The following is a 72,089-nucleotide window of genomic DNA, read 5'->3' as shown; positions in this document are numbered from 1 at the left end:
CAGGCAACTGACAGAGAGCAGGGCCCTACCTGTTTTGCAAAACCACGTTTTAAAACGTAGTTTTGCGCAGCCGTGCCGCCCTGCAAACATTTTCCTGCAGTGGCTAGGTCTGAAGCAGTTAACTGGTAATTGCTCGTTCATGCAACACTGTGCCCATATGCAATTTATATAGTTTTTTTCACACAAATATGGCTTTCTTTTGGTGTATTTGATCCTCACATTTTTTTTTTATTTGTTAGTATATAAATGAAAAAAAGACCGAACATTTTGAAAAGAAAACAATTTTTCTATACTTTCTGTTATAAAACATATCCAATAGAAAAAAATTTAAAAATCAAATTTTTTCATTAATTTAGGCAACAATTTAGGCAAACAAAACCCAATCAGTGTATATTAATTGGTTTGTGTGAAAGTTATAGCATCTACAAACTATGGTATATACAGTATACTGGAATTTATGCAGCTATGACACTATACTGGTAACGGTGGTGATCAGCGACTTATCAAGAGACTGTGATAGTGTGATGGTCAGTCTGGTGCTAAAAGACCCTGGCTGGGAGGTACACTAACTGACACTGACATCAATAGAAACATTATTACAAAGATCAGATATAATTCTGTACACTGTCACTGTACTAATGACACTGTCTCGGAAGGGGTTAATGTCTAGGAGCAATCAAGGGGTTAAATGTGTGCCTAACAATGTGTGTAATATGTGCTGCTTTTACTAAGAGATCTGGCTGTTTTTTTCTCCCTGCTTCTCCCTGGAGAAGTAACAGCCAGATCGCTGCTCGTGTACAGAGTCCCGTGTGTTTGGACACAGGCGATCAGCAGCACAGGTCAGCAGGGTTGCACACATGTGCACCCCAAACCCGGAAGCAAGCTTGCAATTTTTTTTACATGCTGAGCCTGCAGCTACTGCCCGGTCACAGTAAATCTACTGTGACCTGTGTGACAAGTGGTTAAATCCAACTCCAGAAATCCTAAAAATTCTGCAAGGGTTAATTGCTTGTTTAGCGTAGGAGATAGTAAGGCTAGGTTCACACTAGTATGGGCCATGTGGGCACAGCAGCCCAATAATTTAGATGGGCTGCTGTGCCCGCATCTCATGCAAAAAAAAGGGAATACACCTTTTTAAAAAATTCATCTTTTTGACCATGTGGTTTCTCTGTGTTTCCTGTACCCACGATTACACTGCGGGCTGAGATGTGTGGGGATGCCATTCAGAATGGCAACCCCATGCGTCTCGCAAGAGCAGCTCCATTTGGTTGCAGGTAGTTGCAAGTGTGGGAACAGATGCAATTCCTGCCCCCGCAAAGAGCCTGCAGCCTGCGAATTAGTGTGTACCAGGGCTAAAGGCTCTTTTACTTACCTGATCCTCCACTTCCCTGGCAAACAACACTCCCCAATGCTCAGGAGGTGAATGTCCCTTGGTGTCCTCACATCTAATGTAGGTCTTTGCATCCTACATCGGTGTTGATGGCATAAGAGAACCTTTGACCACTAGAGCATGGGGGAGAAGAGACTGTGGGGACCGTTCTAGCAGTGCAGAGGATCAGGCAAGTAAAGCTTTTTACAAATCCCCTAGACAGAAATGAGCAGTGGACCTTTACAGTGCAGGCACACTGTAAGGGATCATTTTTAAGTTCCATTTAATTCAGCTTTAATAATTGACAGATCTGGCAGCATCCTAAGTAGAAGCAAAGCTGTTCATCAGGATGAAGGAGCATTGACTTCAGCGTTGATGATGTCAAGTCCTTCCCAGCATCCAAACAGTGAGTATCCCCTAAAACCATATGTGGGCTCTCCTTCTTTTCCAATATCCTTCAGTGTGCAATCCTCACAATCTTCATCTTCAACTTTGTAACCTCAAAAAAATGCACATAAGCACACATAGTGCATTATCCTTATTACACTCACAACTTTCCTAAATAAATCACACTCACAAAATGTGTCAAAATCTGTGCATATCCACTATGCCACGTGTTCACTTCTAATCGTCTGCAATTCTTACTCTTACCCTCTGTCTATATTTAAATGGCCTTATAGCTAGGGCCACAGAAGATTTTCTTTAGTTCACAACTTCCTCTTTCCATCCTCCCCTCCAAAAGAAGTGTACCAGACAAACAGTGCACATCAGCGTTTGTTCCTTCTAGACCTCATCCAAGATGAACATCAGAGTTTACTCGTTCTAGACCTCATCAAAGATGGCCACCACACAGCTTTCGGTCTACGTCTGACGTCACTTTCTAACACGTTTCGTCATTTCTGACTTTGTCCAAGGATGTGTCCGTCAGACTTGTGGCCAGTTAAATACTTTCTTTCCGCCCTACCATGAGTGAGGATCGCCATCTTGCATAAGGGCTAGTACAAAGGTCAAAACGTCTGTGCTGTACACCTTCCATACATTACCAAACACTCAATATATAAATTAAAACATTACTTTTTGCTCATCCTGCAGATTTTAAATGGCTAGTTTGTCTAAAACTTAGTGATCAATACTCACAAATTCCAATAAGGAGACACTGAGAACAGATGACAGTACTACAACATTACTGCCATCTAATGGTACAAATATATAACTATATATGGAATATCAAATATTTCTATCAAATTATGGAGATCTCTACATCTAAATAAATACAAATACTTTTATGCTTCCCCTCCTAATAATATCTCTTACATTCAATGTAACTCTAGCTAAGAACTGGGGATACATTCAGGAGGGAAAACATTTTTTTTTTTTCATATGACCTCAAATCTTAAGGGGAGAGAAGATAAACCAAGATAAGAACCCATCCAAACCAAATGTTATTACCATTAGTTGGCCCTAATATAATATTTATAAAACACAGAATATTTACAAAATATAAACCTCCCAAAGTATGCCACTCTAATGATTCCACAAGTCAGGGAGGGAGATGTTTAACCAATAGGTTTCATTTTTGGAAATTTCTCTAGTCCTATTAATACCCCTCCAATGATCATCCACTCTATCTATCCCATAGAATTTCAACTGAGAGGGATCACAACTATGAGCATGCCTGGATAGACTATGATCTTTTTTCCCTTTCTTTATATTCGACACATGCTTTCTTAATCCCATAGACAATTGCCTGGTAGTTCGACCCACATATTGGAATCGGTTCATTTTTTAGACTTGAATATTTTCCAGGAGGATGGCAAACTATATACTAAAACATATTTCAAGGCCACTGATCAGAATGGTTACATTCCTACTTTTAGTTGTCACCACCCACAGTGGATTAGGGGAGTCCCATAAGGACAATTCCTCTATGTTAGTGCTCTAGGTTAGTGGATTATATAGATCAATCTGAATTGATCAAATGTTTCATTGAAAAGGGCTATGATTCTGATAGGTTGGAGCAAGTGAGGTTTGAAATAAGTAAAGGATATATAGGATATGTAAGGGAAAAGATTAAAATTAAGAATAAACAAAAAGGAAAAGGGAGATTAGAGTACGCATTTGTCTCTAATTATATTTGCCAATATAAAGACATGGAGATGATTATTAAGACACTGGCCTACTATTAAAAGCGATAACATTTTGGATCCTTTACTTCCCATTAAACCACCTTTTATATATAGAAAGGCATCCAATTTATGGAATAAGCTGGTAAAAAATATTGTTTCCCCCCAAAAAAAAAAACAGTAACAGGATGTTTGAACTTAAAGGTTTCTTTCCGTGTAAGAAATGTAATATTTGTAGAACAACAGGAATTAAAACAAGAAAAATAGAAAGTTTTACATCACAAGTGACAAATTAGGAATAAAGGATTAATAAATGTATTACATGTACCACCCCCTATGTTACCTACTTGTTGGAATGTCTGTGCAAATTCCAATATGTGGGTCGAACTACCAGGCAATTGTATATGAGATTAAGAGAGCATGTGTCTAATATAAAGAAGAGGAAAAAAAATCATAGTCTATCCAGGCATTTTAAGGATGCTCATAGTTGCGATCTTTCTCAGTTGAAATTCTATGGGATAGATAGAGTGGATGATCATGGGAGGGGTATTAATAGGACTAGAGAAATTTACAAAAATGAAACCTATTGGATATATGAGGTAGACACTCTGAAACCTAAGGGGTTGAATGTGGAGTTAGATTGAAACTGCTTTATTTCTGATTTGTGAGAGGATTTTATATCATTCTATCTTTGTTCTAGACATAGTCCACTTATCCTTCGGACATTATTTCTTTGATTTGCATTATCAGAGTATCTCCAAGCTATTTCCCTCACCTTCTCTTTTAGTCCCTACGCAGTATCTTCATCTACCCATTAGATATCTGTTTTGATCTAGCACCAATGAGGTAATATATACCTATAGATACAACATAATGAGCTTATTTGGTAACTTTCCCCCCTGCTATAATTCAATGGTTTGATTTGTGAGAGAGATTATAATAATCTCGTCTGGCTATTCTTCTCAAGGTTTGGGATCAGGGTAGCCTGTTATAGTATAGTTAACCATCTCCTTCCCTGGTGTTCGGATACAGGTTTGTGGAATCATTAGAGTGGCATACTTTGGAAGGTTTATATATTGTAAATATTCTATAAGTGTTTTATAAATATTATATTAGTGCCAACTAATGGTAATAACATTTGGTTTGGATGGGTTCTTATCCTGGTTTATCTTCTCTCCCCATACGAATTGAGGTCATATGAAAAAAAAAATATTTTCCCTCTTGAATGTATCCCTAGTTATTAGCTAGAGTTACATTGAATGTAAGGATATATTATTAGGAGGGGAAGCATAAAAGTATTTGCATTTATTTAGATGTAGAGATCCCCATATTTTAATAGGAGAAATATTTGATATTCCATATATAGTTATATATTTGTACCACTAGATGGCAGTAATGTTGTAGTACTGTCATCCGTTCTCAGTGTCTCCTTATTGGAATTTGTGAGTATTGATCACTTACATACAAAATCACTATTTCAAATCTGCAGGATGAACAAAAAGTATTGTTTTAATTTATATATTGAGTGTTTGGTAATGTATGGAAGGTGTACAGCACAGACGTTTTCACCTGTGTACTAGCCCTTATGCAAGATGCCATCCTCACTCATGGTAGGGCGGAAGGAGAGTATTTAACTGGGCGCAAGTCTGACGGACGCATCTTATGACAAAGTTGGAAATTACAAAATGCGTCAGAAAGTGATGTCAGACGTAGACACATTTTGACACATTTTGTGAGTGTAACTTGTTTAGGAAAGTTGTGAGTGTAATAAGGATAATGCACTATGTGTGTTTATGTGCATTTTTTGGAGGGTACAAAGTTGAAGATGAAGACTTTGTTGTGAAGTTGTGAGGATTGCACACTGAAGGATATTGGAAAAGAGGAAGGAGAGCCCACATATAGTTATAGGGGATACTCACTGTTTGGACGCTAGGAAGGACTATTCATTTTGAACTTCCTGGGGGGAAAGTGATATATTGGCGCCCAAGGATTGGACACTTATTGGATTGTTTATTTGTAGTGGATAACCAGTTCTAAATGTATTTATTAATTATGTCATCCAGTGTTGGGGAAAAAAAAATTAAGATTTCACTGAACTCTCGCCATTTTGGGAAAATGAATTGAAACCAATGGGAAGGATGATTCTAAGGTGATTTTTGGTTGTTTTTTTAAGGGTGCAGTAGGCTTTAAATAACTCCCAAGGGTTACAGAAGCTCCGTGCTGGACCTGCTCTTGTGTCAACATCCCCCCATTAGCTACATATTTTTTATAATTATTAAATATTCTAAATTATCCTAAATATACCACCTGGCAAAAAGCACCCTCTTAAATAAAGCCTTGTTCACACCATGTCAGTTGAGCTGTTTTTTTTTTCTGTCCACTACCACACATGGTATGTGGTGAATAGGGCACTGAAAAAGCTATTCTAGCGCCCTCCTAGGAAGCTAGGGGGAGCTAGACTCTAATGGTTAGGTAGGGGCTAAGCAGCAGCACTGTGGTCAAATTATGGTCAGTACTGAGAGGTTCTGCAGGCCAGCCCCTCTGTAAACTCCCCCTGCTCTGGAGCTTTGGAGTGAGGCTCTAGAGGCAGTGGGTGGATCTGAGGAGTGTCTGACTTCCCTCTTGAGGGACCCCAACCAATCCCAAACAGAAGGATTGGCAAGGGGCTGGAGCATCCTTAAAGGTGTTGGCACCTGCTCAGTAGCAGGAGTGTGAGGATGCAAGATGGAGAAGTGAGGCTGAGAAGCAGGAGCCTGGGAGGGAGTCCAGGCTGAAAGAGACTCACCCCCAGGCAGAGGGACCTTGAAGGGAAGAAAACGGTAGACTTCACTGGCCCTCTGAGAGATGGACCACATAGTGGCAGGGAAGGAGGGGTACAGCTGATAGGCCTGGTAGCAGCCACCTACTCAACAGCAGCAGCAAAGGAGAAGTTCTCAGTGAGTACTCCTACACCCCTTGGGCCAGAAAAGGGTGAGAGCATTTGGGTGGGGAACCTAACTAACTCTACACCTGGGACTAATACATTTAGGTGGCAGCTTGGACTCCCTTGCTCAGAGATTCCTCCAGACAGCTGGATAAAGAAGAGGACTTATCTTTGGCCTGGGGTGGTACACAAGGAGAGGCTGGAAAGTTCTCCTAGAAGAGGTTTTGTGTGTGAAGGCTTGTAATATAGTTCAGGAAATTTTGTCCTCTATTGCTATTACTCTTGGGGATCCCATACACCCCTTACTCTATCCATGTTCTACATTACAAATAAAACTTCAAAACAAAGCTCAAGGACTGGTTTTCTATTTCCTGAAGCAAGTATGAATGGATAATGTGTGATGCCTGGCAGTGCAGGACTATAGGGGGACCCAAAACTCAGCAACTCCTAAGGGGGTAGTGCTACACTATTGTTTTCTATGGTTTTGTACAGAAAAATGGCATGCAGAAAAATGCAGCTCAACAGACATGGTGTGAACAAGTCCTTAAGAAAATAAAGGTAGTTTGTATAATTTATTCCATGCAAATGTCACCAAAGCAACTCAGTGAATGAATCTTAGGGATTCTGCTTTAGTAAAATTGGAAATTTAAATATCACTCCACTCAACCCTACTGAGGACAGGTCGGTGACAATCCAGGTCCTTGTCTTAATTTGCTCTGTATGTGCAGTGCAGTCACCTCCAACAATGACAGTAAAGGGGTGGGTTGGCCCCCTGGACAACTGTTGGGCCATAGGTACCCACCAAGGTCAGCCTGTGGGTAGTCCAGCCCTGGTCCCAGCATATTATTTTACAATTTCTTCTGCTTTTGTAGAACTGTAAGTCCTGGAACACAATATTTGCCTTTCTCCTGTCCCTGTAGAGACACAAGCACACGAGCATCCTTTCAAAGCACATACTTTCATGTAATATAAAGTGCATTTTTTTATTACTGCAAAATGCATTCTATTTGTACCAGCTGCTGTTTTCCCTTCTTCATTCCTGTGCCCAAAACAAGCACAATTTGATACTTCTATTACAGTAAAAAAAACAACAACCGTCCTTTAAATATCCAACTCTCATTAGTTTGATGGAAAAGGGTTCTTATCATCATCTTAAAACGGAGTTCCACTCACTCTGTAAAAAAATAAAAGTCAGCAGCTACAAAAACTGTAGCTGCTGACTTTTAAAAAACAGCCACTCACCTGTTCCACGATCCTGCGTTGCCCCTGCCGTAGCCCGTTTCATCGGCCGTCCTGTATTCCAGGAGCCCGGCATCTTCAGTGTGGGCACCTGGCTGTGACAGCTTGAGGCTTCAGAGCCGGGTACCCTCTGCGCATGCTCGAGTAGCACTGCACTTCCTGAATGGCCCTGTCGTCTTCTGGGACCTGTCACGTGTCCCACAAGACTGCGGGGAGGGAGGGTAGGAGGACGACATCCTTTTCTGATTGCCTAGTAGATTGCAGCGGAAGTGGGAGCGGGTACCTGTCAAATTCAGGTAACCTTTCCCCCCCCACCGCTCCCCAAAGGTGCCAATCTTTAATGGGAAGCGGTTGACCAAACTTTAAAGCGGAACTTCCCCTTTTGGGTCGAACTCTGCTTTAATGATCACCTCCTGGGAAGAGTTTCCTCTCTTTAAAAATATCAGATTGTTGGCAGTGTTAATGATTTTCTGAATATTATTGTAATCAGTGCAGGTGACCTGATATAAGGTTACTAAATATACATTAGGGAATTTTGTACAAAGAAAGCACTTCATTGGTAATTCTTTTTAGAGGTGTATTCATAATTTGCTGGACATAACCTTAGTTTTTAATTTATGTCTGAAATCATTCTGTACTAGACATAGAATTATGATCAACTGCTTCAAACTATTTAAGTGCTACCAGCACTCTTTTTTTTTTTTGTTTAATACATCTAAAAGTAAATCTTTAACAACCCTGAGCTTATGTTCTAAAGGTTCATTCTATGCATCAAGGTGAAAAAAACCTTCTGTTTTCAGCAGCCCCCCCCCCAACCCCCCTAAATCCTTACCTGAGCCCCCTCCAATCCGACCCATGTTCACAATAGCCTCGGCTGTATGGGGACTCTGAGACAGCAGTGGGAGCCCATTGACTTTCGCTGCTATCAATCAAAGCCAGTGAGCCAATCAGGAGAGAGCAAGAAGGCGGGGCTGAACTGTGGCTCTATGTGTCTTATGGATGCATAGAGCAGTGGCTCGGGAGCTAGCATGCAGCAGTGCCCCCAGGGCAAGTAGCTTTTTCTGGGGGCACTGTTCAAGGGGGAGGAGCCAGGAGCACAGGTGGGAACCCGAAAAGAAGAGGATCAGGGCAGCTGTGTGCAAAACTACTGCACAGAGCAGGTAAGTATGACATGTTTGTTATTTTATTAAGAAAAAACAAAAAACGAACCTTTAGTATATGCAGCCTGTCTGCAGGTGGGCTTTACCACCGAGCATCCGTATATATGCGCCTATATGTAAACAGTTTACTGTGCTGTAAGCATGTTCCTTGCCCGCTTCAAGCACAGTAAGAGATGACACCAAGCTGTGCAGTGGAATAACGTCCTTACAAGATGTCTCCAACTTACAAGCCGACCTCAATGCACTGTTTAATTGGGCAACTATGTGGCAAATGAGGTTTAATGTTGATAAATGTAAGGTTATGTACTTGGGGGCTAAGAATATGCATGCATCATACATACTAGGGGGAGTACAACTGGGTGAATCAATGGTGGAGAAGGATCTGGGGGTTCTGGTAGATCACAAGCTTAATAATGGCATGCAATGCCAAGCTGCAGATTCTAAAGTGAGCAAAATCCTCTCTTGTATTAAAAGAGGTATAGACTCCAGAGAGAGAGATATCATATTACCCCTGTACAGATCATTAGTAACACCTCATCTGGAATATGCAGTTCAGTTTTGGGCACCAAATCACAAAAAGAACATTAGGGAACTGGAGAAAGTACAGAGAAGGGCAACCAAACTGATACGAGGCATGGAGGAGCTCAGCTATGAGGAAAGATTAGAGGAACTGAATTTATTCTCTCTTGAGAAGAGGAGAATAAGGGGGGATATGATCAACATGTATAAATACATCAGTGGTTCATATAGTGAACTCGGTGTAGAGTTATTCACCCTGAGGTCATCATAGAGGACAAGGGGGCACTGTTTACGTCTGGAGGAAAAGAAATTTAATCTCCAAACACGGAAAGGTTTCTTCACAGTGAGAGCTGTAAAAATGCGGAATAGACTCCCTCAGGAGTTGGTTCTGGCCAGCTCAGTAAGGTAAAGTGTACAGGCTTGGAAAATCTGTATGTAAATGGATAGAAAACTGGCTAAAAGATTGTATTCAGAGAGTAGTGGTTAATGATTCATACTCTGAATGGTCTGGGGTCGTCAGTGGTGTACCCCAAGGTTCAGGGTTGGGACCCTTACTTTTTAATAGATTTATAAACGATATAGGGTCTGGGATCATAAATATCATTTCAGTCTTTGCAGATGACACCAAGCTGTGCAGTGGAATAATGTCCTTACAGGATGTCTCCAACTGACAAGCCGACCTCAATGTACTGTTTAATTGGGTAACTGTGGCAAATGAGGTTTAATGTTGATAAATGTAAGGTTATGCACTTGGGGGCTAAGAATATTCATGCATCATACATACTAGGGGGGTACAACTGGGGGAATCAATGGTGGAGAAGGATCTGGGGGTTCTGGCAAATCACAAGCTTAATAATGGAATGCAATGTCAAGCTGCGGTTTCTAAAGCTAGCAAAATCCTTGCTTTAGAGGCATTTGTTTCTGGAAAGTTCTGGCAGAAAAAAATTCAACATACATGAGGCCTTAAATGGAGTTAACATTTCCTTCCTCCTTGCATAATCAAATATTTTTTATTAACTTTTGTTGGACTACTCCTTTTTTAACTTTTTTTTTTAGCTGGAGCTCTGCTTTAGGCATTTATACATTTTTTTTTTTTATAATTGAACGACATTTAAATTGTTAAGCACTGCACAACATAAATGTCAAATTTTCTTTTAATAGTAATGGCTACAGTGGGGCAAAAAAGTATTTAGTCAGCCACCAATTGTGCAAGTTCTCCCACTTAAAAAGATGAGAGAGGCCTGTAATTGGCATCATAGGTAGACCTCAACTATGAGAGACAAAATTAGAAAAAAAATCCAGACAATCACATTGGCTGATTTGGAAAGAATTGATTTGCAAATTATGGTGGAAAATAAATATTTGGTCAATATCAAAAGTTCATCTCAATACTTTGTTATATATCCTTTGTTGGCAATGACAGAGGTCAAACGTTTCCTGTAAGTCTTCACAAGATTGGCACACACTGTTGCTGGTATGTTGGCCCATTCCTCCATGCAGATCTCCTCTAGAGCAGTGATGTTTTGGGGCTGTCGCTGGGCAACACGGACTTTCAACTCCCTCCAAAGGTTTTCTATGGGGTTGAGATCTGGAGACTGGCTAGGCCACTCCAGGACCTTGAAATGCTTCTTACGAAGCCACTCCTTCGTTGCCGGGGCGGTATGTTTGGGATCATTGTCATGTTGGAAGACCCAGCCACGTTTCATCTTCAATGCCCTTGCTGATGGCAGGAAGGTTTGCACTCAAAATCTCATGATACATGGCCCCATTCATTCTGTCCTGTACATGGATCAGTCATCCTGGTCCCTTTGCCTGGAAACAGCCCCAAAGCATGATGTTGCCACCCCCATGCTTCACAGTAGGTATGGTGTTCTTTGGATGCAACTCAGCATTCTCTCTCCTCCAAACACGCCGAGTTGTGTTTCTACCAAACAGTTCTATTTTGGTTTCATCTGACCATATGACATTCTCCCAATTCTCCTCTGGATCATCCAAATGCTCTCTAGCAAACTTCAGACGGGCCCGGACATGTACTGGCTTAAGCAGGGGAACACGTCTGGCACTGCAGCCAAATGAACTTTATGGCCTTTTTTTTCCCACAAATGGAGCTTTCTTTTGGTGGTATTTGATCACCTGTGCATTTTTTATTTTTTGCGCTATAAACAAAAGGCCGACAATTTTGAGAGAAAAAAACAGTATTTTTTACTTTTTGCTATTAAACATGTCCAGTAAAAAATTTAAAATATAAAATTTCATGTTGTAATTAATTGATCCCAATACATGTAAATTCATTGGTTTACTTGAAAGTTATAGCATCTTCAAATGGCTGTATATATACTGGAATTTTTTTTTTTATACTAGTAATGGCGGCGATCAGCAACTTATAGTGGGACTGCGGTGGGAAATCTGATACTGGGGGGGGAAGTGACTGTCACTGACATCCCCAGTGACACTAATACAGAGATCAGTGCTAATAAAAAGCACTGACACTGTACTAATGACACTGGGCAGGAAGGGGTTAGCATCTGGGGTGACTAAAGGGTTAACTGTGTGCTGTGTGTGTTTTACTATGTGTGCTGTGTATGTTTTACTATGTAAGCACACTTCTTTGTATTACTCTGCTATGCAGAGCCATACAAAGCAGCGTGCTGGAGCTGACAGGGGAGAGATCTGTATTGTTTAATTACAGACCTCTACCCCGTCAGTGATACTCAGCAATCGCCGTGTGCCGGCGGGGAATCTCTGTCTGGGACACGGTGATCGCCAGCTGAGGCGGTCCCCCTACCCAGAAATGCAACTCACGTGTGTGTGTATGTGTGTGTATATATATATATATATATATAAAATGTGTGATTTTGTGCAGCCCTGCTGCCCTTTAGCAATATTTCTGCTATAGAGCGGCGGGCAAGCAGTTAAGTAGTAAGTTATCCTGTTACTAACAATTGCGTTCGTTTTTTTTTAACAGCTCATGCAAGTTAGATAATTAACTCTTCTAAGTGCTGCTGCCATTACAACTAGAAAATATTTTCCAGCTGTTTGCAACAATGTCAAATGAGCTTAGTAAGGCAGTATGGGTCTCCAAGTGCTAAAAAAACTACCCCAAGAATGAACTGCAGCTGAATAGCAGGTTTGTAAGGGAGCTGTAAAATCCACACTGGAGATGGTTTTCAGAAACTAAGTCATTTTCATGCAAAGCAAGGCCAGAAAGAGAGAAAGCGACCTCCGCACCTAAAGACCAGTATATCAAGAGAGCTTCATTACTGAGCAGCATATGCATCCAAGATTCAAAGCCAGCTGAACAAAGAACATCTTTTCTTACCAAAAGTACCATCAAATGTTGATTGGGAAATTCGGGCTGTCGTAGGAGAGTAGCAGTTTTCCGAAACAATTCTTTGACAACAAAATGAATGTAGATGTGTGTTGATGAGTCTTGTGAAGTTAAGGAACAGTACACTAAATCAGTAAACTTTAAAGCTGAATTCTGGGAACCCTGAAACTTCTTCATTGCAGTAGGCATGCTGCAACGGCCACTTGCTTGTTTAGTTTAGGACGGGGGTCAGCAATCGGTAAATTACGATCTAAAAATATAGTGAAATAACCAATTAATATAGTGCCATAAAAATCTTCATGTCCACAAAAAAATATATAATATATATTATAAAAGTCCTTTCATTCCAAAAAGCAAAAGGTCTAATTGACTTCTCCCAAAAAACAGTGCTTCCAACATCCACCAGTGTGAAATCAAAATCAACCGCACTCACCAGATGTTGGTCAGTAATGCGCCTTTTAGAATTTAAGGGATCCTAAACCCCCTCTATATCCTCTAGGACTCCTTATTCACTTTGCAAGGCTTGATGATTCCACTCACTCCTCATGTGAACTCCATAGTGGTCCAAAAAAGAAAAAAACATATACCATAGTGTAATACTGCTATACCTTGTGTAGTATTATAAATGATACCAGGCCACTCACATGTTAAAGATAGATAAAAAGCATTGGTTTATTGCCTCCATAAGGCTACCACAATATCCATGGGATCACACTCCAATCCAGAGACCTCACAGCCTGTTGGTTTGCAGAGGATAGAAAACCCAGATCCAACAATCAAAATGGCAGCTTGGAATGCACCCCTCAGTGTGATGTGTTTCACTCACCGGAAGTGAGTGGAACGCCCCTCCCAGAGAACGCCCTGTTTGAGGGACGAAACGCGTTGACGCATTTCTGGTCTGCTGTCCATACGTCTTACGTCACTTCCGGTGAGTGGAACGCACGCTGAGGGGTCTATATATAAATAAATGGTGCCCAAAGAAAGTTCAGTCCATCAGTTAAAAATATGATCCTTTTAATGAAACTCAGTAAAACCTGTAACATCTCATTTGTCAGATAGATACCATAATAAACACAGACTCATTGGTAACTAAAATGAACCAGTTAGATCTCACCACAGCCACGGTAACAACTCCTGATGGAATGTGGAGGTAGATAGTGTAACTATATGTAAACCAAGCCAGTGAATATGGGTGTAGGTCCCAGGTATGGAGACCACCGGGCCGTCCAGACAACAAGCTATGGTGTCAGGTGGCGCAGCTCCACACAAGTGCAGGTCTAAGAGCTTATGTACACTGCAGCTGCTAAACTGACGTTCAGGAGCTTTTCTGCATTTTTTTCAGCAGCTCCTGAACTCTCTCTAATGTTTTCCTATGTGTCCATGTACACTATGTCGTTTACAGGCAGTTGAGTTTACAGTTGTTTTTTTTAACTCACCAAGCTTGCGTACAGGAGTAGATTTTATCGGCGTTTTCAACGCCAAATGCTTGTGAACGCGGTTAACCGCGTTTATAAGCATTTGCGTTTAGAAGCGTTTTTTAACTGTTCCATATCCAGATGCTGTCCAGAGCCTTTTTTCATCATCAGAAATGCATGCAAAGTGTTTTCCATGTATTCCAATGGATCTAGTACACCAGCGCAGTCAGTTCCAGGTTTCGCATGAAGGAAAAAATGGTAGAACATGCTGCAATATGCTCATGATGGGATCCATAGTGAATACAACCAGAAAAGACAGGTCATCTCAACAAATACTGCTTTCTCTGCTTCTGCGCTCTCTATTTCTTTCAAAATGTCTGAAATAGTTAATTTATTACTGTTTTTCAGTGCATTCTGGTCATTTGGGAAGGTCTCCTGAGTTTATCTATTAAAAATGCTTCTAAACGCAAACACGCATAAACGCAGTATGCAAACGCAGCTAAAGTGATGTTTTTTAACCTATGTTTTCCAGCACTCAGTTTCCATCATTCAGAAGAGTTTTCCAAATGCCCCGTATACATGAGCCCTAAGAACAACCAGGATGTACAGTGTACACAGAACATAAAACATTGCTAAAGGTAAAAGGAAGTTTATTTGAAAGACGAGTTTTTGCATGTCTCTTCTGCCAAATATCCTTACCTCCTAGCAATTGTTTTTAGCTTAATTCCACTTCAAGCACACTTGCACTTCAAGCACTCCACCAAACAATTTTTGGGAACATTTGAAAATGCATTTGGAACTAATGCAAAATATAGTAAAAGTGCTAGTTAAAGAAGAAGATGATTTGCTTTACTACTCTAACACAGAATTATTTTTTAAAATAATAAACGTCATAGTTATCTGATCTGTGCGATGGTTGTGCACAGAGGGGCACATAATCACCTCTTCTCGGGTCCCCTGCTGGCATTCTGCGCTCCTTCTCTTCCCTGTATGTTCCAAAAGCAAACAGCTTGCTATGGGGGAAGACATGCAGGCTTGATCCTGAGCTGGGCTGTGCTTCCATAGACACACACAGCGAGACCCCGCTCGGCCCCTCGCTCCCTTCTCACAGGCTTTGACTGACAGCAGCAGTAGGCAATGCTGCTGACTCTACAGTGACATAAGAGAGAATGGAGAAGAGAATGCTGCAGATGGACACAGCGCTGGATTGAGATTGGGCTGGGATTAAGATAGGTAAAGGTTTAAAGGGTTACTAAACCCAGGACCCTTCATTTACTTTATCTGGTCTCCCGCAGCACACAGAACATGGAAGTGCAATTATTTTAGTAAATATATACTACTAAATACCTTTTCTTATCAGCAGTTAGAGCAATCTTGTGACTTCTAGCAGTGTTTAGCAGAGCACTTGTTAAAGCTTGTAGGAGGAATTTTTATTTCTCTCTAGGATGATGCAGAACCCCTGACCTCTGTCTGAATAGTGCTGATTGGCACTTTGCTGATCACATGCACTCTCCCAAGAAAAAAAAACACACTCTAGCAATATACACCAAACTGAGCATGTGCAGAGTGACTCCACACATATGTCTTATCAGGAGATAAGAGGGGTACACTGGAAGAAGGGGAGGATCAGAGAAAACAGAATCAAACAGCGTTTTTGCACAATGCAGAGAATGAACCCCTTAGGTTCCACAATGAGTATAACAATCATGCTTTACTGCATATACAGACTGATTTTACTGTTGTAGGTTTAGTAACACTTTAAGGAGGGGCCGGGGGGGAGAAGCATCCCCCAAAAAAGATGTAAGGGTGAACCTTTGGACTACTTAACATACATATTGGGGGAGCTTCACTCAAGTAGAGTATTGTGATTTTAACAAAGTGTACAGATAGAGTATGTCATGTCCAAAACAGGGGGCAGAAGTACCGTAATGTATATGTTTTTAGTAAGATTTTAGTTTTTTGGACTAACTATGTACTGTATGCAGCAGTTTGAAAGCCCTGTAGAGCTGTTGTTAGCTTTTTTGGTGGTATTCTCCCCCCCCCCCCTTAGACAAAACAGCCACCCAACCCTTCCAGTGGGAGGAAGCCCCCACTGCAAGGATGCATTTTAAATTTTCCCAGAGTTTATCTTTAAAAACAAACCTTAATGATCATTTTTGTAACAAAGGTATGAAAAATCCAAAACGGTCTTATATTTCATTTACCTGTTACTGGGTGTCCCTTTCTTTAAAAACACCACCAACACTTGAAGTTATGGTAACAAATTTCTCTGTATCCTTGGTCTATACCTAAGCCGAGATAGAAATTGTAGTAAGCTGAGTTAAGAATGTTTATGGTTTAAATTCTTACCGGTTTTCAGATTAAATGAAAAAAAAAAAACATAATATACGTCATTCCTCCTTATGTACCCAAATAAGCACTATCTTAATTAGGCACTTACTCAGACAGTGGTATTACTACCCCACAAAAAAATGAGACCATTAGGTACAAAGTGCAGACTTAAGGTCAAAAATTTTAATTTCGAAAAGGAGGCACCCCACTTCTGTAACTTTGCCCTGGTCCCTCATATCTTAACCACTTGATGCCTGGGCTATAGCCGAATGATGGCTACAGCGCAGTCGTCTAGTTCTGGGAGGGAGTCATATAGCGTCCTCCCAGAACGTGCTCCCCGCACGCCCCCCAGCGCTCTCTGTGATTGCTGTGTCCTTTGGACACAGCTGATCACATGACATGGTAAAGGGCCAATCACAGCGCCCTTTTACCACGTAATCAGCTGTGTCCAATGACACAGCTGATCACAGTGTAAATACAGTTGCCATTTATCGGCTGCACTTTCCACATGCTGTCACAGTCAGTGTCTATCAGTGTTACCAGTCAGTGTCCATCCATGCAGTACCAACAGTGTCTGTCAGTGCCCATCAGTGCCGCCTGTCAGTACCATCTATCAATGACTTTCAGTGGCGCATATCAGTGCAGCCTCATCAGTACCCATTGGTGCAGCCGATCAGTGCTGCATATCAGTTCCCATCAGTGCAGCCTCAACAGCGCACATCAGTGAAGGAGAAAAATTACCTCTTTGCTAAATTTTATAATAGAAACTAAGAAAAAAAAATGTTTTCAAACTTTTTGAAATTTTTGTTTGTTTAGCACAAAATAAAAAACCCAGTGGTGATTAAATACCATCAAAAGAAAGCTCTATATATCTAGAAAAAAATTATAAAAATTTAATTTGGGTATAGTGTTGTATGACCGCGCAATAATCATTCAAAGTGCGAAAGCACTGAAAGCTGAAAATTGGCCTGGGCAGGAAGGGGGTAAAAGTGCCCAGTAGGCTAGTTGTTAAAGAAACCATGTGCTTCATTTACATGTAGTAAAAGCTGAAATTCAGGCAATTAACAGTTAAAATAAGCAGGTGTGAACTGTACTCCCAGTACTCAAAATTAGGATTTGTCTTTCTTCTGTGCCCGTTATATGTGCCAGCCTAACAGGTCTATGACTTCCACTTTAGTGGTCCAGGATCAACCCCAGTTTCCTGATTGGACAGTGAAAGAGGAGCAACACATTAATGAAGTCATCATGCACTAAAATAAAATAATGGGTGGCAGGGACTTTTAAGGGCACCATAAAAAAAGGCACATCAAAAGTTTAACAAAGCTTTATTACTCCAAAGTTAAAACATAAGTGTATTTACACAGGCCATAGATTATTAATTATTATTATTATTCATAGTGAATATCATCTCATGTATCCAGAAAGATGGTACAAAGGAAAACATATAAATTCAAAATGTTACAAATATTGTACCAAAGCTACTGTAAAGACTGTATCATGCCCAAAATTTCTGACACATTTCCAGATTTGCTCTTCCTCAGGGACCAAGCAAAGGATAAAGTGAGGTAATAAGTAAATGATGCAAAGAATGTAAGGTGAATGGCCTGCAAACAAAAATTTTAGAACATCACATTCCATACATGCCAAAACCAGGCGCAAGCTGAGGGGAAGTGGAGGCCAGCATATAACCACAGTGATTCCAAGGGTGCATAACAGAAATCTACAAAGGAAGCTATCCAGTGGCATGACCAACCAACACTATACAAATTCAGCATTGGGCATGATAGTCTTTACAGCAGCTTTGGTATTATATTTGTAACGTTTTGAATTTATATGTTATCCTATATACCATCGTTCTGGATACTTAACATGATATACACTACCTGAATATGAGGCGTAACAGTCTATGACCTGTGTAAATACACTTATGTTTTAAATTTGGATTAATAAAGCTTTGTTAAGCTTTCTATGTGCTGTGCTTTTATGGTGCCTTTAAAAGTCCCTGCAACCCATTATTTTCTTGTAGTGTATAACAAATTGTTTGGGATGGGCACCAGTAATAGTCTCAAATCACACCATTACAATTTTTTTAATGAGGTCATCATTCTACTCAGTCTGCTCTCTACTCCTGTAAGCAAGCCACCAGTGTTATATAAATATCTGGTGTTACGCTAATAGACAAATCAACCACAGTGACATAAGTACCACAAATAAATATCAAGTGTAAAACTAACAAATAAATGAATTAAAATTACATAAATTAACTTATAAAAATTATTCAATAAGTCATAAATATACAATCAAGCACAATAAATGAATAATAAATAAAGTGCTCCAACATGAACCCCGATAATAAAAATATTGTGCAAAAGTCCCTTGAAGAATATGAGAACAGTCTCCTTTATAAAAAGTGATCACAATTCTTCATTCCAGCTTGCATGAACACCAACATGACTGAACACCACCGTGGCTGCAAATTGGAAGCTTACCAGATCACTTGACCCCTTGATTATAGGAGGTCAACATGCGCTTTGTTAATAGCCTAGCCCCAGAAGACATCTGATTATGATGAAACGCGTCGGGCAGAGCCTCCCCTGTGACATCATCGCGTAAGGTTAGCCAGTGAGACTGAATCTTGCAGTTTTTATTGAATGCTGATTACTTTTTATTCAATTGTATGTGCATTTCCTCATTTTGAATAAATGGTTTGTGAATAATCTGCACTATGAGAGGCACTCTTTTTATCTTCACATGAATTATATACACACTGTTTGATCGGGATGGTCTGTGGAGTGACTGAGGATCCATGTGGTCTGGCTTGTAGTATAAGAGTGTGGACATGAAGTCTATTAACAAAGCATATGTTGACCTCCTATAATCAAGGGGTGAAATGATCTGGTAAGCTTCCAATTTGCAGTCACGGTGGTGTTCAGTCACAATGGTGTCCACACAAGCTGGAATGAAGAATTGTGATCACTTATTATAAAGGGGACTGTTCTCATATCCTTCAAGGGACTTGGGCACAATATTTTTATTTGTTAGTTTTACACTTGATATTTATTTATGGTACTTATGTCACTGTGATTGATTTCACTATTAGCACAACACCAGATAGTTATATATATGTTGAAGACATCAGTGTTAGACTGGCAGTACAGTGCATTATAACAGGGCTAGATTGGCTCTTAGTGCTCGCTGACCCTCTGGATATTAGATAGAATTGCTGTCCCTGTTTCTGTTTCTATTTTAGGAAATATACCTTTAGTTTTGGTCCCAAAAAGCCAACAGGAAGTGAGAGAAAATCTCAAAATGAGAGGAATCCCCCTCTTAAGCAGTTGTCACTGTAACAACTGTCCCTATTGGAAGATTTAACTCCATCTCTTGTTTGAAGGATGTCTGTAAAGTTTTGGATTTCTCATCACTTTCTTTCCCAGTGGTATTGGTTACCAGGTCAACTGGAGAGGGCAAATCTCTCCAGCAGGGATACAGACAGCAATAATAGCTCAATAGAGGTTTTACGATTTACCAACTTTATCCAAAATTAGAAAAAAAATTGCCTTCAAATACACATTAATACATTGCTATATTAAACAGTGTTTATATCTGCCTGGAGTTCAGCTTCAAAAAATATTAGGTAACTTATGTTCCACATTAAAATTATAATTCCATCTACAAGAGCATGGAATTCTGTTTATGTTGTTAATATGAATTATCTTTGCCAAGTCTGCATATACACACAGCATTTCCACAGACTGTCCAGGTCTCATTTTTTCCCATATCTCTATTTCTTTCAGTTTTCTTTTTTTTAATTTTAATTGCATCTTACAAACACAGGAAAACATTTTTATACATAGTCATCTAAATGTATTGCAAATTTTCCACAAACAACCCTTACCCTACCCCAAACCAGACCCCCCCAAGACCTCCCTTTATTCCTCTAGTTTTCCATCCTCACACCTTCATTTGTCCTCTAACCTCTTTTCACCATCTCTCTCCCTCTACTTATTCCGTTTATGTTTTTTTGTTTTTTTCCCCCTCTTTATTCTTTTACACAATCAACTCAGCAAACTTCTGTATATATTTAAATTCACTCCTTCCTTTCCAGATTTTTCTGATTTTACCCATTTTGTCCTCTCCACTATAATATAATTCTTCCTTTCTTTGTATAAATTCTACCCTCTTTATCCAGTCTTTTAACTTTGGGTCTCCTGGGCCCTCAAAAACGTAGGGATTAGCCCTTTTGCCGCATTTATTAAATGAGGTATCATTGTATTCTTATATTAAGACCCATGGGTCTTTAATTATTTATTCTCCTGTAATTTCTCTTATTTGTTGAACTACGTCTTGACAAAATTCCTGTATTTTGGGACACTCTCAACATATATGTACCATTGTGCCCTCCTTCCCACATCCCCTCCAGCAAAATGGTGAATTCTCTGTATGTACGTAACTTATGCGCTCTGCTAGGTGTACCATACCACCATGCTATAAATTTATAATTCATCTCCACTGTGTTCATGTCAACTACCCCATATGCAATCCTAATCGACCCTCTGGATCCACCCTCCTCTCTTCTATTGTAAATCTTGCATTTTCTGCCATCCCTATAGCTACTCCTTTAGCCCGTTTTATTGGGGAATCAGCATAATACCAAACTGGGTAATTTCTTGATTGTAACATAATTCTTGATTCCTAAGATAAATGTGTCTCTTGTAAAAAGACTACGTTAGCTGAATATTGATAAATGTCCTTAAGAATCTTGTGTCTTTTTACTGGAGTATTCAAACCTTTAACATTATATGTCATAAAGTTAACAACATTCTTATCAACCATCCCATAATTCTTCTCTCTATCCATTATCCTTCTTTCCTCCCTTTCCCTTTCCCTTCCTCTCTCCTTCCATCAGTTCCTCGTATCTGGAGATCATGATATAATACATTTGAAACACTAAAGGCCTCTCAGGTAGTCCATTCTTCTCTTCCCTTTTTCATCGATCTGCTCTTCATCTCTCTTTGGTTTTTTTTTGGCAATTTAATTTTTACCCTTATCTCTCTGTTTCAAGTGTGGATACAGTGTGGATAAAGATTATACTTAAACCTATGCAGATATCAGGGGTTTCCCTCCTCCTCTCCTTGATGCTAACCCCACAAAAATCCCACTTAACTGCTGCTTTCTAATTTCTTCCTTGTTGCTTTTACTCCATCTCTTTTCCTCCTTGGTGTTCCTTTTTAACGCCCACTGGGTGACCCCCTGCTTTTCTCTCCTAGCATACAGATCCTTACAGACCGTCTCCCCCATCACTTTTCTTACAAACAAACAGCTTGAAAAAGCTTGAAAAATATCTCTGGGCACTCACCAACCAGTAGTCCAACTACCCTCTTCAGTCCAGGCAACAGCAGACATGATGGTATTCTGTACATTATGCTCCATACTCTTCAATGGTGAAATTCTCAGGGGTATTCAGGGGAGTTACCCCTTTGGGCTCTTCTCTCTCTTCACTCAGCTGAGCGTTTCCTCCCAGGAGTCTATGCGGCTTGTCCCTTAAGACTCTCTGCTGCACTCCCCAGCGTCCTCCTTTCAGCCACCTCCGCTCTGCCTTGCCACCACTCTGATCGGCTCTCGAGACACCAAAGCCGCCACTGCCATCTCGTCCCCAGCAATCCAAGAGGGGTCTGCGGCATCATGGAACAAGGACCTGCACAACAAAGACCAAGAAAAACGGAGGTATGTCCTGCTTACTGCCACATCTCCCGGTGGGTTTTCATGGAGCTCTAACCAATTTTTCATGAAATGAATGATTTTATGTAGATGCCATTGGAAAACATCACAGAGATTCTTCATATTAAATGCCTGAAGTGGGACACAACAGTGAGAGATTGTGTTTATCATTTTCTGTTGAAGTTCAGCATTTCCATCTTAAAAAAAAAGAGTTTATAGCATGTCCTCTTTTTCCCTGCAAATTAAAAAAGGGTTTATTTTTTTTAAATCTACAAACAGTGGGCTATGTGCGAATATTTCATTTATGCCCTGACGGCCACGTGACCATTTCAATGCATTAATTTATAGTACAGCTACAGCCTATGATATACAGTTTACATGACGTTCATGCCCCTAAGGTGTAACTGTGACCAAGTATGGACAGAAAAATGATTTATTGACATTTTTTGACAACCAGTAAATAAGTGATATATCAAACACCCACTGACATCTATAGCTGCAGGTGCTGTGGGGCATCTCATGCCTACAGAAGAAGCACTGAAGTTAAGTTCAGCTCCCCTCTCCCGCTAGTGACTCAGCAGCTCAGCTCATCTTGCTTTCCTCTCCCAGCAGTAACTCAGCAGCTTTCCAGCCTTCTATTTCTTATTGTAAACACAGAGACGAATCTCCAGGATGGTGAACAGGGTAAGTTGACCTGCTTTCAGAACAACTTCGAGAATTCAGGGTTCTTGGTGTGAACTCTGAGAATGAATTGTTCTGCAATGCCTGCAACTACAGAGGTTAGCCAGAGTTTTCTTTAAAGCTCATTTGTTGTCTGTTTAGAATATGTTGGTACTTAAATGCGCATAGCCTAGCTACAGGTTTCATTTTATTTATCCTCATCAGTGCAAATATGGATGTTATAGCTATACCGGAACTGTATACTATAACTATAGCTTCTTAGAGTGTGGGTTAGGGTTCAACAAGATAAAATACACACAGTGCAGTACTGTTAAAGGCTGTGCCTGCACTGCAGGGATTATTTGCTTGTTTATGCCTCGGGAAACAATAAAAAGAGATTTCTTTACCCAATCCTCCTATCCTCCCCCCAGTTAGTTTGTTTCTTGCAGTGTCTGCACCCCCATGATCCACTGGTCTAGGGTCCTGATGCCATCAAGTCCAGAGTAGGGTCCATAGCCCTGCAGTAGATGTGGAGATGCTGAGGAACAGTCCACCACTGGATTGTGGGGGGAGTGCCATGTGCAAAGGGAAAGGAGGATCTCCCTTAATCAAAAGGAGCAATTAACCCTTGCAGTTCAGGCACAGTCCCACTACAAGGGATCATTTTTTATTTACCCAGAGTTGGCCTTTACGCATATCATGGTCTTCTTGTCACAAACACATATCGTATTATAATTTTACGAATATTTTATGCAATGATGGTATACAGTTTATGCAGATGCCATCATTTATATTTTAATACAGATTTACATGCACATCATGCTGAAAGCTTAAAGCAAACATGACAGTGGAAAGCATTATGACATATTCTTAAATTGCATTCACATGGTTTAAAAACTGTTGCTACCACTACACAAGCTCTTTGGTGGTTCTAGTCTGTCCCAAAACCTGTCATTACTGTTGGACAGCTTGGTCTGTATGTATATGAAGGGAAACTTATAAATAAGGGAATTAGAGAAAAAAAGAAATATACATACACTGCTTAATGTATTAAGCACAGGCCATTATCAATATATAATATTTTTGGCAATAGCGGCCCTTTCAAACCGACAGTTTTGTGTGAAAAACAAAACGTTCTCTTCATTTACTCCCTGTGTTTGGGTATGGCTATCTTTAACCAATTGTTGACACTGGGCATTCTTCACACTCCAAAAAATTCTCCATGGATTTACACAGAGCATGTGTAGTCCTTCTGTGTCTTTGCCCCTTCAACCTGGCTCTTGACAGCAATTCCTGACTGTGAAAGTGACTGTCAATGTTAATATATGTAGTTGTAATTGCTCCTGCTGTCAACAAACAAACAATTTGATACAATCAAGGGATTTAAACAAAGCATTCATACCACTTTTCTCAGCAGCCCTTTAAAATGTCCTGCTGCAGATTTAAATTGTGCTGCTGCCAGTTTCGGTAGCTTTACCGAAAAGTTTAAGTGCCCGTTCACATATATGCAGATTGGATGTGGTTTGAAACGCATCCAATCCGCATGACATGTGGAAAAGCATTGCTTCCTATGGTGCCTGTTCACATATGTGTGGTGCACTGGTGGTGCGGATCCAGTGTGGTTTTAAAAAGAATCATGTCTGATTTCTGAACAGTGTGGTCCAGTTCAGGTACAGATTACAGGCTATTGATTTCTATGGAAACCGTTTCTAAACTGCATATGTGTGAACAGGATAAGATCCTGAGCTAATCCTGTCCTGAACCTGAGGTGAACCTGTGAACAACTACTGTATCAATTAGCTGTGAAACCTGAGCTTCAATCCGCACCGCATGTGTGTGAATCAGCTCTGAAAATTGGCAGTAATGTTGCACCAAATTTAGTTTGACTGAGTTAATTACCTCCATAGATATCTTCATGCACAATGACACTGGAAGCAATTAAGACTAGCGATGAGCCGAAACTGCTCTGGGTTTGGTTTGAGAAGAGATTGGTGAACTTCAAAGAAGTGTGCATGCTGAACCCAAACCCTATTGAAATCAATGGGAGCCAAAGAAATGGACATTTTCTGGGCTAATAGAGTACATTCCTAATTAAGATCAACTGTGCGTTGGCGTAGAGACTGGTAGCTATCGCCGGCACTAAAAAAATGGAGTATTTCCCTTTTGCTATTTTTTGTCACTACCTAACACAAATGAAAGGAATTGCTGTTAGAATGGATGTCTTAAGATGGGAATACATGATTAGAAAATTGACCAATCAGTCATCTGACGACTGAGAGGCGTTCGTTCATTGGTCGAAATCGTGGCCCACATTAACCAATCTAAAAAAATATTTTGTCGGGCAATACGTAGTGTTGACATCTTCCGTACAAGTGGAAGTGATGCAGTGCGCGTGTGACTTTGTAGCCACACCCTTCTGGCCAGAATGAGCAATATACACAACAATTACCAGCAATGAGTATAATATAGTTTATTACATTACCTATATACATAAATAGTGATACATAAAATATAATCTGCAGAATTCTGGTTTCATGATCTCATTAGGCCAATCTATTTTTAACATTTGGATATTTCGTTTGTGTTTACGAAGATTCCTTGGACATAAACATCTGAGTCATCTTCTGTTTCCGCTCATGCGTGATGGCGCTTGATAGATTTATTTCGTACGACCGTCATACCACTGCATAGAAAATCTTATGCGAAAAAACAAAATTTTTCACTATTGTTCAACCGGATTTTTTCGTTCACAATATCGTTATCAGTTCAAACATCCTGCTCATCAACGAAGAGAAAATTGTTCAATCAGTGGTTCCGCAAAATTTTTCGTACGATGTTCTTATCGTGTGTACGGGGCATTAGAGCGGAACTGAACTCATCAATTTACCAGTTTCAAAAAAAATTTCTATCCAGCTTTCCAGGAATGCTGTCACATTTGTGTTCTCAACCAAACTGTCAAACCATCAAATGGCTGATGTCATAACTGACTTGTAACACTATGGCACTTGCAGATCAAACAGTGCTTGATCTGCTTGCAATCTCAGTGCTTGATCTGCTGTGCATTCAGCTTTTCAGATGGTAAAGTGTGGAGGGGGAGCTGGGAGGATGAAATATCACTGTTAGGCCTTGTTCACACCATACATGCAGAATAACTGATGGAAACTGATGTGCAGATTTCACTTGCAGAGACATCAGTTTTCATGCACAGTTCCATGAGTTTTATACATCTTGCAGATTCCTGTGCAGAAATAAATCTGCACGTGATACCAGTCTTGTAGTGTGAACAGGGCATATAAAGAACAATTGATTTTGTTGTGACCTGGCAGAACGCATGCAAAAAAACTGACATCTCTCTAACATTGTGTGAATGAGCCTTTACAGTAAATCAGGAGCCAGCTGCACAAAACCAAGTCTTCTGCCAGCCTAATTGGCCTTGCCAATCATAGCATGTATGTTCTGCAGTAAAATTCCTTCCTGCTCACAATAGCTCAGGTGAAGTCCCACTTTAGGCTATAATGGGGCCAGCCTGCAGTAGCTGGGTGGTACTTTAAGCTTGACCAATAGCTATCTAGGTGAATATACAGGCATAAGGTGCATCAGCGCAGTCCTCAGCAACTTGCAGTTGGGTACATAAAAAAAAACATACGGTTGAGCCACATTTTTATGCCCCTCTATAAGCTGCAAAGGCAGTGGATGGGGGAGTTCACGTGAAGTGGTTGCGATACTTCGCTTGATGACCGCGGCAAAATGTATCCCCTCATCACATTCAGCGGGCAGTACTGCCACCAAATGCAACACATTCAAGCAAATGGGGGTTTGGTTACTATGTAGTAATATTGCATTTACAGGGTTAAAACTGGCAGCGAGGAGGCATCATATTGCCTCCCCACTATCTGTCATGCACCTCTAAAAAGTGATCAGATTGTGGATTGTTTTTCAGGGTCATGCCAATTGAGCTGCACTAGTAAAATATCCTCTCATTCCTGTTGAGTCTACAGCAGTGTTTCTCAACCTTTTTCAGTCAAGGCACCCTTTAAAATTATGGACAGTCCCGAGGCACCCTTTAAAATTATGGACAGTCCCGAGGCACCCTTTAAAACTATGGACAGTCTTGAGGCATCCCATTCTAAAATGTGAAAAACTATTCTAATAGTTCTAATAAAGCTGCAACATCCACACACGTAGGACACCCAAAGTTAGAGGTGATTTATTTTTCCAAAGCAAATACACTTTTGCACACTGGTACTGAGTACTATTCCAGTCTTCTCCCTCAGTTTTTCTCCATCACTGAGCTAATGTGACTCCAGCACTGATGGAGAGGGTCAAAATAGGATGCTGTGCAGGCAGCTGACATCCTCCTCATCAACTGATGATGTCAGTAGTTGTCAGGATGCCGGCGGCTAGAAGGTGGTAATGATGCACAATGAAAACTTGTAGCTTTTTGTAACTAAAAGGCAGGCTTGTTCCACCCGCTGGCTTGTATACAAGTTTTGGGCAATTTTTAGATATTTTGCCAAGGCACCCCTGAAGAAACCTCAAGGCACCCTGGTTGAGAAAGGCTGGTCTACAGGACAAGAAGTGAGGAGAAATCTTCTTAATAAATAGCGATCAGCATGGATGGGTTTGGACTAGGATCCAAAGCCACGTGTGCGAGCTTGTCAGGAAGCTAGGGAGAATGTCACCAGCACACTGAGGATCACCAATATGGGTCCAAAAGGTTTAATGAATGATCACATAGTTACAGCAAGGCTACGTTTCAGAGTCCCTCAGTACCCCTTCATCAGGCATGTGACGAAATGTTGCCTTGCTGTAACTATGTGATCATTAATTGAAACTTTTGGACCCATATTGGTGGTCCTCGGTGTGCTGGTAACATTCTCCCTTGCTGATTCGGTTCGGTTCCAGCCACTGTCGCTGCAGCACCCACTTATACACACCGCCATTTTTAATGCAGGAACATGTGCGTTTGGATTGTATACTTGGCTGTCAGGAAGCTGTCACCTGTACAGGCCAATCATCTGGAATGTGTATAAGTGCAGTTGCAGGGTGGGAAATGCCTTGGCTGCAGATGATTTGCCTATACAGGTGACAGCTTCCTGGCAAGATTGCTTACATGGGATCCAAGTCCAAACAAGTCCAAGCTGTGCATCCCAGACCTGAACACCTGTGCATCCTGAGTGACTGAAGATGGACCTTCACATGAGCATATGGATCGGTAAGCTCGTGTGAATGAGGCCTTAAAGCTGCACAGCCGCTGGATTGCTTTTACACACCCCAGTAACAACCGCCCCCCCTACTTGCCCCTGCCATGCTTTCTGGGCTCCGTGTGCCTTTCGGCAGACCTGGGACAAGCACGGCAGGTACTGCCAGGTAGAGGAAAGAGAGACCAGAACATGTCCATTTGCTGGCCTCCCCTTCCTGTTGCTGACCCGGAAGTGACATGTAAAGCATCATTTCTGGGTCCCAGTGTCACTTTCTCCAGTCAGTACGGCTAGGGAAGAAGCTAGTAGAATGCAATCTGTGTTCCATCAGCTTCATTGGAGGACATGTGAGAGAAATCATGGGTCTTTTATACCCCTGATGCATCACCAAAAAATTAATCAAATAGGTTACTTTATGTCCCCTATGTGAGGAAAAAAAAAGTTTAGTAAAAAATAAAAAGTGTAAAAAAAAGTTAGAATTCCACCCAAGCACCTAATCCTCAAAAATGTTTGAGCCTCTCCATCCCAATACATACGAATGTAAATGCATACATCGGGGGGCACGTATGCACAAACAAGCCAATTGTGCAACACATGTTACATATTGCCTCGCACATTGGAGTGAATCATTCTAGGCCCATTGTTCATGGTCAACTCCAATCTGATTTCTATAAGCTTTGCCTATAGAAAATATAGAATTCCGAAGTTTGTCGCCTTTTTCCCGGGTTCATGCAATTGTAAGGCCTGACATTGTAGGTATCTATTTATTTGGTACAACCTCACCTTTTAGATTTAAAAAACAATTGTGTAATATCTACATTTTGTGTGCTCTAAAATTTACTGTAGTGTGTTTGAAGTGTAATGTATTTTAGTGTATTTTTTACTGAAATTAGTGGTTTCCTATACTTTTGCGCTAACATCAAGTGACATATAAAATTGGAACTACTACCGTTTTACTCTCAGTGGTCTCTGATTTCAGAAAATATAGAATATTTGTAGGGTGTATGTATGTTCAGGTCTAAAATTATTTTTAAAAGTGTAAAGAAAAAAAAATCCCAAAACACTCTGGCAACGAAAGGCTTGAAGCCCATGTGCATGAAGTCTGTACACTGAGTGCAGAAAGTTGCGGATATGCTGTAGTCTAGCAGACACATTGCATGAACTGTCAAATCAGTCACCACAAATATGGCTCCTACCTCGGGGACAGTGATATGAGCAACTGCTTGCCCTCTAGTGTTTGTAGACACGTGTGTTCTAACCAATCAGCGGCTGGATATCGCCGAACCAAACACAAGGGCGAAGGGCATCGGCGGGAATCCTGGTTTCCTATTGGCTGTGTTATGAATACGTTGTATCATGTGACTGTGAAGGGATGTGGCGCTGTTTCCCGCTGCATTGCTCGTAGTAGCGGTGAGGGGATGATGGCCTCGCCTCTGTCCCCGGAGTGTATGGACCTGTTATCGAGGGACTGTACGCTGTACCCCGACACGGAGGTGAGTGAGGACACAGTGTGCGGAGGGGAGGCGGCTGGTATGGGAGAGTAGGATCCCTCATGCACGGGGGAGGTTGAAGTGGTGTACAGGGGGCCTGCCGTGGTAATAAGTGGAACTGTGGGCTCATTCACAGCCTTGCCCAATCCTCAACTCTCCCAAAGCAGCAAGTTCACTGTATCCCCTTCCTTCACCTGCCAGTAGAAAACATTCTGTACTTCCGGGTGTAGAGGGGCATGTGAGAGTGATGATAGGTTATGATTGGCCCAGCAGGATTATAGGTAGGCTATGCCTAGAGCAGTGGTGGCCAGGGTGGGGCCTGTGCGCTCTGTGGTGCACCTTATGCAGTGGGATGGTTTTCCTGCCCCTAGCATTGAACTGCATCCAATACTGCAGGAGGAGTCATCTCTGCCCAGCACTAGAAGGAGATTTAGTTCCAGCCTGCTGGTCCCATGTCGCTGATGCCATCTTCTTTGGATGTAATTAGCAGTTTGTCTCTTCTGTCCTCTCATAGCAGCCGGCCTCCTGATAACACAGCACAGAACAATGGGCATCTTAAGAGGCTTCAGGCTGAGGGGGACATTGTTGTGGCTTTGGTCAGAAAGACAGAAGAGCTGACTGAACTATGCTAATGAAGGATAAACCTTCCCCAGGAGGAGGAGCCCGATGAGTGGACAGTAAAGCGTGTAAAGTTATGTGTTGGTTTAACAGCAGTGACGCCAATGCTGGGGGGGAATTGGTGTGTCCACTGACGCCAATGCTGGGGGGGAATTGGTGTGTCCACTGACGCCAATGCTGGGGGGGAATTGGTGTGTCCACTGACGCCAATGCTGGGGGGGAATTGGTGTGTCCACTGACGCCAATGCTGGGGGGGAATTGGTGTGTCCACTGACGCCAATGCTGGGGGGGAATTGGTGTGTCCACTGACGCCAATGCTGGGGGGGAATTGGTGTGTCCACTGACGCCAATGCTGGGGGGGAATTGGTGTGTCCACTGACGCCAATGCTGGGGGGGAGGGGGGGGGGAAATTGGTATGTCCACTGACGCCAATGCTGGGATGGGGGGGAGAATTGGTGTGTCCACTGACGCCAATGCTGGGGTGGGGGGGAGAATTGGTGTGTCCACTGACACCAATGCTGGGGTGGGGGGGAGAATTGGTGTGTCCACTGACGCCAATGCTGGGGGGGGGAATTGGGGTCATAAATCAACCACCTCCTTAATACTATAATTACCCTCTAACACAATCAACACCTTCCCCTGAAAGTGTACCAAATTATATAAGTGACAGTGTTATTAACAAATACTCCAAAAAATAATACTACAATCACCTTAATCCCCAAATTTTTCCAAAATTATATAAATCCACTACCAATATGCAGTCCACTACAATTCTTTTCCAAGTTCACTAAAATATCCAATCAATTCTTCCAACGATATTCATAAACAGTCCACCTCAAAGAAAAGAGAACTCATATAGTGCATTATCTTTTGTAAAATTATATATGTAAAAAAAACTTTTAGATATACTTCCTACAGTGAATATAGGTGAGAAATGGTGAAAAAACGTGAACCAAACGTGATCAGTGAAAAACACACCAGTGTATATAACACTCTTTTAGTGCCACATGAAAAAAAAACTCAAATTCAAAAAAGTGTACACTTCTAAATGCAGTAAGGATACCCTTACCAACTTTCCCAATATAATAGGCTTTATAGTAATCCAGAAACTCCACAGGCTGAACCGCTTAGGAACCTCTGCTGTATCCTGCAGCCACCACACTCTCTGGATTCCTCAGACACTCTGCTCACAGTGTCTCCAAAAAAACATACAGGACATAGTGTGATACCGCCAATAAAATTAACAACATGGACTTTATTTAAAACTGCTCACATTGCCAAAGCTTTTAAAATTGCATTAGAGGGAGTACAGGAAGTACAGGAATCTCACGGTCATCCAGGGAAAACGTCCAGGTACACCTGCTCGATCTCTCCCTCATCCAAAATGGCCGCCAGGTAACTTCCGGTTTCTGGGAAAACGTCTTGACGTCACTCCATCTTGACGCGTTTCGTCATCGACTTAGTCATTATGAGTGTCTGAGGAATCCAGAGAGTGTGGTGGCTGCAGGATACAGCAGAGGTTCCTAAGCGGCATCCTACAAGGAAGGTGACCAGGTAAGTACCTTCCCGATGTCTGAGTAGCTTTTTACAGATATTACCTGTGTTGAGTGGCATGAATGTAAATGATATCCCCATATGTAGTGCTGTTATTTCTCCTTTACGGAGATTGCTGACACCTTATAAATGCAGTTTTATATGACCAGTCATACTGTTGATTTTCAGTTCTGAACCTGTACTAATATATTCTCTTTTTGGCATCCTTTTATCTAGACCAGGACAAACAATTCCAGTGATGAAATCAAGATGTCCATGAAAAGTGAGTGAAGCTCTCTGATTCTTTCTTTGGATCAAGAAGTGTGACTTAGTGCTGCAAGTTGCCCTACTGGATGACTGTGTATTCCATCAGAAATGGCCTTAGAACAAGATGTATTTCTATGATGGGCTAGTCACACTTCAGGGCTGTTGAATTCCTATTTCCCGACGCCCAGGCAAGCAGCAGGGCTCACCTGTCAGGTGGCGCCAATTGCTGCCACAGAGTGTGTGTAATCTTCAGGCCTAAAATAATTTTTTTTACTCTTGTGCAAAAAATGGCTCTGGCAGCGAAGTGGATAAAGGATAAGCCCGATACACCCCTTTCCTGACAAACACCCAATAAGTGCTCATTACACTGCAAGGTCTCTGCTCCCTGCTAGTCGCCAAGTGCAGTTCTGGAGACAGGCAGGGAGGGGAGGAGGAGATGTTAAAAATATTACACGTTTAAGTCGCTATAAAACCCCTTCTGTTTTCTAAAACATTCCTAATATCCCCTCTGATTTAAATATGGTTTTGGTTAAAAAAAAAATTTCTGGACACATAGATTGTCATGGGAGACAAGTAGATTGGGACATGACATGAGAGACAAGTAGATTTAGTCCCTTGGACAAGTAGTTTTTTAAAAAATTTCCACACCCCTTCACTTTCAGTTCTTGATCTAGCTTGTTCAAACAACTGCTTTTTTTTTATCTTCTACTGCTCCATATATTATGATTATAGTGATATAGTATATCTGATGCCAAATCTTTTTTGTTTTATTTAGTTTTGGATGAGATGGAGAAGAGTTAAAAACATTTTTTTTGCTGTCTGTGTCCTCAATTAGTCCTCTCTCTTTGTTTTAGTGACTATTGTCTCTGGGGCATGAGAAATCTAGAATTTTTAGTTGTCGCCAGATATTTTCTCTCCTTTTTGTGTCTACATGACAGGAAGAAAAGGAAAAATCTCTTGAATGAGACACCAGTGGCAAAACTTATTTTAACAAAGGTATTAACCATTCACCACTCCTATGCAAAAAAGTGTCTTAATTCTTACAGGGCACAGGCTTTCATCATATCATAACAATTGGGTTATGGTGCCACCTTTTGGTGAATGGACTCTGGCCAAAAAAACAGGCTTCCCTGTCCAGACATACAGACTCCTCCAGCACAGTACAACCTCAGTTTTGTGCTAGTGCCCTGAGGTGATGGATGCCTCTCTAATGACTTTCCTTCTCTGGGCATTTGCCTGTGGTTTTTCTCTGCCTTTTCCATATTTCTCTGAAGGGGGAAAGGAAGGGCTTTGCCTGGATCAATCGCCTACAGCCCTGGGCCTAGATGGACAATACTCGAATCCTACTGTAGAAGATCGGGGACGACCCACAAGGTTGACGGTCCACACCGTATCCTGCGGTCAATGATGCTGACAGGGTGCTTTACAGTTCTTGGGCAGTGATCCCCTTTGGAGTCTCATGTCCCTGAAGACCCACTTTGAGTCATTCCTGCTGTGATGGGTGAAAATTGGGCTTTTTGCTGAATTCCCTGGGCATCTCTGCACACATGGGAAGTGTTCCTTCTTCCTTTGCAGCACGGTGGTGGATCACCTGACCAGACTATTTTCCTGCAAAAATTGTGGTGCTGGGGTTGACTGCTGGAGTTTTTGTTTTGCTCAAAAGTTTTCATACCTTGGCAGAAATCGTGAACGTTTGGCATTTATATGGAAAATATGGTCATGCCGAAAACTGTATTTTATTTGAGGATAGCAATCATATGAAGCCATTTATGATCACATACTTGTTTGGCTTTTTTTAATCACCCAAGTGGCCTTGGGATGTTTGGCCTTGGTACAGACACACAAAGTGACACACACAGTTTAAAATGGCAATTAAAGGTAAATTTCTGGGGCCGTGGCCAACGGCGGAGATGTAAACAGTGCGGCTTCAGAGCTCCTTCAGCACTGATGCCTATTGTCAACAATCCTGCAGCCATTCTGTGGACTTTCCTCTCTCCTCAGCCAGGGTAGTTACTCTCCTTTGGTTCCGGCAGCCATGCTAAAAATCGGGCAAGCAGTGCTCAAAACCACGAGCGAGTGCCCGCTCAAAAATGCCCCTGAAGGCTCTAAAAATGGCGCAGTCTCCTCCACAAAGGGACCACTTCCACCTCATGACAAGCTAAAGAAGCCAACACTGGGTGAGTCACAGTCCTCTGCCCCGAATCCGCACTGTTCCCCCACTAAATCTAAGCTACCCGCTACTGTCGGAGCATTTTGTTGACTCACCTGCATCCCTGGCTCTTCTTGCTCTCCTTCGGACTGCTGCTAAGACAGAGCCCTGGAAGGAGGCTGGTGATTGGAATGGGGATGATCAGGATGGTGGTTCCTCTCCCTTGTTATCTTCATCTGCGACCAGAGCTCAAGCAGAGGAGGAACCAGAACTCACTTTAAAACATATTATAGACGCTATCCAGACATGTGAGACTGTCCTAACTACACAAATACAAACCGTCCAGCTGGACCTTCTATAGTGAAGCATGACATGCAGAAGATCTGTTCCCAGATCTCCAATGTGGAACAACGGATCAGTGACATTGAGGATACTTTGCACCCTCTTACTGCTGACTCTCGGTCCCAGCAAGCTGCCCTGAATGACCACTCTGCGAAACTTGGAGACCTAGAAGATCGCCTTAGGTGCAATAATCTTTGATTCATAGGTTTCCCAGAGGGAGCAGAGGGTAAAGAACCTGAATTATTTCTGGAAAATTGCAAAGAACCTGAAAAACGCAGTGCTTCTGAGCTTGGAAAGTGGGCCAGACTGCAATCATATCCTGGTTTTCATAGGATGCTCTCGCCTTGCTGCCCTCACGAGACTGGGGAAGTCTAGAGATACTGCAATAACAAACAAAACAGAGGGCGCACTGGCCTAGTGCATTATCTTTAAAATATGGCTTTGTGTAGAAAGGTAAGTAGTATACTTAATTAGCTCTGAGGAAGAGGCTAAGTCCTCGAAACAGCCCATTGAGATTCCATCGTCCTGTTACTCTATGATGCACTGTAGATTGGACTGTGCTGTTTCCATGCGATGAGCTTGTATTTGTGGCCTACTCTGTGAGTATAATACTTACCTTTCTACACAATAAAGCTATATTTAAAGGATAATGCACTAAGCCAGTGCATCCTCTGTTTTGTTTGTTATTGCAATGTCTGGAAAATTGGTTGAAATCTTTAGTTTGTAATACCACTTTGTCCTCTGCTTGCTATTGAGCGCGCACGTAGAGTACCTATGTGTTCACCTCAGGAGCTCCGCCAAGGCCCTTATTGGCGAAATTGCTCTATTTCAAAGATAAAGAGAATATTTTGCGTGTTGCTTGCACTCTTCCTGAAATCAAGTTTAATGGCAACGAAGTTTCCATCTGTCCGGATTTTTCAGCTAATACTCAAAAACAAAGGGCAGCTTTTACAGCAGTTAAAGGACATCTTAGAGATAAACAACTCGGCTATAGCATGTTGTACCTGCCTAAAGTGAGAGCTGTCAATGATGGAAAAGTGCAGTTCTGTAGGTCACCCTCGGAGGCCTTCTCCATTTGTATTTTTTGGGTTTTTTTTTTTTTTTTCTTTTTAACCATCATTAGTTTAAGTGGAGCACTACCCCCTTTGCTTTCAGGACCTGTCTGTTCATGTCCCCTAATGGTTTTGATGTTATAGGGATAAAGCTTGTTATAGTTTGGGGCAACAAGCCTGAAGGGGGAATTGGGATGTTTGGTTATGGTTTGTTTTATTTCACCTAACCTATTGGTCCAGTTTGCGCACTCTTACCCATGGATATGGGCGGCATTCAGGGTCTTTCCTTTTGTGTGCCACTATGTAAACACAGGTCTTTCTCCTGCCAGCAATAACATGCTGCTGTGTATTTCTCTGCACAGCAGGGAAATACACAGCAGCATGTTTTCCTAGTAAAACACACACAGCTCACCGTTAACCCTTTAATCGCCCCAGATGTTAACCCCTTCCTGTCCAGTGTCATTAGTACAGTGTCAGTGCTTTTTATTAGCACTGATCACTGTATTAGTGTCATTGGCAGTTAGTTCCCACCCAGTGTCTGAATGTCCACTGCAGTCCTGCTATGAGTCGCTGATCGCTGCCATTACTAGTATATAAAAAAAAAAAAATTTCAGTATATTTACTGCCACTTGTTGACACTATAACTTTCGCGTAAACCAATTAATTTACACATATTGGAATTTTTTTTATTAGCAAAGACATGTAGCAGAAAACATTTTGGCCTAAATTTATTATTAAATTAGATTTAAAAAAAAAAAAAAAATTTATTGGCTATGTCTTATAGCAAAAAGTCAAAAATATTATTTATTTTTTTTGTTTTGTTTTGTTTTTCTCAAAAATTGTAGGTCTTCTTTTTTAGTTTTATAGCGCAAAAAAATAAAAACCGCACAGGTAATCAAATACCACGGAAAGAAAGCTCTATTTCATTTGCAGCGTTGCGTGACCGTACAATTGTCAGTTAAAGTAGCGCAGTGCCGTATTGCAAAAAATGGCCTGGTGGGGGGGGATCCTCTTGAGTGCAAGTGGTTAATATGAGTCCTAAATTGCTTACGTGGAATTTGCACAGTCTGAACTCCAAAATTAAGAGGTCCTTGGGCATGGATTATTTTAAATGCACAAAAGCTCATGTCCTTCTTTTACAAGAAACTTATTTGGTTGGATCACGAGTTATGGCACTGAAACGATCTCAGATCACACATGCTTTCCATGCTACTTACTCTACATTTTCTAGGGGAGTTTCTATTTTAATTACCAAATCCCACCCCAGGTACATATAGTGGAAGTCAAGCCCAACCCACATGGTTGCTTTGTAGTGGTGGAATAAGCTTTATGGAAGTATTCTATACAATTGTGAATATTCACCTCCCCCCACCCTTTGCAGCACAATGCCTACATACCTGTATGGCGGTAATTCTTCCTATGACTCAAGGGTCCATTATTTTAGGGGGAGGATTTTAACATTGTTATGGATCCCACTATGGATAGATTACAAGGCTCTACACTACCCTGGTGGAGATATGAAGGTGGAAACACTCTGAGCATAGAGAATATTTCTGCTATTCCGAATCTCACAAATCCCTATCCAGATTAGATATGTTTTCCCTGGCTCCTACCCTACTTAATAAAGTCACCACTGTGACATACCTACCTAGAGTGATTTCTGGTCACTCCCTTTTAGAACTTGTGCTCTAATTATCCACATCCATGATAACTGAGGTTTGGCGCATGAGTCCCTATTGGCTCATGGAACCTACAGTTCCTTATATTATTCCTTATATTTGTTCTGATCCTATCTCCCATTATTGGACAGAAAATGCACAGGGGGTTTCTGACCTGGTTTGTTGGGATGCTTTCAAGGCAGTAATGAGAGTTGCATATATGGTTGGTGTTATAACTCTTAAGAAAGCTAACCGCAAACAAAAAGTAGTTCACTCCTGTGAACTGTCAGTTGTGGAAAGCTGCCCAAAGGGTGTACGAATTGGCTTTGGTTTATAAAACAGAAAAGAGGCTTTTATACCAAGTAGTATCTATGATGGTGCTGCCGTCCTCTGTTCCTCACAGGAACAAATTATGGATTCCTTTGTCCAGTTTTACTCGGACCTCTATACATCCCAAGCACATTATACCCTGCCTGAGCTTTATGAATACATAGATTCTATCCCCTTCTGGAAACTTTCTCTGACTCAAAAATTGACCCTTGATGTATCAATTATTATAGAAGAGATTGAGATGGCTATAAAAGCCTTTGCTAAACATAAAACCCCGGGGTCTGACGGGTTTAGAATAGAATGGTATTTAGCGCACCAAGACTCTATTCCCTAGGTTACTTTCTTTACAAATCAATCTTTGAGGCAGAAATGCTTCCCTTGTGTCTCCAAGAAGCCCTGATAGTTCTACTCCCCAAGCCTAACCAGGATCCTTTAAATTGTGTCTCCTATAGACCAATATTGCTGATAAATACGGATCTGAAACATCTTTCCAAAATAATAGCACTATGACTAAATTCAGTGATAACCTCTTTAATTAGAGAAAATCAAACGGGCTTCATTCATGGCCATTCTACACATTATTTTCCATAGGTTATTTACTAATCTTCAGGCCCCAAACACCCGTGAATTACCTAAAGTGATAATGGCTTTTTACACTCATACAGCCTTTGATTCCATTGAATGGCCTTATTTGCTATATGTAATTCAAAGATTTGGTTTTGGAGATGCTTTTCTCACTTGGGTTCATGTTTTATATGACCATTCAGTGGCTCGCCTCTGTATCAATGGTAAAATTTCTAAACCCTTTGCTATACATCGAGGTACAAGGCAAGGCTGCCCCTTGTCCCCATTATTTTCATTTGCTATAGAACCTTTGGCACAGCTTATTAGGAACTCTATTGAAGGACGAGGCACGTGGGTTGGATTTTTAGAAGAATGTTTCCCTTTATGCAGGCGATATGGTACTTTATCTTTTATGACCCCAAAGTACGATCAATGTTGTGTTTAAAGCTTGTACAAGATTTTGGCACCTTCTCTGGCTTCTGGGTCAACTGGTCCAAGTCCAGTGTGTTTTCAGTGGACTCGGACACTGTGCTTGCTTTGCCACCAGATTGCCCTATACAAGTTACTACCTATTTTGGATATTTAGGGATCGTAGTACACCTACCCCTAGCCACGTATATTCATAATAATATGCTTCTCTGTATTGTTTTACTTAAAATGTATATACAGTGAAGGAAATAAGTATTTGATCCCTGCTGATTTTGAATGATCAGTCTAAAAATCGAATGGTAGGTGTATTGTAACACTGAGAGACAGAATAGCAACACAAAATTCAAAAGAAATGCATGTCTAAAAAATTATGCACTGATTTACATGTTCATGAGGGAAATAAGTATTTGATCCCTTATCATTCAGCAGGATTTCCGGCTACCAGGTGTCTTGCATACAGGTAACAAGCTGAGATTAGAAGCAGCCTCTTAAAGGGAGTGCTGCTAATCTCATTTTGTTACCTGTATAAAAGACACCCGTCCACAGGAGCAATCAGACAATCAGATTCCAAACTCTCCACCATGACTAAGACCAAAGAGCTGTCCAAGGATGTCAGGAACAAGATTGTAGACCTACACAAGGCTGGACTGGGCTACCAAACTATCGCCAAGCAGCTTGGTGAGAAGGTGACAACAGTTGGTGGTGCAATCATTCACAAATGGAAGAAACACAAAACAACTGTCAGTCTCCCTAGGTCTGTTGCACCATGCAAGATCTCACCTCGTGGAGTGTCAATGATCATGAGAACAGTGAGGAATCCTCCCAGAACTACACACGAGGATCTTGTCAATGATCTCCAGGCATCTGGGACCATAATCACCAAGAGAACAATTGGTAACACACTACGCCGACAAAGATTGAAATCCTGAAGTGCCAGCAAGGTCCCTCTGCTCAAGAAAGCACATGTCCATGCCCGTCTGAAGTTTGCCACTGAATCTGAATGATGCAGAGGAGGACTGGTTGAAAGTGTTGTGGTCAGATGAGACCAAAATCGAGCTCTTTGGCATCAACTCAACTTGCCGTGTTTGGAGGAGGAGGAATGCTGCCTATGACGTCAAGAATACAATCCCAACTGTCAAACATGGTGGTGGAAACATTCTGCTTTGGGGATGTTTTTCTGCTAAGGAGACAGCTGCATCACATCAAAGGGGCGATGGACGGGGCAATGTACCGTCAAATCTTGGGTGAGAACCTTCTTACCGCAACCGGGGCATTGAAAATGGGGCGGGTTCCGGATACCTTTTTATTTTTTAATTTTTTTTAGGTACCTTCAATTATGACACGCAGCCACAACTCCGTTAGGACTCTGGGAAGTTCAGTTTAACAACTCACTACTGGAAAAAGCATTCTTAACCGCTTGACACTGACGTAACACAAATATGTGGCCTCACAGAAGTGGGCTTTTTTCCGTGGGGCCGCCTAGTGGCGTATCTGTCTTTCTCCTGTGAGCGCTCGGCACTTGTCACTGAGAGCACCAGGTCCCGCTCTAACGAATGGGACCCGGGACTCCCGATTCTGGATCATGTGACCCAGAATTGGGAGTCCCGGGTCCCAATCGTTGTGATAGCCTCTGATTGGCTATCACAGTGATCAATCACTGTGCAGCCTGGCCCCCTTGTTTTTTTTGTTTTTTTTTTGTTTCGTCTGTGAATGGAATCTCTCTAACTCCTGGCATAGAGGGGGGGGAAAAAAAAGTTTGTAAAAAAAGAATAAAATAAAAAATACCTAGATCAAGATTTGATCTAGCACAGTGCCAGGGTAAGTGTTTAGGTCAGGGTCAAATGTCAGGATTAAAAAAAGAAAACAAATTTGGAGTCAGTGTGTTTTAGGTAAAGAAAAACCAAAACAAAATGTGCACTATTGTTTCTGGGCTGTACTCCAGGTACAGACAACAAATAACATACACATATACAGTATGGTATCGCTGTAATCATCAAGAGCTGGAGAATTTATTTTGGGTTGTTCTTTGGTGGTAGGTTATGGTAGTAACAAGAAACACACCGCTAAATAACATTTTTTTTAATTTTTACTATTTTGGGCCAGTTTTCCTTTGATAAAATCAGGAAATAACCATTACCATTTACCACCAAATGAAAGCCCAATTCGTTCTGAAAAAAAACAAGGTATAGTTCACCTGGATGTACAAAGTAGTTGTGATGATATGTACAGTTTTACTAACACATGTCAATGTTGCAAAATTGTGTTTAGGCATTTAGATTTGTTTTACCCTTAGGCGTGAAGAGGTTAAGTTCTAAACACTCTAAGCTTATCTCTTCCTATTATGGTATTTAAATACAGAGTACTCCTTTACATGTCCTACAAACTCCTTGGATACAGGATATCCCAGACCTCTGGGATGATAATTAGCACAGTAGCACAGTGGCTAAATGGTTAGCACTTCTGCCTGGTGGTACTAGGGTTGTTGGTTCAAATCCCAACCACTGCACCACCTGCCTGCAGTTGGCATGTTCTCCCTGTGCCTGCGGGGGTTTCCTCCTGGGTACTCCAGATTCCTCCCACTCTCCAAAGACATGTTGGTAAGTTAATTGGATCCTGTCTAAATTGGCCCTAGTATGTGCATGTATGTATGAATGTAAGTTAGAGACGTTAAATTGTACGCCCCTTGAGGGTTAGGGACTGATGTGAATGTACAATATATATGTAAAGCGCTGCATAAATTGACGGCACTATAGAAGTACCTGAAATAACTATTTCACTATTACTATTTCTGCAAGGGACAGATTCATTCAATTGCGTATCTTTTACGGAATTTATTATACACCCCTGTATATCATAAATGTCATAATTCTAGGTGAGATTTTCTTCACATGCTTTGGAGCTGTGAAAATACTCGGCCCTTTTGGTCACACATTACCCAGTTTCTTGCCACACATTTTGATCTACTGAATATTTGTAATCCGAAGTGGTGTATATTAGGGGTGCTGGAAGATATAGACCTAATCTTCTATCCAAAACCATTTCTTAACTATCTGTTATTTTATGCCAGGAAAACTGTGGTATTACAATGGGTTCACTCAGAAGTCATTTTTGTTAATCTATGGAAAAACCTGATTAACCAAGCACTACCAATCTATAAGCTGTCCTATGAGGCCAGGGGATGTCCTCACAAATTTGACCAAATTTGGGGCTCGTGGACAGAGCTATTTGACACCTGGGCTGGATACGTAAATAGCTCTTCTAAGAATTAACTGGATGCTGGAGTTGTTCTGTGTGTAGAGGACTCAATTCTTACTTTTAATGTTACTCACAGGATAGTGGCATGTATTTCTTCTGTACAGGGAAACTGTCTAAGTAATTTCTGTTATCCTGTTTTCAATGAACCCTGGAGGCTTTCCTTTTGGACCACTGGATATAGGTGTTCTTTTTGGGTTTTTTTCTTTTAAGAATTTTCAAACCATAGACAACTTTGCATTGTTATATACAGTGTTGTTTCACAATTACTGTGGGTGATTCTTAAGCTCATATTGTTTGTAGGCATACTCTTCCTGCGGGAGGTAGTGGCTGTTTTGTTGGTCTGTATACTTTGTTTACAACGCATTGGTCATGCTGTGTTGTATGTTTAATAAAACGCTGTTTTTTAAAAAAAAAAAAAACAACTATAATTTTCAACATCTTTTTAAATTGCAATTAGTATCTGTGTGTAAATGAGACGTGTGGAAATTTATGAGAAAAACTACTTGTTCAGGGACTAAATCGGTGTCCCACTCTACTTGTCCCTCATGACAATCTACTTGTCCTGCTTAAAAAAAAAAATCAATTTTAACCAAAAATTAGGAATGTCTGGTACCTCATATGGAAAAAGTCCCCTATCTGATGATTTTTTGGGGACAGGTTCTCTTTAATGAGACATCCATGGTCTAAAAGACCCTGCATATCTCCCCTGTGCTCCCCTGAATGTAATGCAGTGTACATCGCATCTCATTACACTCTTTCCCAGCCTCAATGGCCAGGAATCTGTGATTGGGGACCTGTTAGTGACGTCAAACATCACTTCCGGGTCAGGACAAGAAGGGGAGGGGAGCGGACGTGTTTGCCCTCTTCTCTCCTCTCTAGATGCCGACGCACACTGAGCCAGTCCCGGACCAGCAGATGGGCAATTGGAGCCCAGGACACTTGGTTGGGGGGGTTCTTACGGGGGCGGAGGCCGGCACTGTGGGCTGTGTGGAAGCAATCGGGCAGCAGTGCTAAAGGTTGAATAAAGCTAGCTGCCCGACACCCGGAACTACATGTCCTGGGCATCGGGTGATACAAATTCAACATCCATGATAGTCGGGGAGTTTGTTAGCTCTCACGTGGATGCACTGAGAAGGCTAGATACTGAGCCATGGGGAGCAGAAAAGAACTGTCAAAAGACCTGTGTGACAATGCAGTGGAACTTTATCAAGATGGAAAAGGATATAAAAAGATATCTAAAACCTTGAATATGCCAGTCAGTACTGTTCAATCACTTATTAAGAAGTGAAAAGTTTCGGGATCTTTTAATACCAAGCAAAGGATGCAAGAAAGATTGCAACCACAACTGCCAGAAGATTGCTCGGGATACAAAGAAAAACCCACAGGTAACATCAGGAGAAATACAGGCTGCTCTGAAGTAAGACTGTGTGGTTGCTTCAAGGAGAACGATACGACAATACTTGAACAAAAATGATCTGCATGGCCAATTTTTCAGAAAGTAGCTTTCACTGCACCAATGCCACAAAAAAAGCCTGGCTACATTAAGCCTGAAAACACCTTGACATGCCTCGTAGCATCTGGCACACTGTAATCTGGAGTGATGGGATCAAAATAAACCAGTATGGTCACAACCATAAGTGCTATGTTTGACGCGGGGTCAACAAGGCCTCTAGTAACAAGACTAGCATTCCCACTGTGAAGCATGGTGGTGACTCACTGATGTTTTAAGGGTGTGTGAGCTCTAAAGGCATGGGGAATCATGTGAAAATTGATGGCAAGATGTTTTGTTTAAAAATGGTACATACTGGATACAATTCTCCAAGGGTATGTAAACTTTTGAGCACAAATGTATCATGTGTCTAAAATGCTGTTCTGCTGAACACCTCTGTAAGACGCAAATCAAGCAGCTGCTCTTTGGGGCGAGAATGGGTCTGCAGTGTTGTGTGAAAGATTACATGCCAGAATTCCGATGCTTGTACACGCCACACTTTATGTGCTCTAATGTCCTTTTTGGAACCTTCAAAAAAGAGCAGTTTTCTTTGTAGCATTGAAAAGGCTGCTAATTCAGTGGGGTTCATTTACTAAAGCTGGTTCACTCATAACCTCATGCACTTCTGCATAGAAACCAATCATCTTACAGGTTTTATTGCTAATTGAACAAGCTGAGGTTAAAAGCTGGCTACCATGCACAGGTGCACAAGATTCTGAGTGAACCAGCTTTAGTAAATAAACCCCAGTGTGTTCTCACATGGACTTCAGCAGGGCAGCAAATGTATTGCTTCTACTCAAACTTCCTTATGGTTCCAAACTCAAAACGGTTAGATCCCACCTCTGATGTCAAGGGTCTCAACGGATTCTTGCCGGTGCAAAAATTCAGGTTGGAGTCCATCTGATAATTGCTTCACTTCAGCTAAGGACCTTGCTGGCGTCCGAAGATATTAAAGGATAAGTTCACCTTTCCACAAAAAAAAATCATAAATGCACAATTTTTGCAGGTAATAAAATGTGCATTTATTTATTTATTTTTTTGTGTTAGGAGCCTGTAAAGCATTGCACCATCGATCAGCAGATCACTAATTCCATGCAGGTCTCCTGCACACTCAGTGTATCTGCTTGCTCATACATCCCGTACAGGCAAGCCTTTACTTCTGACAGGAAGACTCAATGAACTACCACAGTGCCATGGTTGTTCATTGAGGACTACAAGCCTACAGCCACTAAGGCTGTCGGGGCTTGTAGTCTATTCATTCACAGAGGACTGTGAATGACTGACACCATGTGGGTGGAGCCCCGCACGGCCGTGCTGTTTTTGAAAAGTGACAGCTAGTACGGAGAACTTCTCCTTGTACTTGTGCCACAGGGAAGTGGGGCAGCAGGCGGTGGCTTCAGGATCAGGAACATGCTACATGTCCCACCCTAAAAACGGGTGGAATATGTTCCCAAAGGTGAACTTATCCTTTAAGGATGCCTTCCAGTGTTTAGCCTCACCAAGCTTTCTAAGAGCTTGCTGTGGACAATTGCCACTACTAGTTGGTGGCATTGTCTCTTGGTCTCTCCACTACTCCGAGTGTTTTTACCAGTATAAAAATGTAGCGCATGCAGTATTTAACGTTCGTGTGTTTTTTGTTTTGTTTTTTTTGTGAATTGACTGCTTTTGATATAAATACCACACAAGTTATTTTTATTTATTTTTTAATTATAAATTTTTATTTCACTCTTTGGCATAATACATGTTACAGCATCCTGGTGAACATTCCACCTAACATGGTGGAACAGGAACAAACCTTGTAACACATAAGATGCAAACATCGGTAACAACCATGTCAAACTAAACTTTTTCATTGTAGCTCACTCGACGCGACAGGTGGTTACTTAAAATTATAAGTGCGACCAAAGGTCAAATACCAGGTAGTAGACATTGTTCAAACCCCCTACTGCCCCTCTGGTGCATTGTCCTGGGTACCAACCATGCAGGTTAGGGCCTCTAGAGCAAATTTTCAAAATGGAAAATAGAAGATAGAAACAGGGAGGAAGAGCGAGAGGAAGAAAGAAGAGAAAAATAAAAGGGGGGGGGGGAGGGAAAGGGGGGTAGGGGGAAAAAGGGTTGTAGGAGTGGTGAGGACTGAAGTCCTGTCTATAGAATGCCGGGGGCCTCATGAGTTATTTTATCTCTAATACTCATGTGGTATTCAACTCTGATTTGAGCCCCTTGTGTCTTGTAATGAACTCCAAGAATGGTTTTCACGGGTATACAAAAAATCCTAATTTTGGCTTTTGATACACATTATATTCTATAGAGACATGAATGTCATAATGTACGGTCATTTTAAAGCTTTTAGGATGTTGACTATACACACCATATGTTTTTACATGTGGGCCAGTACTTGGTAGGGCATGTGCATTCTATTGATTTTTGATCTGGCTGCTGTATGAAATAGGTCTTCTTACATTAAAACAAAAACAAGGTCTGTACAAACCAGCTCCTATATTTCAATAAAACACATAGGTGTGAATCCAGCCTTGCAGTTCATTTTTTTTTTTCCTTTTAGAAAGTAGCCACATACTGAGTGAAACAGCCTTTCCGCTGCCAGCATGCTGTGGAAAAGGGTGCTTGCTCCCTGTGAGGAAGCAGTGGTTTCTCTGCAAAGGTTCAACATGCCCCCTGCTGAGTCAGAGCTAGAACACTAGCATTCAGATCCTTGGATCTGACTCAGTAAGGGGAGTGTTAGACTTTTGCAGAGAGACCAGTGCTTCCAGAGAACAATGGTTGCTGGCAGGTAACAGCATGCTGCACTTTTACAAGAATTATTTGCTATTTCAGTAAGCAGTTTTAAGTTTTGACAAATAAGGATAGCTGCAAAGTACAGTCATGTGGCTGAAAAGAATAATTATGGCAGATAACATGTAGGATTAAAATATAACCACAGCTTGCAAGTGTTGCTTACTGAGTGAAACTTAGCGTTCATCCTCTAGTTTCTGGATAGTATCTTGGCTGTGTTGTATCAATCTCCTCTATACCTCCTAGCCCTGCTAGTCATAGTCTGTTACTAACATCCTGCCTTATGTTTCCTGCTTTCTTCTGTTTTACAGAATCTTTGAAATTGCCGCGGCCTCGGTTTGATGTATCGCTGTTTCACTTAACTCGCAAATTTATGGACATTATTAAATCTGCCCCAGAGGGTGTTGTGGATCTAAATGAAGCTGCTAAACTGTTGGGGGTGAGGAAAAGAAGAGTATATGATATCACCAATGTATTGGATGGTATCCATCTTATTCAGAAGAGGTCCAAGAACTTGGTCCAGTGGGTGTAAGTACTTAAATTGTTCACTTGTCCTCTGAACATGAATAGCTTGAATAGTTTTGGGTGAACTTTGATAGGTCCAATTACCTGGAAGCTTGTGAAAATGAACATCTGTAATGCACCTCCCCAAGATATGTGCGCTGACCCTGCTGTGCTTGTGTATATATTTTTTAGCTTCCTCATGGCGTTCTCTGAATATACGGCGAAATCAGCTACAGTCAGGTGGTATTGAATGGAATACAACTTCTTTTAAATATTACTGTTGTGGCAAGAGGAAGCCACCTTCTTCAAGACCTGGAGTACCCAACCCGCGGAAATCCAATAAATTTTAAGTTCAGGTTGACTTGAGCACAAACCCTTTTTAAAATAAAAAACAAAAAAACAAAAAAAAAACCTGAATTTAGCACTGGTAAAATATAGCTGACAATAATTACATGCCTCCATTTGTGAGCTCTGCCCACCAATGCAGCCTGGAGCCCCACTGAACTTCTACTATGTCTACCAAAATAGTGTGCAGGGCTTGACCAATTTGGTCATCTTTCTGCCAATACTCGGGTGGCCACCATCATGTACTATTTTACAATACACGGTGCATCTATACTTGAACATTCCCTAATCTTCCTGGGGTGACATGGGGCTGTATTGTCTCAACTGCACACACAAAAATGAGACTGAAAGTCCCCTGTATGCTGGTTTCGAAGAGTCTTTTCAGTTCCACTAACTGTAGTTGTCCTTGCTACCCCAGAACACCTGCCTTCCTTCAGTGTCTTTAGGTGGTAATACTAAAACTGTGTAGGAAAGCTTTTCCCTATAACATGGGTTTTTCATTATAAAAGTGTTAGGCCTGTTCACCCTTCTGTGGCATGTATTTAGGATTTTCACCACACAAAAAAAAAATCTTAACATGCTTGTTTTACTTTAGTCTCATTTTCTGTTAGAGATTTAAAGTGTTTGTAAAGGCTAAAGGTTTTTTACCTTCGTGCATTCTATGCATGAAGGTAAAAAAACACCTCTGTGCAGCAACCATCGTAATACTCACCTAAGCCTCCTCTCGATCCAATGATCTGCACTGGAGTCTCGTCTATCCCTGGACTCTCTCTCCTCATTGGCCGAGACAGCAGCGGGAGCCATTGGCTTCCTCTGCTGTCAATCACAGCCAGTGAGCCAATGAGAAGAGAGAAGGTCCAGGCCGAGCTGTGGCTCCATGTGTGAATGGACACGGAGCAGCAGGTGTCCCCATAGAAAGCTGTTTGCTGTGGGGGCACCCAAAAGGAAGAAGGGGCCTGGAGACCCTGCGGGGGACCTGAGAAGAGGAGGATCTGGGCTGTTCTGTGCAAAACCATTGCGCACAGCAGGTAAGTATAACCTGTCTGTTATTTTTAGAAAAAAAAAATGTAAGCCTTTAGTATCTCTATAAATTTTTGGGCATAGGCTCCGCCTCTCGTGAGACAAATCCTGCCCACCCAATAGCCCCTTGTGCAAAGAAAGTTTTTAATTGGTTACCGAGGCACTCTCATTGGATGGAAGTTATGACCAAAGTTGAAAATTCAAGCTCTCCACAATGCGTACTGCAAATGGGAGGAAAGAAAATTTAAATTTTAGTAGCTTAAGGAATGAGGTGACGATGTGAGTCTGAGGGCCGGTTCACACCATGCATGAACATGAATCGTGTTCCTGTGAGGTGCGATTTAAGACAATTCATTTTGAATGGGCTGAAAGCTCACCGCACCAAAGGTAGTGCATGCACTACTTTTTAAAACACTGCAACCGGATGGCATGGTACAAAAGTACTATGCGGGCAGGTGCAGGCAAACACACTGTTTTCAACCTGTGTTTGGGATGTCTTTAACTTTCTTTTGACACCCACTGCAGATCCCAAAAGGAATGTGTTTTGCATGTGGTGTGAATTACACAGGAACATACAGCTTGTTCCTGTGCGGGCATGGTGTTAACTGGCCTTGAGAACATAGCTAAAAATGATATAAGGTTCATCTTGCTGCTGTTGAAGTCAGCCCAATGGCCACCGCCTTCATTGAAATAAAAGTTTAGTGGATTGCACATTTTAAATGATTGCTGTTTTTGCTTTTTGTGTACAAAATCTACACATGCTGTTCTTGCAATCATACTCCAGTACATAACCAAGAAATAGCATCATCCTACATAACAAAAGCATTGTCTTCTAGTTAAAAGCCTTTTAATGGGATTGATTAGCAGTGATAATGCAATCTATTGAAGTGGAGCAGTGTTCAGGGAGATGCCTTTGTAATGATAATGGTTCTAAAAGCCATAAAAGGCTGATGGGTATCTACAGGGAATAGAGGAATGCATATTATAACAGTGAATTTCTACAGTGTTGACTGTAGCATGAATCCTGGATACCGCAGTGTAGCTAAAATGTTTGTAATGTCACATACAGAGGTGGGCAGTGTGTCCTTCCAGCTGCTGAAGAACTACACTTGCCAGGATCTCTGTCCAGCTGTTAGTAGGGCATGCGGGGGTTTGTACCCAGAAAGACACCTCATTTACTGTTGGTTCTCCAAACACAAGTCATCTAATACTAGGGAGGATATAGGGCTGGAGGAGGGCATGGGCATTTATTTTATGGGATATTATGAAAGATGTTACTTGTCTTTTATAAATCAGAAGACAGGCTCAAAAATAGCAAAACACATTTTTCTATCTGAGAGAAAAAGAAAATAATTACCGTATTTTTCGCTCCATAAGACGCACCTGGCCATAAGACGCACCTAGGTTTTAGAGACGAAAAACAAGAAAAAAAATATTCTGAACCAATGTACTGCAGACACGGTACAGGGGATGACCAGAGACTGCGGACATAGTACAGGAGATGACCAGAGACTGCGGACATAGTACAGGAGATGACCAGAGACTGCGGACACAGTACAGGGGATGACCAGAGACTGCGGACATAGTACAGGAGATGACCAGAGACTGCGGACACAGTACAGGAGATGACCAGAGACTGCGGACACAGTACAGGGGATGACCAGAGACTGCGGACACAGTACAGGGGATGACCAGAGACTGCGGACACAGTACAGGGGATGACCAGAGACTGCGGACACAGTACAGGGGATGACCAGAGACTGCGGACACAGTGCAGGAGATGACCAGAGACTGCGGACACAGTACAGGGGATGACCAGAGACTGCGGACATAGTACAGGAGATGACCAGAGACTGCGGACACAGTACAGGAGATGACCAGAGACTGCGGACACAGTACAGGGGATGACCAGAGACTGCGGACACAGTACAGGGGATGACCAGAGACTGCGGACACAGTATAGGGGATGACCAGAGACTGCGGACACAGTGCAGGAGATGACCAGAGACTGCGGACACAGTGCAGGGGATGACCAGAGACTCCGGACACAGTGCAGGAGATGACCAGAGACTGCGGACACAGTACAGGGGATGACCAGAGACTGCGGACACAGTGCAGGAGATGACCAGAGACTGCGGACACAGTGCAGGGGATAACAAGAGACTGCGGACCCAGTACAGGGGATGACCAGAGACTGCGGACACAGTGCAGGAGATGACCAGAGACTGTGGACACAGTACAGGAGATGACCGGAGACTGCGGACACAGTGCAGGAGATGACCGGAGACTGCGGACACAGTGCAGGGGATGACCGGAGACTGCGGACACAGTGCAGGGGATGACCGGAGACTGCGGACACAGTGCAGGGGATGACCGGAGACTGCGGACACAGTGCAGGAGATGGTCGGAGACTGCGGACACAGTGCAGGGGATGACCGGAGACTGCGGGCACAGTGCAGGGGATGACCAGAGACTGCAGACAGTGCAGGGAATGACCAGAGACTGCTGACCTTTGGGGAGGGAGGGGGAGCGGGTACCTGAATTTGACAGGTACCCGCTCCCACTTCCGCGGAGTTGTCCTTCCCTCTTCTTCCCGGGTCGGCTTCTGTGACAGCCGGATGCCCACTGCGCATGCGCGAGAAGCGCTGCGCTTTGTGAATGGCCCGGCGCCTTCTGGGACCTGTCGTGTCCAAGAAGACACCGGATCATTCACAAAGCGCAGCACATGCGCAGTGGGCACCCGGCTGTCACAGAAGCCAGCATGGGAAGACTGTGCAGCGCTGGAGCGAGGAACAGGTAAAGCCATGCAGGAGACAACAGCTGAGCGGCCGGCCCGGTATTCTGACATGGTGGCCGCAAAAATACCGGTCCGGCCGCTTTATATTCGCTCCATAAGACGCACTGACATTTCCCCTTTTTTTGGGGGGAAAAAAGTGCGTCTTATGGAGCGAAAAATACGGTATACTACTAAAATATAAATGAATTGCTAAAAAGCTTTAAAGGCGATGTTTACCTAAGGAACATGTTACATCTTTATTTAGGGTGCAAAGGGTAACATGTTCCAGCACCACAACGTAATCTCATTGTTGCCATTTTTTTTTTTTTAATGGAGAAACTGGTATTGTGCTGGTTAAAACACAGGTCTTGGTAATGGTGCAGTAGATTAGCACATCATTAAAGTGCATAAAAAACCAAGAAGAGAAATTGATAGTATTGTAGCTTACCCATCCTTATATGTGCTCACTGCAGTAGTTATCATTTTTACACGTTTTCCTTTCCTTTAATCTGGAAATCCTGCCATTAAGTCACTTCCTCTTCTAGGGGTGACAGCCCTACTGAGCAGTGTTGTCGCCCTAGGACAGGGAGGGTGTTAGTAATACATAATGCTGTGTTAGAACTTCATAACACCTCTCTCTTTTTTCCATAACGGGGGAGGCGTTTTGTAGTTCCATGAGAGCACTTGTTGAACAAGTATGATAAAACTGCTGTCTGATTAAGGACACCCTAGCAACCTCAGGAGGGACTCTATGGCTCCATGACACTGTGGTAAACAAAGGCTGCTCTAGGCAGATATAAAAGACATCATTTCCTCCCCTCACACTAGAGTGGTAGTTTTAAACCTACATCCAATAATTTTCCAAATCTTGCTACCTTCACCTTTGTTTTCAAAATGTACCCTTTCTTAAGCAATGACACTACCATCCTACAATTCACTCCCTTGTTCTCTTGCCTTGATTACTGCAATTCACTCATCATTGGCCTACTTTTACAGAGGCTTCCTTCAGTCCATCATGACAGCTGGTGTCAGACTCCTTCAACCTGCCAAACACTGTCACTCCTCTCTTCCAATCCCTCTGCTGGATTCCAGTCACCCAGTGAATGAAATGAAAAATACTAACAGCAGCATTCAACGCCATTCACAATTCAGCCCCAGCTACATCACCAACTTTGTCTCAAAATATCGCCCAAAATGTCCCCTTTAACCCTCCAAAGATGCTCTGCTCTCCAACACCCTCTTGCCAATTCTTCCCTCTAGGACTTCTCCAGAACCTCTCCCATCCCCTGGAACTCCCTACCCCAATCTCTCCAGCTATCCCCTGCTCTGTCCACCTTTAGGCAATCCCTGAAATTTAATTTCTTCAGTAAAGTCTATGCTGCCTCAACCTAAAAACTGAAAGTGCAACTACGCTGCTTTGAATATTAAAGCTTAATTAAATTGTGTTTTTTGGTTTATGGTTCTCAGTTGCAATCGCCCCCCATCCATTCATCCATCCATCCATGTCTGCATGATTTATTTTGCTGAGAAATCACTTTGAAAAACACCCCTAGCATTTCTAGCTGTGGCCATCTTGAGTAAGGGCAGATGATTCATGTAACATTTGCTTCCTGAAATCCACCTGTCCTTAGCTAAGGCATGCAGACAGGAAAATAGTTAATGTTGATTGAGAGAGTGAAGTTGAACTTGAACTGTCACTATCAACTCCTCCCCTCACAGCCATTACCTTTTTGTGTTCCGTGCACCTTCTTTTTAGATTGTAAGTTCTCATGAGCAGGAACCTCCCTGTCCTATTGTTTTGTTTTAATTTTCAAAACCACTTCCCACCTGTAGGACGTCGTATGACATCTTCAGGTTAAAGTGGTTATACCAGGACCCGCATGCATCATCCCAGTTTCAAAACGTTCTGCTAGTGATTCTCTTTTCAGCAGAAGTGAAAGTTCCAATTAAAATAAGTAATAAAACTTAAACAAAAAATTAGAGAGCCCCCTCCCCCTGTGCTTACGAGTAAACGCATGTGTAACGCTCACAAACATATGTAAACAGTGATTGCACCACACTTGTGAGGTTTCGTCACAAACGTCAGAGCGAGAGCAATCATTTTAGCTCCAGAGCTCTTGTGTAACTCTAACCTGGTAACCTGTAAAGGCTTTTAAAGCATCGCTCATGGAGATTTTTAGGTACTGTAGTTTGCTGGGTGTACGCAGTTTTAAAGCGTGACACGTTGGGTATCTATTTACTCGGCGCAACATCATCTTGTATATTTTAACAAAAAAATAGGTATTCTGAAGTGTGAAATAAAATTAATTTAAGTGTATTTTTTTTTCCCCAAAAAATTGCATTTGAAGATTTGCTGCACAATTACCGTGTGACAAAGTGCAACATCCACTATTTTTTTTTTTTTTTTTAAATATGTTTTAGCATTTCTAAGTACTTTTCCAGTAAAAAAACACTGATTTTTACATGTAGGAGAGAAATGTCAGAATTGGCCTGGTGGAGGACTGACTAAACTGTACTGTATTTGTAAAGTGTTGCATAAACTGTTGTCACTATCTAAATCCTGTATAAGCATAAATTAATGCACTCTGCAATCATTATTTTAGCTTAAATCCTTGAGCACAACAAAACAAACATTCCCCAGTAAACAATTAGTGAAAATTCTTGACCCAGCAATTGCAATAACTTTTACGTTTCTAAGTTTTAAGTGGAGTGCCTTGTCATCTAAGGCTATGGGGCTGTGTGTTTCTGTTAATGCACACAGTGTAGGGACATAGACCATAGTCCCTGCATACAAGGGTGGCTCCATGAGATGCCTTCAAGAGAGGCACCAGTGTAAACAGGAGCACAGGCAAGGATTTAACTGCCTCCCGCCCATCATATAGTAACATGACTGACGCAAGGCGGTTCTCTCATTCTGGGAGGACGTCATATGACTCCCTCCCATTCTAACCACGCATGCGCGGCTCCGGGAGTGAGGCGATGGACGGAGGGACACAGCAGATCACCAATCAACGGAAAGAGCCAAAGATGTCGGCTCGGCCATGTGATCAGCTGTGTCCAATCACAGCTGATCACATGTAAACAGGGAAATGCCAGTTATCGGCATTTCTCTCCCCACAAGCTGTCACGCTGACAGCTTGTGAGGAGAGGAGAGCCGGTAATCGGCATTCCTCGGAGGGGACATGTACACTGATCATCAGGGCACTGATGATCAGTGTGCCCTCTTGATCTGTGTAGCCCCAGCAGTGCCACCTGTCAGTGTCCATCAATGCCAGCTCTCAGTGCTCATTCATGCCACCTGCCAGTGCCACATTTCAGTGTCACATCAATGCCACATATCAGTGCCCATCTGAGCTGCCTTTTAGTGTCACTCATCAGTACCAGTCAGTGCCACCTATCAGTGTGCATCAGTGCCATATGAGTGCTGCCTTTCAGTGCCCATCAGTGATGCCTGTCAATGCCCATCAGTGCCACCTACCAGTGCCTCCTCATCAGTGCAGCCTATCAGTGCCCATCAGTGTAGCCTCATTAGCTCACATCAGTGAAGGAGAAATATCACTTATTTACAAAATTTTATAACAAAAACAAAGAAAAACCTTTTTTTTTTTTTTCAAAATTTTCAGTGTTTTTGGTTTGTTTAAGACAAAATAAAAAACCCAGAGGTGATTAAATACCACCAAAATAAAGCTCTATCTGTCACAAAAAAATGATAAAAATTTCATATGGGTACAGTGTTGCATGACTGTGCAATTGTCATTCAAAGTGCAACATCGCTGAAAGCTGGAAATTGGCCTGGGCAGGAAGGGGGTATAAGTGCCCTGTAGGCAAGTGGTTAAAGATGAAGAAGCTGCATACTTGTGTTAATAAATCACCTTTTGAAAGTGCTTAAATTGAGTATTTAATATTTGAATCATACAGTAACCTTGAAAAAGTATTCATACCCCTTGAAATTTTCTCCATTTTCTTATATTACAACCTAATACGTAAATGTATTTTATATGGATTTCATGTGATAGACCAACACAAAGTGGCACATAATTGTGAAGTGGAAGGAAAATGATAAATGGTTTTCAAAATTTTTTACAAATATCTGCAAAGTGTGGCGTGCATTTGTATTCAGCCCCCCAGAGTCAGTACTTTTATAGAATCACTTTTCGCTGTAATTACAGCTGCAAGTCTTTCAGTCTCTTAACAGCTTTGCACATCTAGAGAGTGACATTACTGCCCATTCTTCTTTGCAAAATAGCTTAAGATCTGTCAGATTGGATTGTGGAGTGAACGACTAATAGTTGTCCTGTGGACAGTTTCTCCCACCTGAGCTGTGGATCTCTGCAGCTCCTCCAGAGTTCCCATGGGCCTCTTTGCTGTTTCTCTGATTATTGCTCCCCTTGCCTGGCCTGTCCGTGTAGGTTGACAGCCATGTCTTGGTAGGTTTGCAGTTGTGTCATACTCTTCCCATTTTCAGATGATGGATTGAACAGTGCTCCATGAGATGTTTAAAGATTGGGATATTTTTTTTTTTTTTAATAACTTAACCCTGCTTTAAACTTCTCCACCACTTTATCCCTGACCTGTCTGGTGTGTTCCTTGGCCTTCATGATGCTGTTTGTTCACTAATGTTCTCTAACACACCTCTGAGGGCTTCACAGAACAATTGTATTTATACTGAGATTAAATTACACACAGGTGGGCTCTATTTACTAATTTGGTGACTTCTGAAGTCAATTGGTTCCAATAGATTTTAGTTAGGGGTATCTGAGTAAAGGGGGCTGAATACAAATGTATGCCACACTTTTCAGATATTTGTAAAAAATTATTTACCATTTTACTTCCACTTCACAATTGTGTGCCACTTTGTGTTGGTCTATCGCATAAAATCTCAATAAAATACGTTTCCGTTTTTGGTTGCAACATGATAGAATGTGGAAAATTTCAAGGCGTATGAATACTTTTTCAAGGCACTGTAGCACAAAGTTTTAACCATTGGATATCAGCAGCTACCTTCAGTTGCCTACTGCATTGTGGCAGTTTATTGGCACTTCTGTACTACATTGTTCTGAGTATGGCTCTGCTTGTAGCCTTTGTTTTGCACCTTGTATCTTCTCCAAGCACTAGTCCATGTTCTTGCTCTGCTTCAACAGTGGGATATTGGACAACCTCTCTCTGAAGGTGTTCATCTCAGGCAGTTAATCGGTGTCCATCAGACTGGGCCATCTGTGATCCGGAAGGATCATAAACCTCCAGAGCTCAGCACTGAAACCGTCTCTTCACTTTGGAGTATCTGAGCTTTATCTGAATCTCGGCCTTGTTAACGCTTCAGGCTCACTGCCCCTGCATTCAGACTTTGGGACCAAGGAGTGAAACAACCCTGCTTTTTGTATGAGGGTCTTAGGTCTGATGGGGTCCTCTTGAGGCAGTCCCATATCCTCACTTTCACTCTATAGATTGTTCACACTCACTATTTTTGATAGTGTGGGACATGAGGGTTTCATTTCTTGATTGTCCTTTTGACTCAACTTACTCTGGAGTCCAGCTCTAGACATGGAAAGAGCCCTTCTGCTCAATTCCTTGGCAGGTGCTCCCAATGAACATTAGCCACTTAGACGGGGGAGTAGTCCTGGCAATCTTCCAAGGACTTGGTTGTCTCAGAACCTTTATCCTGTGATCAATATTTACAAAGTACGTTTTGTTGTGTAAGGTGCTCTTTTGATTCTCTCCTTGACCCATTGTTACATAGGCCTGTTAATGCTGATTTGCTGCGTTGCCCACCCCTCAGTTGGACTGATTTGTGATGTCCCATGGTTAAGATTAGGTTCTGTGCTGTACAATTAAGAAAATAAAATTTTTGGCTTACCTGTAAAATCAGTTTGTTGTAATACAGTACAGGGCAAAGGCCGTTCCCATCTGTTCTTATGATCTCCCTATTGCTTGCTGCAAAATTTAAGCTAGCTGGAAGTGGGGTGGAGTTGTAGAAAAGGATTTTAGGAGTAAGTAAAAAATTAAATTTATTTTATTTACTTTTTAATACAAGCATTGGCATGTTAATTTTTATCTAAGTTTTGACTGGAGCTCTGCTTTGAGTTCCAGGCACAGGCTACATATAAATTAGATCTGTTTGAACCAAGGTTCTTTAACTGCTGTTAATATTACTATTGAACAAAGCTGTGTCCGTAGATTGAAATTGTGTTCTGAACTGTATGTTCTTAGCATTTTTTTCTAATGTAGTGATTCTCATTGAAGGGGGACGGACCTGAATTACACAGGAACGGAGATCCCAGAGCCACAGCGGATGCGCAATGACATCAGCGATCTCTCCGCTATGGAAGAAGCATTGGATGACCTAATCAGAGATTGCGCTCATCAACTCTTCCGGCTAACAGAAGACCGAGCAAACAGGAGATATCCTTTTTATGTTTAGGGTATCAGAACTCCCAGAGAGAGAAAAATTACCAGCGAGCTTGCATAATCTAAGATTATACAAATTTGGGGAATGATTTTGAGTTCTTACAATACCTGAATTAACTGTTCTTTGCAGCTCGGTGCTTGTTCCCAGTTGCAGCCGTTTGGGCATGTTGGCACAGGCTTAACTCTTATATCAGTCTGTATTATATGCAGTGGCTGGATATACTGTATTCATGAATATACACTGCATCTAGAAAGTATTCACAGTGCTTAACTTTTGCTACATTTTGTTATGTTACAGCCTTATTTCAAAATGGATTAAATTCATTTTTTTCCCTCAACATTCTACAATACCCCATAATGACAACGTGAAAGAAGTTTGTTTTGAAATATTTTCAATTTATTCAAAATAAAAAAACAAAAAAAAAACACATGTACATACAGTGGGGATCGAAAGTTTGGGCACCCCAGCTAAAAATTTGTATTAATGTGCATAAAGAAGCCAAGGAAAGATGGAAAAATCTCCAAAAGGCATCAAATTACAGATTAGACATTCTTATAATATGTCAACAAAAGTTAGATTTTATTTCTATCATTTACACTTTCAAAATAACAGAAAACAAAAAAATGGCGTCTGCAAAAGTTTGGGCACCCTGCAGAGTTAATATCTTGTACTGCCCCCTTTGGCAAGTATCACAGCTTGTAAACGCTTTTTGTAGCCAGCCAAGAGTCTTTCAATTCCTGTTTGAGGTATCTTTGCCCATTCTTCCTTACAAAAGTCTTCCAGTTCTTTGAGAGTTCTGGGCTGTCTGTCACGCACTGCTCTTTTAAGGTCTATCCATAGATTTTCAATTATGTTGAGGTCAGGAGATTGTGAAGGCCATGGCAAAACCTTCAGTTTACGCCTCTTGATGTAATCCCCCATGGATTTCGAGGTGTGTTTAGGATCATTTTTCATTTGTAGAAGCCATCCTCTCTTTAACTTCAGCTTTTTCACAGATGGCATCAAGTTACCATCCAAAATTTGCTGAAATTTTATTGAATCCATTTTTCCTTCTACTCGTGAGATGTTCCCTCTGCCACTGGCTGCAACACAACCCCAAAGCATGATTAATCCAACCCATTGCTTAACAGTTGGACAGAGGTTCTTTTCAATAAATTCTGTGCCCCTTCTTCTCCAAACGTACCTTTGCTCATTCCGGCCAAAAAGTTCAATTTTAACCTCATCGGTCCACAACTTGTTTCCAAAATGCATCAGGCTTGTCTATATGTTCAATTGCAAAGTTCAAACGATGATTTTTGTGATGAGGACGTAGAAGAGGTTTTCTTCTGATGACTCTTCCATGAAGACCATATTTGTACAAGTATCTCTTTATAGTGGAATAGTGTACCACAACTCCAGTGTCTGCCAGATCTTTCTGGAGGGATCGTGCAGTCAAACGTGGGTTTTGAATTGTTTTTCTCACAATCCTGCGAGCTGTTCTGTCTGATATTTTTCTTGGTCTTCCAGATGTTGCTTTAACTTCCACTGTTCCTGATGACTGCCATTTCTTAATTACATTCCGAACAGAGGATATTGACATCTGAAAATGCTTTGCTATCTTCTTATAGCCTTCTCCAGCTTTGTGAGCGTCAACTATTTTCAGTTTCAGTTTTCTAGACAACTGCTCAGAAGAACCCATGGTGCTGATTGTTGGGGCAAGGTCAGATGAGTCTGGGCATTTAAAACCTTTGAGATTGACATAACCTGGTCTTCCCAGACGATGATTGAGAACAATCCATGACACTGGCAGGTCTCAGCTTGGCAAAGGGGGCAGTGCATGCTATAAATTCTGCAGGGTGCCCAAACTTTTGCAGACGCCATTTTTTTGTTTTCTGTTATTTTGAAAGTGTAAATGATGGAAATAAAATCTAACTTTTGTTGACATATTATAAGAATGTCTAATCTGTAATTTGATGCCTTTTGGAGATTTTTCCATCTTTCCTTGGCTTCTTTATGCACATTAATACAAATTTTTAGCTGGGGTGCCCAAACTTTCGATCCCCACTGTAAGTATTCACAGCCTTCATACTTTGTTGAAGCACCTTTAGCACCAATTGCAGCTTCAAGTCGTTTTGAGTATGATGCTACAAGCTTGGTACACCTATTTTTTGGCCCGTAGCCACTCCTTTGTTATGTGGACTGTGTGCTTGGGGTCGTTGTCCTGTTGAAAGATGAACTGTCGCCCCAGTCTAAGGTTTAGAGCGCTCTGGAACAGGTTTTCATTAAGGATGTCGTTGTACATTGCTGCATTCATCTTTCCTTCGATCCTAACTAGTCTCTCAGTTCCTGCCGCTGAAAAACATCCCCACAGCATGATGCAGCCACCACCATGCTTCACTGTAGGGATGGTATTGGCCAGGTGGTGAGTGGTGCCTGGTTTCCTCAAGACATGACGCTTGGCATTCAGGCCAAAGAGTTCAATCTTTGTTTCATCAGTTTTGTTTCTCATGGTCTGAGAGTCCTTCAGATGCTTTTCGGCAAACTCCAGGCGGGCTGCCATTTGCCTTTTACTGAGGAGTGGCTTCCGTCTGGCCACTCTACCATACAGTCCTGATTGGTGGAGTGCTGCAGAGACGGATGTTCTTCTGGAAGGTTCTCTCTCCACAGAGAAATGCTGGAGCTCTTTGAGAGTGACCATCAGTGGCTTGGTTACCTCCCTGGCTAAGACCCTTCTCCCTCAATTGCTCATTTTGGCAGGCGGCCCGCTCTAGGAAGATTCCTGGTGGTTCCAAACTTCTTCCATTTATGGATGACGGAGGCCACTGTGCTCATTGGGGCTTTCAATGCTGCATAGATTTTTCTGTACCCTTCCCCAGATCTGTGCCTTAATACAATCCTGTCTTGGAGGTCTATGGACAATTCTTTGGACTCCATGGTTTGATTTGTGCTCTGACATGCACTGTTAACTGTGGGATCTTATATAGACAGGTTTATGTCTTTCCTAATCATGTTCAATCAACTGAATTTCCCACAGGTGGACTCCAATCAAGTTGTGGAAACATCTCAAGGATGATCAGTGGGAACAGGATGCACCAGAGCTCAATTTTGAGTGGCAAAGGCTGTGAATGTTTATGTTTTTGTTTTTTTCAATAAATTGTGAAGATTACAAAACAAACTTCTTTCACGTTGTCATTATGGAGTATTGCTTGTAGAATGTTGAGGGAAAAAATTAGTGTAATCCATTTTGGAATAAGGCTGTAACATAACAAAATGTGGCAAAGGTTAAGCGCTGGGAATACTTTCTGGATGAACTGTACAGAAGCAGCATTATGTGCTAGTTTCCACCCCCCCCTCAGTGTTTGTTGATTCCTCAGGAATTCCTGGGACAGGTTCCTGACATTTACTATCCTTAATTAAGAAACACATTGGCCTATGTAACTTACCAAGACCTCCACAGTATTGAAGACTACCAGGAGCAGATTGTCATTGCTGTGAAAGCCCCAGAGGAAACCAAGTTAGAGGTTCCAGCTCCCAGCGAGGCAAGTACCTTATGACTGCAGCTTTAGTAAGGTAATCATGATGGAGAAGATGAAGGCTACCATGTTGACCATGTTCTGAAAATGCTAGTTGCCTGGCTGTCACGTTTGTGTTTCGGAACTTCACGTCACATTACGGACCTGAAAAATCATGCAAATCGGAAGTCAGAAAATGTATCTGCTAGCTAGTTCTGGGTCATTGTCTCAAAATGCATTTTATCTACTGGATCAGTATGAGAGCCAGGCAACTAACATTTTAATGCAAGACTAGCAGTTTTGGTTTTCATAAAGCATGTCTGCTGTGAGAGACATATGGGGACTGACTTTACTGAGCTACTTCTGAAAATGAGAAAGTGTCTGCCTTCAAGGTCAGTTCCAGCACCCCCTCACATATTTGTTTATTCCATAATTTGGGGCATACTTACCTTTTACATTTTCTCTACTTAGTCACATAAAGTGCCTTTCTCCAGGAATCCAAAGCATTCAATCAAAATTTAACTTGTTTGCTTTGACAGAATTAATACTAAGTGGCTGCTGTGGGTTATGGCATATAAAGCCCAATAAAACTTTTGTTTAAATCTGCTAAATACATTCAAAACAAATGGTGTCCAATGTCGTACAGTATGTTTACTTCAGATAGCAGTCAGTGTGATTAGAAAAGCGTGGCCCCTGTTAGCAGCTGCCCTTGTTCTCTGTATGGAATCAGTGGTCTTAAACCTAAAACTCTGCGTTCAGCAGGGGGGAGGGGGGGGGATGTCGGATTTCTGCAGAGAGACTACTGCTTCACACAGTGGTAGGGGCTCTTCTTTGCAGTGTTGACAGGATACAGGCTTTTTTCTTTTTTTTTTTCTTTTGCTGTGTCTGCTTTCTAAAGAGTTTTAGATTTTTATTACTCTGTTTTGGATAGTGTATGTGTCCCTGTTAATTTAATCTCACTTTTGCTTGACACCAGATGCCTGGACAGTAAAAAGAAATCTCCTCCTGTGAGGCTCAGGCAGCAATTCTATCCTGAAATAGATTCTGATATTTACTTGGTCAATTAGAGTTTATTGCTGTGTTTGTCTGATGGAGAGATTCTTTCATTTCCTGTTCTGACATCTGTCAAATAGACAGAAAATGAAGATAAACTTTGGAGATACAGTTGACACGAAAAGATTGTTGGAGGGTGTAACCCTTGCACTTGCTGTACTATTATAACAAATTTCTGCATATATATCTGATTATATTTTGGGGAAATACATGTATTTGACTCATCATGTATGCCATTGTGTTCTTTGCAGGATTGCATAGAGATTCATATAAAGAGCTCAAAGGGGCCAATTGATGTGTATCTTTGTGAAGCGGAGGATGAAAATGCAGATGGGAAATCTTTTCGGAGATTAACAAAGACCCTTAAGATGGAACCAGATCCAATTCTAATTGACGATGGTAAGGTGTATATAATAGTCATACTTTAGAAGACAAACCCCAAAATAGTCTAAAATATTACTTTTGAAATCTGGTTGCTGCAGGATTTTGCTGCATGCTAATAGACTTGGTAGCGTTTGTAAGTTCTAAAGCTTCCCACAGACATAAGATAGATATCTGAAGAAATGTTGAATGCTTTGGAAATGGCATGGTAAGACCATTTGTGTGTTTTTTTTGATGAGCATTCGTAAAAATATCAATTTGTAGCGCTCCAGCTTCTTTTTATTTTCTGTTAATTGAACAATCCCTTTTTTAGATCCTCTGATCATCAGTCATGCACACGATACATACATATGCATGTCTTGTAGTTGCATGTCTGTTCTATAATATTTGGCACCATCACATATGTATAATATGCGCCATCTTCTTAAACCACGTTTGTCAGGCGTTGTCTTCTGTGTTTATATATAGGAAGGAAATGCAAAGTCTACCTACTATATGATTTTTTATTTTTTTGTTGTTTGTTTTTTTTATTTGCAAAATGCAATATTTCATTTAATAATAGAATTAAAATAAATATATTTAATATTAAAATGATGCTTCCAGTTATATAGGTTATGTGCACACATCTTGGATTTGCCATAATGCACAAGTATAGATGTCAAGCATACCTCCTCCAGTGATGAAAGATCCACATTCACTGTTGCTGTCATTGCCATCCTCTGCCACTTCTGAACCTGGCATATTCGTTCTTTGGTCATTGGGTGTCCGGTGATGTTAACTTCTGCACCGCTGAAGTTAAATTATCCCTACACTTGGCTGAACTCTCAGCATCTTAGAGACGCATACGCACCAGGCAGTGTATAATTTACACAAAGAAAGCATTTTTCTCCTAGTTATGTTTCACTTCTGTTTTAAAGCAGAAACACATGCAAATATATTTTCTAGAAATTACTAGAAAATTCACTTTCTGCTGTGAATACAGTCATCTACAAGTGATGTTGCTTAGACAGTGAACTTGCCAGTTTATTGCTATATAGGGGTGCACCGAAATCTCGGTGGCCGAAACATTTCAACTGAAAACTCTTCTATCGGCCGGTGACCAATATGAAAGTAAGCACCGCTACAGGTGCCGAAAATTACTCTGCCCCCTCGCTGCTGTCAATCAAAGTGTGAGAGCGCTGGAACCTGAAAAATGGCCTGGGCAGGAAGGGGGTAAAATGCCCGGTATTGAATTGGTTAATTGTGCAAACATGCATTTCACTGCTCCTGAAGCTCCATATGTGCTTACCATAGATATACATTATAATATATATATGTATACTGTATGCATATATGCAGCCATGCATAAGTGTCTGTGAGAAAAGGCTCCTGTGTCTACCATGAATATTGAGATCTAGCTGGGGAACGTTTGCATACTGTGACCATGAGCATTAAATGTGGATATTACTGCTGTAATCCTTCATGGGGGGAGGGGAACTACAGACAAGGTACTCCACCATTAGAGCTTTTTATTTTTTAGATGTCCTCTCTCTTTTTATTTTATTTTTTTGCCTACACTCTTGAAGGAAACCTGAGAGAGGATGAAAGCAAGAAAACCAATTGTGCAGCAGTATACAAGGCACCATAAGCTGCCTACTAGTGCGTTGTCAGGAGTACCTAAGATAAAAAAAACCCATCAAAGAAAAAAAGGAACGTTAAAAGTGTCTGGAGCAAAGTGCTCACCTTCTAGCAAGAATCTTGGTTGATTAACCACTTGCCTACCAGGCACTTATACCCCCTTATTTACCAGGCCAATTTTCAGCTTTCAGCGCTGCCGCACTTTGATTGACAATTGCGCGGTCATGCAACATTGTACCCATATGAAATTTTGATAATTTTTTTCTCACAAATAGAGCTTTCTTTTGGTGGTATTTAATCGCCACTGGGCACTTTACTTTTTGCGCTATAAATAAAAAAAGTGCAAAAAATTTGAAAAAAAAAAAGTTTCTTTGTTTCTATTATAAAAATTTTCAAACAGGTATTTTTTCTCCTTCACTGATGGGCACTGATAAGCGGCACTGATGGGCACTGATAGGCAGCACTAAAGGGCACTGATAGGCAGCACTAATGAGGTGGCACGGATAGGCGGCACTAATATGCAGCACTGATAGGCGGCACTGATAGGTGACACTGATGATGGGTACTGATAGACGGCACTGACTGGCATCACTGCTGGGCACTGACTGGCACAACCCCTGGGAACTGACTGGTGGCACTGACTGGCAGCACTGCTGGGCTGCACTGGTGGGTGGCACTGGTGGGCAGCACTGGTGGGTGGCACAGGTGGGTGGCACTGCTGGGCACAGGTAGTTGGCACTTCTGGGCACAGGTGTGTGACACTGCAGAGTGGCACAGGTGGGTGCACTGCTGGGCACAAGTGGGCGCACTGCTGGGCACAGGTGGGCGGAGCTAGTGGGCGCACTGCTGGGCGGAACTTGCGGGTGGCACTGCTGGGCACCGATCATCAGGGCACTGATCATCAGTGCCCTGATGATCGGTGCCGATCCCCGCTCTGACAACTGCCGGTTCTCGGCAGTACTTTCCTCACGATCTGACAGCGTGAGGAAAGTGCAGCCGAGAACCGGCACTTGCATTTCCCTGTGATCAGCGTGTCATTGGACACGGCTGATCACGTGGTAAAAGGCCGCTGTGATTGGCCTTTTACCACATCACGTGATCAGCTGTGTCCGTAGGACACAGCGATCACAGAGATCGCCGGGTGCGCGCCCCCTGGGGCGCGCAGGAGAGCGCGTTCTGGGAGGACGTCATATGACGTCCACTCAGAACTGGCCGGCCGCAGTGCAGCCGTCATTCGGCTATCTGCGGTCGGCAGCTAGTTAAACAATCTTCACAATGTGATAGCTGAAAAATAAAAAGTGTAAATCTGTGGATAATATACAATGTGCAAAATAACAAATACAAAGTGACTAAAGATAAAATTACAATAGATGGCGTGGGTACCCTATATACTAGATGCTCACATAGCTAGCATTAACACTAAAGAAGGAATTCTGCTGCTTAAATGGATTGGGAGCTCCACCTGCATGAAGTAACCACTTCTTTTTCAGCTAGACCTAGCAGGGCTACCCACCCTAGTTAAATACCTCGCTGCTAAGAATGAACCACCTCGCTGGCAGCAATCCACCTTGCAGAGTGGTTCATTCTCTATGGCGAGGTATTTAACTGGGGTGGGTAACTGCTAAGTCTAACTAAGGAATAAGTGGTTACTTTGAAACGTGTCCTGGTTTGCTCAGCTCCAGTGGTGACGTCATCTGGGAGCCGGTCAGGTCGGAGTGTGGGATTCCTGTGGCGTCCTTTCCATCTCGCCAGTCTGGAACAAGGCAGTTGTGCGGACGCTGTCTATCACCCATGATTACTGTTTGGCTGCTTGGAGCCTGAACACAAACCATCTCACTATACTTTTGTTCCTCCCCATATTTCATTGTCCTGTGAGTAGAACCATTGTTTTAATAAAGTCCTTTTCCCACACTACACCTCAAAAAAACCCAAACTACATTTGGAAATTCATCTTCCACCTCCCACTATGACATCAGTGACCTGATGTCACTTGGCAAGGTGGTAGAAGGTGCTTAAGCAGCGTCAGTTGGCAAGGGGGTAGAAGGTGCCTAACGTTGTTTAGATACCATCTTGTGGCATGTTAGAAGTTCCAATGCCATATTAGAAGCACTGGTAAGGTAAGAGATTGCAGTACAGTGGCAGGGTTTTACCTACTTCAACTGGTTACAAGTTCACCTTACAACATCTGTACAGGTACCAGCTGATTTTCCAAGTAAGTCTAGTAAATTCTATAAATCAGAACCAGGACTCCTCCAACCCATACACTGTCTGGGATGCATAGTACAAACATCTGGATTTATAGCATGTGCTTGCCTGAAGCTGTGTCATGTCTGCACCATGCTGTCCTTGTTTTGACTATAATCATTTCTCCTATAAAACAAATGAAAGCTGGCCCGGTGAACATCTGCCTGAAGCAGATAGCAGCAACATCAAATGTGGGAAAGCTTAATTCCAGACCAGTCACTCATAAATCTGTTTAGCCGACATCACCAGACATTCACAGCCGTTCTCTTTATTGTGGCTGACTGTTGTTTCCTTTTGTCTTACAGACTGATAAATGGAGGCCTCTATCAATACTGATGGGATAAAGCTCTTCTTTATAAATGTGTCACTGACTGTTTTTATATCGCACAAAATGCCATCCCGGTTTTTAATGGTCATGGATGTCCAAAGCTCTAGGAAGGAGCTTTTATCTTCTGCCTCACTTGAGACCTGATGGTATCCTGTTTTGGGGGAGTTAGGGGAACTGGAGTGAAGAGGTCTGCTCTGATCAAACTTGGTGCAGCTTTCTTGGCAATGTCTACAGCACCTTCTAAACTTTCCTCAGACTTTGCTGCTTGTAAAAATTTTTATAATTTTGTAGTAATCACAGATACAAATATCTGACTCATTATAATCATCAGCAGATGTATTTAAGAAGTGTCTACGCTGCCCTCTAGGACCATTGGAAATGTAGCAGTGTGTGAACCGGCACCCAGGGAATTAGATTAGTTAAGCTGCTGATTGCTGTTATGGCTGTTGGCAAACTGAATCATAAGCTTTGCTCCTAATATTCCTTTTCAGATGTAGAAAGATTATAAATTATTGTGATGTCTGCTTGGTATTTTATAAAACCTATTCTCCCAGGTGCCAGTTAACCCTCTGTGTCCTTCAGCACCTCTTCCAAAACGAATTCTCCTTTTAGGTCCTCATCCATCTTCTCCTATGTTCTGTAATAGTGCTGATACTTTAGAGCAATGAGATGATTGGAAGGAAGTAAGGGATAATTAATATACAACCATTTTAGGTTTCATGGACCCTAGGTTTGTGTTAGACACTCAATCATGTATACTAATTCTAGTAAAATCATTTCAGGGAGTATATTGTAATCTGTAATTGTGTATCTTTTCGGTTCTGCTCAAATGTAGGATTGGTTTAAATGTGCTGCATTAGCACATACAGTTATGATCATTAATGTGTGTTTTACTAAGGCAACCTATTCATTTTTGAATGGGCTGCCAGACCTAAATATATACCTGTATTTTTTTTGTTCACATTTTTGTTTTTTGAGGTAATCTAAAATGCAGGTCTGTAGTAGTGCATTGAGGATGTGCGTACAGTCATTTAAAATGACAAATATGAGAACCTGGCCTAATGTGTTTTCAGTGAGAACATTATATTATTTTATTTTAAATTAATTTTGAGTGTATAGAAACTGTACATGCTGTTCTGTATTTCCATCATTGTGGTTACATATGGGGATTTGTAGATTTTTTTTTTTTTATTTTTTTTTTAGTGGTTCTGTCTTTCACTGCTGTCATTCTCCCTTGCTGATCACAGGTGGTGAGATAGTCTTGGCCAAATAGAAACTGCGTTTTTGTAAAGATCTGTTTCATAGACTTCCAGTTAGACAAGAACAGTAAGTTATCACGAAGTTCAGTATTACTAAGCAAGAAGCAGAATCTACATAAAATTAATGAGCAGATGTGGCTGCCTATGATATACATATGGAGCATTAAACTTTCTGAAATCTTCTGCATGTCACAGTTTTTAGAACGTATTGGATGCAGACATTCCCTGCCGTACTCCTTGGTTTCATGCACCGACCCTTACATCATTATGGTATAAAGCTAGTGACATAGGGTCTATCAGTGGACATGGCATCCCACACACAGAAGTGTGCTGGTTACTGAACATTCTTCAACAAGATTCTCTTCACGATAACAAGAGATTTTGCTACCGCAAGGGAGCCAGCTTTACATGCTCATGCTTCAAGGATCATGGTTTTCAGACCTTGCTTGGTCCTGGTATATTCAGCAAAATTCTTGTAAAAGTAAACCACTTCATTTTTCTATCTTGTCTTGTTTGATTGTAAGATTTATTGTAAACATGTACAGGCATACACAGTCACAAATGGACACCAAGGAAGAAACCTTGATCTGTTCCACACAAAGTGCTTAAAGTTGAATTCCTGCCCAAACCTAACTAGTTGTAAAAAGGGTCATTTTCTACTCCTAATGCCCAAGCTGACTAACCTGTGTTTTTATAAAAAAAAAAAAAAGCATATACTTTTCTATTTTCAGCCCGCTTCCCCAGTAGAGGAGAGAGCACTTGACAATGGCTGGGAATTCATAGGTCACCCATAGGTTCCCACAGCCAAGCCACTCTCAGCACTTTCTCTCGTCCCCTGTAGTCACCGCTGCCTGACACAGGGGAGCTGCAGATCACATGACTGGATCAAAGAGGGCTGAAAATATGAAAATAGGTATAAGTTGCAAAGATTTTTTTTTTTTTTTAACACAGGTTAGGCAGCATACTGTAGGTGTTAGGAGGGGGAGGTAATATTTTCAAGACTTTTAAGATTAATTTGTTTTAGGCTGGAATTCTACTTTAAAGTGGTTCTAAAGGCTAATGATTTTTTTTTTTTTCTTTTACCCTAATGCATTCTTTGCTTTAAGGTAAACAAACTGAGTACTGCACCCCCTCTTCCAGCACTTAGCGCCTGTGGGCTTGTAGTTTTCAATGAACTACCATGGTGCTGTGGAGTGCTGTGGTAATTCATTGAAGCTTCCTGTCAGTATATCTGCTTGACCGTACATCCCGTACGGCTATCCGATATTCTGAAAGGTCTGCAGGAATCCTGCATGGCATCAGCGACCTACTGATCACTGGTGCAATGCTTTACAGGTTTCTTTTGGACAAAAGTAATAAAACGCACATTTTTTTTTTTACCTGCAAAAAAAGTGCATTTATTATTTTTGTCCAAAAGGTGAATTGATCCTTCAAAGGAAACCTGTGGTGATAAATAGGTTGGTTCAGGCTGATCCAGTGGCCTCATCATGTTGCGAGTCACTGACCCAGAGCAAGTATGAAAATTATGATTCCTGACTTGCCACATGCTTGTTCTGGGTTAGCATTGAACCCCAGCTCAGCCAGGTAACTTAGTATTTTCAGGACATCAGCTGTGGAAGCCTGATTTGAGTACAGGTTTTCTTTAAAGTCAAACTTTGTTACCTGGCTAAAAAAAAGTTTGGAATCATGTAACAATTGACATTAAAAAATCTATTTCAGTCAATGAGGTCTAGCATTGTCTTGCTTGCTGCTGAAGTGCTCCATGAACTCTTCTAACACTATACTATTGTGAAATTTCTGTTTGCAAATTTGCATATGCACTGTATATCTCTATCATATATAAGGGACCTGTGGTACATCGGCACATGAGCAGGGGATCTCATGCATTTGCCTCCTAGGATGTGTGATGTGGACATCACAGGAGGCAGCGGGAACCAGTGTTTAGGCAAGGAACTAGGATGTACCTAATCAAAATAAAAGGTATTTAGATAGCCTGAAAAAAAATATCTGCTACTGTGTTACAGGGTGGGGGTGGTGCAGGGCAGATGAGTGGAAGACCATTTTGCAAGTGAAGGTTTTTTTTTAATGTTACCTGTAGTGAAAATTACAGGACAGGTGACAATCCCATTTGTCCAGACTTCACATTTTTTCGGATACTGTTGTACTGCTATCTGCTGGTGAAATATCGCCATGCAGTGGCTTGCTAAGAGAGCTGTTGTTTCACCAGTTTGTCCAAAGCTGGCCATACTTGCATCAAAATTTGTCTGGTTCAGCAGTGACTTGCCGTATTTTGATCCATGTATGGGCACTGTGGTTGTGCAGAAGTCAATCAACTTCTGTATAACCACCGTGTCGGATTTTCCCCGCTTGATCAGTGCTGCGGGCTATAGCCTGCAATGCTGATCAGTGCGTTCTGACATTGGGAAGTCTCGTTGCTGTCAGAATCCAATAGTTCCATGTGAGCTGGTTGAATGGAAAAAAATCTGATCTATGGGCTGCCCAAGAAGGTGGGTACTCTCATGTGTTACTACATGGATGGTCCTCAACAAAATATTGTTCCTTGAAATTGAAGTAAACTTTTTACTAAATACCACAGCTGGGTATTTGGAGGTGTGCAGAATGTGACCTGCTTGTTGTCCCAGGCTAAATTTTGGAATCCTGGGCTAATTTATCAAAAATCTGAGCAAGTGAAAAGCAGTACTTGTGCCCACACCGCATAGTCAGGTGTTAGTGATCATTCACTGGCCTACATGGTGACATTGGCTGTTGCTTCCACTTGTCCTTGCTCTGTTATTTCTAAATCATCCCCAGTGCCTTAACCTGCTCTGAGTATTGGTTGTAAAAGCAAAACTGTAGACAACTGCTCTTTTCTATGGGCTGTAGTAGATACTATCTCTATTTTGTGAATCCTTTGTAGAGATGCCATTTTTGTATGTTCTATTAAAAATTGTTATGAAGTAAACAGTATGTGTCGTGATTTTATCATGCTGAAAGTGGTGACAAGCATTGACCTCATGGTAGCATCCAGGCAAGTGGGTGCATGCGGTTTATTACAGGCCAGGAAGACCTCATTCATATACTTAGAATAGAGATGATGTATGCACTATTTCAGGGGGTGAGATTCACTCTGCTGATTTACTGCTTTCACTTTAATCCTTCCAGGGAGAGCCTGCTATTATAGGATCATCAGAGACCAAATTGCTGACACCAGAAAGAGATAATGGAAGTATATTTATATACTGGTCTCATCCCCCTGCTGAGTTAATGCTATTGACAAAAGATAAAACCTGTATGGCCTTGATCAATTATTAACCCATGTTTCTTAAAAAGACACCCATGTATACACTGTATAATATACATACAGTATATGATATAGATGTATGTAATTTAAAGTATCTGAAAGATGGGTCATGTAAGTTCAAAAGTGTTTTTTTTTTTTTTTTTTGGCTGCACCCCCTCCCCCTTTTCAGAGTTTAAATCAAACTTTATCTCTGTGTTTGTTTTTTTTTTTGTTTTTTGTTTTTTATTCATTTATAAATCCATAAATAGTAATGAGGATTTTCAGTCAGTTAACAAATAATAAAATTCAGCAGCTACAAATACTATAGTTGGTGATTTTACATAAAAGGACACAACTTTTCAGGAGAGTCTCCGGTGCCACTATGTTGGATGTGGGAAGCAGACAGTGGCTTCACACTGAACATATGTTAGTTATGCAGCGCTTTTTGAATGGAGCCTCCTGGGCCCCGTGATGTGCCCCAAGTAGGTACCCGCTCCCCCCCCAAAAAAAAAATTGCCCAAAAATATGTGGTTGGTGGGATTACAAAAAGTGTAACTGCTCTCCTACAGCCCTGGCCAAAAGTTTTGGGTATGACACAAATATTTAATTTACCGTATTTGCCGGCGTATAAGACGACCCCCTACTTTTCCTGCTAAAATGTAGTGTTTGGGCTATACTCGCCGTATAAGACTACCCCTCTTCCAGTGCACACCAGTGGTAGGAATAGAGCCCCATCATTGGTGTCAGTGGGAGGAATAGTGCCCTATCATTGGTATCAGTGGCAGGAATAGTGCCCCATCATTGGCGGCAGGAATAGTGCCCCATCATTGGTATCAGTGGCGGGAATAGTGCCCCATCATTGGTATCAGTGGGGGGAATAGTGGCCCATCATTGGTATCAGTGGGGGGAATAGTGGCCCATCATTGGTATCAGTGGGGGGAATAGTGGCCCATCATTGGTATCAGTGGGGGGAATAGTGCCCCATCATTGGTATCAGTGGGGGGAATAGTGCCCCATCATTGGTATCAGTGGGGGGAATAGTGCCCCATCATTGGTATCAGTGGGGGGAATAGTGCCCCATCGTTGGTATCAGTGGGAGGAATAGTGCCCCGTCGTTGGTGTCAGTGGCGGGAATAGTGCCCCGTCGTTGGTGTCAGTGGGGGGAATAGTGCCCCGTCGTTGGTGTCAGTGGGGGGAATAGTGCCCCGTCGTTGGTGTCAGTGGGGGGAATAGTGCCCCGTCGTTGGTGTCAGTGGGGGTGGAATAGTGCCCCGTCGTTGGTGTCAGTGGGGGTGGAATAGTGCCCCGTCGTTGGTGTCAGTGGGGGTGGAATAGTGCCCCGTCGTTGGTGTCAGTGGGGGGGGAATAGTGCCCCGTCGTTGGTGTCAGTGGAGGGGGGGAATAGTGCCCCGTCGTTGGTGTCGGGGGGGGAA

At 41.8% G+C, this 72,089-nt stretch overlaps 1 protein-coding gene across 1 annotated transcript; it reads left to right on the top strand.

Annotated features, from left to right (window-relative positions):
- The first annotated feature begins 29,351 nt into the window (after window positions 1-29,351).
- On the top strand, window positions 29,352-70,338 carry E2F6 (E2F transcription factor 6). The gene is made up of 7 exons (XM_089672060.1): window positions 29,352-29,479; window positions 31,865-31,910; window positions 46,264-46,480; window positions 56,838-56,998; window positions 60,409-60,521; window positions 61,799-61,946; window positions 66,095-70,338. The coding sequence occupies exons 1-7, from the start codon at window positions 29,405-29,407 to the stop codon at window positions 66,097-66,099; spliced, it is 765 nt and encodes a 254-aa protein (XP_089528186.1). The 5' UTR covers window positions 29,352-29,404; the 3' UTR covers window positions 66,100-70,338.
- Window positions 70,339-72,089: the final 1,751 nt, after the last annotated feature.

Source organism: Staurois parvus, unplaced genomic scaffold, assembly GCF_062004578.1.
Source record: "Staurois parvus isolate SC_StPar_1 unplaced genomic scaffold, SC_StPar_1.0 ptg000118l, whole genome shotgun sequence".
Lineage (NCBI taxonomy): Eukaryota > Metazoa > Chordata > Amphibia > Anura > Ranidae > Staurois > Staurois parvus.
This window is presented reverse-complemented; position numbering and strand designations above follow the sequence as displayed.

Bases quoted from the DNA above. Each gene is read 5' to 3' on its own strand.
- E2F6 (XM_089672060.1), top strand. From the start codon at position 29,405: ATGATGGCCTCGCCTCTGTCCCCGGAGTGTATGGACCTGTTATCGAGG. The intron at 29,480-31,864 runs GTGAGTGAGGAC...CCTTTTATCTAG, and splicing joins CGCTGTACCCCGACACGGAG to ACCAGGACAAACAATTCCAG. The intron at 46,481-56,837 runs GTAAGTACTTAA...TTCTCATTGAAG, and splicing joins AAGAACTTGGTCCAGTGGGT to GGGGACGGACCTGAATTACA.